At 39.6% G+C, this 72,089-nt stretch overlaps 2 protein-coding genes across 2 annotated transcripts; both read right to left on the bottom strand.

The window, feature by feature from the left end:
• Positions 1-14,852: 14,852 nt before the first annotated feature.
• LOC131224239 (zinc transporter 6, chloroplastic) lies at positions 14,853-28,814 on the bottom strand. The gene is made up of 5 exons (XM_058219775.1): positions 28,548-28,814; positions 27,676-27,813; positions 26,970-27,024; positions 22,977-23,779; positions 14,853-15,223 (listed from the first exon to the last, which is right to left on the bottom strand). The coding sequence occupies exons 1-5, from the start codon at positions 28,812-28,814 to the stop codon at positions 14,909-14,911; spliced, it is 1,578 nt and encodes a 525-aa protein (XP_058075758.1). The 3' UTR covers positions 14,853-14,908.
• Positions 28,815-34,316: 5,502 nt separating this feature from the next.
• On the bottom strand, positions 34,317-70,217 carry LOC131223637 (clathrin heavy chain 2-like). Its single transcript, XM_058219089.1, has 30 exons — positions 69,972-70,217; positions 69,294-69,498; positions 59,367-59,455; positions 59,183-59,261; positions 58,891-59,018; positions 50,910-51,008; positions 50,663-50,771; positions 50,256-50,335; positions 49,951-50,178; positions 49,775-49,840; positions 47,455-47,571; positions 46,934-47,131; positions 46,559-46,675; positions 46,334-46,393; positions 44,115-44,201; positions 43,552-43,635; positions 43,290-43,424; positions 43,138-43,200; positions 42,960-43,064; positions 42,772-42,884; positions 42,422-42,674; positions 42,166-42,302; positions 41,808-42,086; positions 40,718-41,720; positions 40,098-40,583; positions 39,766-39,936; positions 39,473-39,658; positions 35,106-35,228; positions 34,910-35,020; positions 34,317-34,798 (listed from the first exon to the last, which is right to left on the bottom strand). The coding sequence occupies exons 1-30, from the start codon at positions 70,014-70,016 to the stop codon at positions 34,652-34,654; spliced, it is 5,103 nt and encodes a 1,700-aa protein (XP_058075072.1). The 5' UTR covers positions 70,017-70,217; the 3' UTR covers positions 34,317-34,651.
• Positions 70,218-72,089: the final 1,872 nt, after the last annotated feature.

Here is a 72,089-nt window from a genome sequence, read left to right as displayed (position 1 = left end):
CTCCCACTCTGGGAAGATGTTTTAAAACACCAACCAGACTCTGTTGTAGATGCAGGTGGCGATGATGTCTACGTTGCTGATTGAGATTTCATAAACGAGGAGGAGGAATTCTCCTATGTCCAGCTATCAAGCGAGTCTATGTAGACCATGTACTGATTGACGGAATTGCAGGGACTATAAGGATTAGTTGGATACTTACATTTTGTATTTTGTAAATTTTGAAACAATACATGTATATGTTCAGCCTGGTAACATACTCATACTCTGGGGATCGAGAAACACTTATTTACTTTATATACCTGTCTCAGTCTTCCGCTTGCTTAACTTAATTATCTCTGGAGTATGATATGCTGATTTAGTATAATCTCATTCATGTTTAATGCACTAATATGGACAACATTTAATCATCATCATCTATATTGCATAAGTGATGCGACGGATCTCGGGAGTTGAGCCTTGCTCGACCCTTGATTTTCGAGGCATTACAAGCTAATTAATCTGACTCCATAGTCGGCTAAACCTTGCAAAAATGTTAGGCTAGAGAATCCGAGGACTCTTGATCCTAAAATGACTTGTTGATCTATTGGCAAAGATTCTGAGTAAGGGACCACATTTAGAGAGTCGAAAGGGGTAAGGCACCCACTCTGCTCGTACAAATATATGGTCTCTACTTCATAAGATCTCATAAATTATTAAGGATTAGGGATAACTCTTGTGCACTAGTAATACCAAGTGTGTACAATGTCATGTTAGATACAACGTTTATGACAAGTTGTAGCTTCAGCTGGATAAATCTACCTTGATTGTCCACTTGCCGAAGCAATAACTAGCCAATCTAAGTTTCTAATAAGCAAGATCCAATTATCTCAGCGATTCGGAGAGTATACGTTTGAACTGGTCAGGTGTTAAGTATTATATATAGAAAATGTAGGTGCGATGCAGAGTCAAATGCAATGTCTATGAAAAGCTACAATTTTGGCTGGATAAATCCACCTTGACTACTCAGTTGCAAAAGCAATAAACCAATTTATTTAAATTTTTAATGGGCAGGACCCGACTATATCGATAAGCTACGGAGCATAATGAGAGGAGCAAGGGGTGGAGAAGGGAATGAGTGTATAAATGCTATCTTATCGAGCTCCTAGGATTGTCAAATTTTGTAGTGCTAAAACCTCTTGGAACCTGTATCTTGTGTAGCTGTTACTATAAGATCTATTTCATGTCATCCTTGCCTACATTCAAAGACAAGTTCAAGAAGTTCAAATACAAGTGCAAGAAGTTTAAAGTCAAGTTCAAAAAGTTCAAGTAATAGATCAAGTCTCCAAGCTTCAACTACATCAAGAAGTTCAAGTACTAGATCAAGCTTCAACTATATCAAAAGAATGATATGTGATGATTCCATCTTACAAATAAGGTTTGTTTGACCTTAGATTGACCTTAGGATAGGTCATACGATTTGCATTCATATTATAAGTCATTTGATAACTTTATAGGTCATTTTTCGACTAGTCCTAGTCATGATTCGACTAGTCCAAGTACTGGCTCGACCAGTCCAAGAATTCCCTCGACTAGTCCAAGGTTTGTTATGAATTTTCAGAATTTTCTGTTAGACCCTCGACCAGTCTTTGAGACTGCTCGACCAGTCGAGTGAACAGTGCTCAACCAGTCGAGCAGACTCGACTCAAAGTCCAGTAAGCATTTTTGGTCCCACTCGACCAGTCAAGTGGAGGGCTCAACCAGTCGAGTAGGCCACTCAACCAGTTGAGCAAGCCACTCGACTAGTCGAGGAACGATCTTATCTTATCGCGCTCAAAATTTTGAAAATTTGTTAGTCCTTCGACCAGTTGAGCTGACCACTGGGCCAGTCGAGTGAACAGTTTTTTTACCTATAAATAGAGCACAAATTTCAAAGTTTGGTAAGTCATTCAAGCAAATTAAGACACCGCTCTGAGAGATAAGTTTGTGATATTCTTAAGCTATATTGTGCTCATTTAATATTATCTTTTAATTACCTTTTTGCATTTGATTTTAGGTTCTCTATTCCAACCTTATTTGAAGAAGGGATTTAAGTTTTTCCCTTTTCTTGAGATCAAAATCAAATCAAGCTAGCCCAGGGTGATTTAATCTAAAAATCATTTAGATTTTAGAACCCTTTCATAAGTGAATTTGGACATTGAACATCTACTTCGAATTGGTTCTACCGGGCTTCATCAAAGGAGAATATCCAGATAAGTATATTTACATTTTTGTAAATCTCTTTTTGATTTTTGAGGTTGTGCCAGGAAAAATCTCTTTTAGGTTTGTCTGAGGTGATCCAAAAAATATCAGAGTGTGGCATTTTTGAATTGTGTAAGCCCACTTGAAAGACACAATTGTGAAGGGTTTAGGTGAACCTTGAAAAACCTATTTCATAGAAAAAGCCAATATCCCAAGGGTGAGGATATTGGGAGTGAAGTAGTTGTGTGGTTGTTTTTTAACAGTTGGTGTACACACAAGCGAACCACTATAATTTCTGGTGTTATGGTGGTTGGTTGATTGTGGCTTTATGTGAATGTTGTAATTTCTCTTTAAGCCTTTGTAGAGAACGTTGTAATTTGTTTTATACAATTGTAGGAATGATGTAATAGTTTAGTTTGTTTTCTTTGCTATTTTTATTTTCCTCTGTATTGTTTTAAGATTTTGATACACAGACCATTCTAGAAATCAGGTTGTCGTACCATAAGCCATTGGCTTTTTGTGTAAGGTTGTCCTTAGAACAACATCTATATCAACCTCTCAATACTTGCGCATTTGAGGTTGCTATTTAATTCTACTTTGTGAGATTGATAAGTGCTATCTTTGTTTATTTCTTTCTAATTCCACATTTAAATTTTAATTTGGCATAGTCTTATTCACCCCCCCTAGGACTCTTAGCTCGGCCTTTTCAGAGTGTTGCACAATGCTTATGTAAGATCGCTAAAGTTAACTGAAGATTGGTAGGATGGATAGTGGTGTCTTAAGGATTAGATTGAATGGCTTGGATTGAGGCTTTGACCTCTTAGGTGGCTAGGGTTTAGGCTAAACCGGGATGACCTAGGTTGGACTCTCTTCTACCGCTCTCTTCTCTCCTTAGTGGAGGGATGAAATGACCATTGCTAAGGGGTTTTCTGAATTGTTGGGGATGGTTAAAATGTGAAGGGAAGTGGTCTATTTATAGCCTCCCCGCTTAGTTTTCTTGCATTTCTTATTAAATCCAAGGTCACAAAGGGTTTGGATGGTTTGGATTTGAGATTGCCACATGCAAGATCTCAACGGCTAGATTGGATGACATGAAGTGTAATTTTTTATTCCGAGGGGCATTGGAGTCTTTTTGCATTGGCACACAATTGGAGGTTGCGAAGAGAGAATTTCCACTCATTTTGGGAGACTCTGCCAGACAGGGGACTTGCCACATGGCCAATGACGTCCTAGGCATTGCCAAAGCCATACATGGCTCCCTATTTTGGCAGGGGAGGTCCCCCCCAAATGTGTGGGAGCTCTTGCACCTTGGGTGTCCTATTGCTACCTCCCTAGATTTTCTATGGGCCTTGGAATCTGGGCTTGGCCTTGTTTTATCTTTAGGCTTGGTTGGATGGGTTGATTGGGTGAACTAATTAGGTGAGCTGACTCGGTGAGTCAATTGGGCGAGTTAACTCAGCCGGTTGACTCACCAAGTTGTCCTGGTGAGTTAGATGTTGGGATTTCTAAGGCTCAAGCCATTAGGGCTTAGGCTCCTAGGGTTTAAGTTTATGAGGTTTGGGCTAGGGTCAGATTACGTTTTAAGGTAAGGTTAAGGTTTGGATTGATGGTGGATTCCCTCCAACTTAATCAGCTTGTTAGCCTAAGGTGGGGTGTCTACAGTCCCATGCCAAAAAGCTTTAAAATGCAAGGTTTTCCTTTTAAAGTGAAGGTTTGTTGTGTTTTTTTAGGAAGAAAATGATGGATTTCATAACAAGTCATTACATTTTTTCATCATTAATATTCTTAGCATTGAATCTGCATACTATGAGAGAAATACAAGATTTCTAGTTGTATAAGAACAAGAATTTAAATTTGGAATTTGTGTTTAATAGTTCTCATAAAAATTATCATTGAAAAATTATTTTTGCTTCAATAGTTCTCATGAAAATTATCATTGATAATTTATTTATTCTTCTTTTGTTTCCCCCCCCCTTTTTTAACATTGAATTCCGCGTATCCAAACATGCCTCATCCGATAACGTCATAAAATATCGTATTTTGTATCACATAATTCACAGATAGCTAAACACCAACAAGAAGTTCGATTCGCACTGAAGCATGAACTCATTGAATAGGGGTTAATGCCATGGGCAAATTTTAAGCAGTTGATATCTCTAAAGTAGCATCCCCAAGAATGGAAAGCATGGAAATGAAGATAGGACTCGACCAAATTCATGAATAAGATTTAATGTAAAAGCTTATTTTTGTCTTTACCCTTGGTTTTAAAGATTTGTATACTTCTTTTGCACAATAGGGGCCAAGCAATGGTTGGAAAACAAAGTATGCTAATCTTTATTTTCAAAGTGAAGGCAGTTTCTGAATATTTTCTATTAGATTTGTGTTTTTAGGAAAAGAGCCAAATTTCTTTTAGATTTTTATTCAAAACTAATTGTTACAGGCACATTCAAAGAAAAGATGCTCACGAGATTCAGAGACCACGTGTGTACAACCCTTGCCCATTTTCATGTCAGTGCACTGTTATCTACACATCTATACATCTAATAATAGGTGTTTGAAATCGACTATATATACCTGTGTTGGTCATGTTTGTTGGTGTAAGGATTGGTCGGAAAAGATGATAACATGGCTCTAAGAATATTTCCACTCCCTCACACCCTCTAGATTGACGAGGCTTTTACACTTCTAAAATTTGTCAAAGGGAGGGGATATCGAGGCTCTTCATATATAGCTAGATTAGTGGTGGAGAAGTCCCACCCATCAACGGACTCTCTACCACCATTCATGCCTCCACACCTCTCGCGAAGTGGGAGAAATCCATATGATTTGTAACTCTTATATTTTCAGTTGATTTAGTACTATGTAGGGCATCATAAGATTGTACATGTCCTAATTTAAAAGTCCCCTTGCCAATATGAGTGATCCAAACTGTTCATTCCATTACCTTATGTCCAATTCCATGTGTAGCCAACTTATTCCAACATTCTCCCACTTGCGTTACTCATGGCATAAATATATACGCAATAGGATATGCATATCTAATACATGCTTGATGAGCTCAAAATTTTACTAGATATGTATAATGGATCATGGGCAATACCATGTATAATCCAGTTCATTAAAACTACTAATATGCGACTACGGTAGTCATTAGTAAATTTTTCAAAGTGGAACTAAGCGTGATCATAAATATCAATACTCTTAACGACATGAATTCTACCAGCATGGATGTATAGTATGGAAATCACATGCCAAGAGTGACCTCATATGCAAAATTTCAAGCAGTCAAACTATTTCTATTAAGAAATGCTTTACATCTCAGTAATAGCTAAACTATACCGTTCATTCACCTTACGCATGAACAATGAATTAATGAAGAAAAATCATATCACCATAAAATTCAAATCACTAATTGAACCTTAATTAATCAAAAATGCATATAAACGGTAATGTTTGTGTACTTATATTGACCCTAAGCAACCAATGAGAGATGATGCATTAATTAGTAAAGGTCCAAAGACACATGATGATTCAAAATCCTCTAATTTCTTTAAGATGGAACCCTAAGCATGTGCTCTTTATACTTTATTTATTGAGAGATACACTGTATTATAATGCCTAACACTTGGTTTTGTGGTAGGCATTAATATTTGTTTTTAATTGATGAAGTCATAAGCACCTATATTATACTCTCTTGCATAACAACATTTATACTATGAAAATAAAATCCAAAATAGTGTCACACTCGGAATAGGAAATAAATCGCACACTTAAGCAGAACTGCGCGCACAGTTGATAGGACCTTCGATAGGATCGACAATCACCGAGTTTGTTGATGGGATCGAAGCCACCTTCGACGGCATCGAAGAATGATCCAAAAACTGTCTAATGAGCAAAAGCTGAAATTCAATATTTTCATGATATGATCCAGTGGTCTGTCGATGGGATCGAGTCGTCTGTCGATGGCATCGACAGATTCCTATTTCATGTACCGATTGAATGCATATAACAACAATCTTACCATGGCTTCAATCATCATGATCTACAACTCCAAGCTTCATCTTTAATCGCCTCCACCATATCTCCACCATCGTTGTTGCGTCTTATGCACACTCTGTATTTATCAAACCTTTGTTAGACTTAGAGAATTTGAACATAATCAGAACTTCTCTGCGGGAACCATCTTTGTAAGCATGTCCGTCGAATTCACACTTGTATGGATCTTCTCAAGAGTCACACTGTTTTCTTCAAGCACCTGTGGAATAAAATGATGGTGAACATCAATATGTTTAGTATGAGACTGATAAACCGTATTCTTCACCAAATTGATCGCGCTGACCGTGTTGGCCTCCTTTAGTACTTCATATGTTTTATCTCCCTTTTGGACTTTAGGATTCTAGCAATCCTTCTTCATATGTCCCTTTCTTCCACAGTTCCAACACTTCATCTTTCTCTTGCCCTTAGACTTGGATCATGAACACAACGAATTTCTCTTCTCCCATTCTGAATTCTTTTTCCTAGCTACCAACGCATATATAGAAGAACCCATGTTGTTATCCTTTTTTCTCAACACCCTCAATTGAAAAGCTAAAATGATAGTCTCAACATCAATGATCTCTCTACCATGGCACATCGTGTCTACGAAGTAATTGCAAGACTCTAAAGAGATTTCAACAGAATTAGGGCTTGATCTTCTTCACCCATCTTCATTTCTATTCTCAACAATGAATCACTATAAAAGTAAAAAGTATGAAAGATAAAATCACTTAAAATGGTCGAAAAACCCTCGCTATCACCTCCCTAAATCCTAAAAACATTTAGCCTTTGATTAAAATACCTCATAGTCCCGTTTACACCAATATATATAATGTCGCACCCAAAATAGGAAATAAATCGTGTACTTATGTAGAACCGCGTGCACAATCAATAGAACCTTTGATAGGATCAACAACCATCAAGGCCTGTCGATGGTTTCAAAGAATTCTCTATGTCTTGCAAGCAAAAGTCAAAATTAAGGATTTTCTCGATGTGAACGAGTGGTATGTCGATGGGATCAACAAACACTCGATGGGATCGTGCGGTCTATTGATGAAATCAATATATCCCTATTTTATGTACAAATTGAAGGGATCTGACAATAATCTCCACCATGACTTCAATTATCATGATCTACAACTCCAAGCTCCATCTCCAATCGCCTCCATCATAGATCCACCATCGTCATCGCTTCTCATGCATACTCCATCTTCATAAACCTTTGTTAAACCCAAAGAATCAGACAGAATCAGAACTTCTATGAAGGAACCACCTTTGTAAGCATGTCTGCTAGATTCACGCTTGTATGGATCTTCTTAAGAGTCATACCACATTCCTCAAGTACCTGTTGGATAAAATGATGAAAAACATCAATATGTTTAGCACGAGCATGGTAAACCAAATTCATCATCAAATTAACAGCACTTTCGCTGTCATAATTATTCAACATGGCCTCTTACTGAAGCCTAAGTTCATTTATCATTCCTCTAAACCAAACGCCTTCATTAAAAGCTTCCATCACCACTATATACTCAGCTTCGATTGTGAAAAGGGCAACCATAGACTAAAGGTTCGACATCCAACTCATCACTCCACCCGGTTGTACAAATGAGTAATCAGAAGTAGACATTTTGTTATCCATATTCCCTATTTAATATAAATCCACATACCCGACTAACTTTTCCTCTGAATTCTGAAATATCAAGTCGTAGTCATTGTACTTCGTAGATAATGAAATAGCTATTTCACTGCCTTCCAATTTTGCTTGCCTGGGTTTGATATGTATCTGCTTACAACACCAACTGCATGTGAAATATCCAGTCTTATAGAAACAATGGCATACATTAAATTGTCAACCATGCTCGAATAGATCACATGAGACATATCTTACTTTTCTTCATTTTTAATAGGACATTGATTTTTTTTTAAAAAAAAGGTCAAAAGTAAGCAACATGGGGTGTGCTAACTGGCTTAGCCTTATCTATCCAAACTTGAGTGTAGCTTCTCAAGGTATTCAGCTTAAGATAATTGTAGCATGCTCCTCTGCCTATCAATGTATATGTCAATGTCAAGAATCTTCTTTGTAGTATCTAGATCTTTCATTTTGAATGTCTCTGATAACTAAGTCTTCAATTCATCGATCTCAAACATGATATGGCTTGGCGATAAGCATGTCATCAATGTACAATACTAGGACAATGAACTTTCTATCATTCAATGTCTTGAAGTAGATACAATGATCATATTCACTTCTGGTAAATTGTTAACCAATCATAAAAGTATCAAACTTTTTCTACCACTGCCTAGACAACTATTTCAGGCTATACAATAACTTCCTTAACCTGCAAACCTTATTCTTCACCTCTTGTATGTTGAACCCTCTACTTGTTTCATGTAGATCTGCTCTTTATATTCTCAATGTAGGAAAGCAGTCTTCACATCCATCTGTTTCAGCTTAAGGTTGTATTCGGTAACCAGCGCCAACACAAACCTGATAGATAATTTCTTGATAACCAACGTGAATATCTCATTGAATTCGATACATTCTTTCTGTACATACCCATTCGCTACCAATCTTGCCTTGTATCTATCCCGTTTCTTCTTATAAATCCACTTACACACAATCACTTTACGCCGGATGGGAAGCTCCACTAGCTCCCATGTTTCATTCTTGTACAGAGAGTCCATCTCGTCTTGCATTGTTGTCATCCACTTTTCAGTATCTGAATCATCCAATGCTTCTTGTAAGGTTGGCGAATCCCCTTCATATGTAATAAGGGTGAATGCAATGTTCGAGTCATCTCTATATTTCACTGGTAATTTGCGATCTCTAGGTGAATTTCTCCTTAGAGGTGGCTACTCCACCTGCTTCTCTACTTATTGTTGCTTCTCAGCTTCAACATGTGTTTCACCCTTGTCATCACCGTTGATTTTTATAATTTCTCGTGTTCTTCCTTATAAAATAAAGAATTCTCATCAAACCTGACGTTATAGCTAATCGTAATCTTTCGTGTGACCTGATCATATAGCTCGTATCCTTTCACACTATCACCATAGCCAACAAAGATATACTTCTTAGCCCTTTGGTCTAACTTATCTCTCTCAATGATAGTAGAGTAAGTGTTACAACTAAAAACTCACAGCCCTGAATAATCAACTTTATGATCACCCCCACACTTCTTTTAGAATTCTATACCAATCGGTGTAGTGGGAGACCAATTCACTAAGTAACAAGTTGTATTAACAGCCTTAGTCCATAGCTCCTTGCCTAACCCAATATGCTTCGGACTCTCTCCATGAGAGTCTGATTCATTCGTTCTACCACACCATTCTGCTTTGGTGTATGCCTGACTTTGTTATGTCGTATGATCCCCTCATCTTTATAAAAATTGTTTAAATTCATTAGAAGTGAATTCACCTCCATTATCTGTCCTTAAAACTTTTAACTTCTACTCTAACTGTTTTTCCACTATCACCTTCTATACTTTGAAGGTGATAAAAACATCTGACTTGTACTTTATGAAGTACACCTAAACCTTTATAGAGTAGTCATATATGAATAATATAAGGAACGATGACCCTCACCCAGAAACTACAGGCAATAACCCCCATACATTAAAATGCACATAATCTATAATACCCTTACTAACATGCTTTCCATATTTAAAATATAATTGTAATTGTTTACCACATTATACAATGCTCGCATATTTAAAAATCAACACTTTTAAATGCAAGAATCAATGAACGATCAGAAAGTACTTTCATGCCTTACTTACTCATGTGGCCTAGACATACATACCACAAACATGCCGATGTAAACTTTGCTACAGATATTATAGCTCCACTCGATATTGTATTCCTAATCAACCTATAAAGGTTCTCATTTCGTTGTGCCTTTATTACTAAGAGTGCCCCTTTGAAACCTTTAGGACACGATTAAAATTGGTAAACTTACACCTAATTGCCTCGAGATCTCCCAAAAAATCAGATTCTTTCGTAGATCAGGAATGTATCTTACATCTGTCAGAATACATTCCATCCCATCAAATATCTCGATGCGCACTGATCCAATTCCAACGACCTTATAAGCAACATCATTTCCCATAAGCATCTGGCCAGCATCACTCTTGTTGTATGTGGTGAACCAATCCTGATGCGAGATTATGTGGTATGATACTCCCATATCAAAATCCACTCATCGCTGACATAGTTGGATTTAGATGGGATTGAAATATCACTAATATCCACATTCTCACTCAACTTCGCTGCGTTGGCCTCTTTCGGGACTTCATTTGTTTTATCTCCTTTGCCTTTAGACTTGGATCGTGAACACGATGAATTTCCCTTCTTCCACTTTAAATTCCTTCCCCTAGCTACCAATGCATCCCTAAAGGAACCCATGTTGTTGTCCTTCTTTCTCAACACCATCGACTGAATAGCTGAGATGACATTCCCAACATCAATGATCTCTCTCCCGTGGCACATCATGTCTACAAATCTATTGTAAAACTCTGAAAGAGAGTTTAATAGAATTAGGGCTTCATCTTGCTTACTCATCTTCACTTCCATGCTTGTCAATTTACAAAGGATCATTTGATTGAACGCGTTGATGTGTTCATTAAGGTATGATTCTTCTACCATATTTATATTATAAAATTTCTTCTTCAAATATAAATAAATCGACAACGATTTTTTCATGTACAAGTTATCTAACTTCTTTTAAAGTCCTGTGATGGTCTTTTGATCAAGGACATTGTAAAGGATATCGTCCGCCAAACATAGTTGAACTGAGATTTTCACTCTTTCATCCAACTATTTCCACTCTTTGTTGTTCATAGATGTTGGATACTTCTCAACACCAATAAGTGTGTGTTACAGCCCTTGCTGAACTAGGAGGCCTCTCATCTTCACCTTCTATAGTTTGAAGTTATTTTACCTGAACTTTTTCGTTTCGTACTTCATATTTAATCCCTTAATTGTCATGACGCAAATCCAAACTCGAATCCCAACATTATATTTGATACCTTTGTTGGGAATCCGCGAAAGAAAACCTTAAATTCGGATCACAAGAGATTAAACTAATGTAAACAAAGTAATCACAAGCACACATGATTTTTATGTGGAAAGCCCTTTGGGGAAAAAAACCATGGCACAAAGTGACAACGAATCATTGAGAAAATAAAAAGTACAAGAGATAAAATCACTTATAATGCTTAGAAAACCATCGTTTTCACCTCCCCAAACGTATAAACAATTAGCCCTCGATTGGAATACCCCTTAATCCCATTTACACTCATACACACACACACACACACACACATACACACATACACACACGCACGTGTGTGTGTGTGTGGGAAAAGGTTCTATGCAGTCGAGCTCATTGGAACTTCCCATGAGGTTGAGTTGTGTGGGCCCCATCGTGATGTATGTCGAACATATACCCCATCAGTCAGATGCACCATTCCATGGTGGGCCTAGGGCTTAAAAATCAAGTCAATCCCTGACTTGTGTGGGCTACACCACTTACAAAAGTTGAGAGGGATTACCCTCCATTAAAACATTCAGAATCATTCGTTAGGCACACCGAGATGTGGTTCACAAATCCAGCCATTCCACTATGTGTGTCCCACTTGGATGAGGGGTCAGACCAAGTTTCAAATGCATCCAAATTTCAGGTGGGCCCCACTAAGTACTTTTATATGTTCTAAGCATGTCTTCACATGATTTTAGATGGTATGGCCCACCTAAGTTCCGTATATGGCTGATTTTTGGGATATCCCATAATTTAAAGGGGGCTCATCAAATGCACGGTGTAGATCTTTGACATACATTAGGTTCGGGCCCATATAGCTCGACCTCATGGGAAGTTCCCATGAGCTCGACCGCATAGAACCTTTTCCCTATATATATATATATAGTGTCGCACCTAAAATAGGAAATAAACCACTCACTTACGCAGAACCTCACACACAATTGATAGGATCGATAGCCATTGAGGTCTGTTGATGGGATCGAAGAATGTTCCAAAAATTGTTCAGCGAGCAAATACCAAAATTCAAAATTTTCTTGATAGATCGAGTAATCTGTCGATGGGATTGAGTGGTATGTCGAAGGCATCGGCAAACTCCTGTTTCATAAGATTGAAGGCATTTGACAACATTGCTAGGGTTCATTTCTCCACCATACAAATTAAGATGATCTTCTAGATTGAAGTTATGGTCCATTTCAGGTAGATGATCAACTTAAATGGTTTGTAAGATGATGGGTGACGCCGGTGGTGGTGGAGATGACAATGTTGATGAGGGCGAATGTGGTGAGGATAACGGCGTCAACAGGATGGGACATAAGTACCTGGATTGATCATGTTGGGTGTGAACCTGCTCGGATCCCACTTAATTACAGATGTTTGTTTCATCAAAAATGACACGAACAATTGTTAAGGATTACGATGACAAACCAACTATGGATAAACTAATAACTAACGAGATTTGAGCAATGAATCATGTTGATCGGTTAAATTTCATCACTCCACGAGCGACTCAATAGGAGAAACTAAAACTTTGATATAAGACTTCTATGAGCAGCTCAGCACGGAGAATGTCAATCTCACATACAAAAAAAAAAAAAAAAAAAAGTTCAAATTATTATTATTTTTTGGGTAAAAAATCAACTAATAAGAGTAAACTACCTAATCTAATAACCAATAAAAATAAACCTAATACCTAAAGAAAAGAATTGTAGCCATCGAAATATTGTTAAAGTTGCATTACTCCTAATAGATGTCAGCTAAATCAACCATAGTTTTTTCATACAATTTCAGATTCACGGTTATTTGGCTCTTTGGAAAGGTGACTCGATGAGATTTAAAATGAAATTAATTTCACGTCCTTTCAACACCATTTGATCCTCCAAAAGTGAGTCACAAGATAAGTAACGAGATTTGGACAAATACTTAAGCCGTGGGATCCACTGGTCTGATCTAGGGTCCATTAAGGCTAAAACTTTATCTTAATATACTTATGATGGTGACTCCACTCATGGTGATCTCCGTTCTTAGATTTGATGTGCTTAAGTGGATCAAAAGCTTGAAACAATCTAGACCATCGAGTCTGTCTTCTCGAGTTGAAGATGCAGACTTTAATATATAAGTAATATTATTCATTCGTTGCTCAATTTAGCTGGTCCAAGTAACAGTCCTCCTAAGTCAGTGATTAACACCATGTAATAGGTTGAAAACATAACCTTGAAATTTAATAAATAAAGGAGATCTTCATATGAAAATACATGAGATCGACTTCCAATCTAAGACAATGGATTCTTTACTAAACTACTGTGTTTGCCTGAATCAATGTTCTTGCTATAGGGTTCAACTGTAGGAAATGAAACTACCTAGGATTTGTGGGTTTTCTCGTTCCACCGTCAAACCTTTCGACTTGAACAGATTCCAGTGACCAGGACGGTTTGGCTTGCACTAATATTTTCCCCTTGGTCATACTTTTCTTCTCGTTTCTCCTCATGATTAAGATATTCAAGATGAAAAGGAGTATATGGCCTATGATGCTACTAAGATTACAAACATGTTTGGGCCCATTGAGGGCCACATGTAGAGAAGGTTTAATTTGAAAACCAGGAGCCAGCTCGAGCAATGGACAATCAGCCTGTCGGTGTTGCATCAACCTTGAGCAATCTTCTTAAAATAAAATAAAATAAAAAGTTTTATTTAGGGCTTGTTTGGATACCACCAAATAAGTTACTTTTCTACTTACAGCAGTAGATAAGTGACTTATTTCAGATAAGTAAATTCGGTTTCTGATTAATTATAAGTAACTTTTTTACTTAAAAGTACTTAATCATTTCAGTTATTTTTTTTTTTAGCTTTTCTATATTTCATAAGTTACCGAAGAGAGGAATCAGGGGAGACAAAAGAGAGGAGAAGCTGATGAGTATGTTGTTTACCAAACATACTTATCTTATTAATAAGTAGAAGCTAAGATAAGCTAGTTGTGGCATAAGTAACTTATCTTAAGCAACTTATGATCCAAATGCCCCCTTAACATTTTGGGTTGGTACCTCCATATCTAGGAGATTTTTTGGTGCCTAAGGTGAGATCCATCTCAAGATTTTTTTTATTAGGATCTTCCTATCTAGAAGATTCTTAGGTGCCCTACCATCCATGGTGATACCATCATCTTCAGAACCACCACCACCACCTTATTCTTCTTCAATTTTGGGTATATTATCATAATCATCATCATTATCTCCTTCCTCCCCTCTTATTTTTGCTTTTTATTAGGTTTGAAATCTCAAGGGTTATTTGGAAGCTACTAAAATCCTTCAATTATAAAAGATTTATAGATAAAGACATTACATGTGATGTTTGGATGCTTTTAACTGCCTATAAAAAATTTAGAGGCTGTAACAATATAGGTTTTAGAGGTTTTTTAAATCACGACATTTTGTTATGTTGTACATAAGAAAAGATCGATCTTATTAAAAACTCAATACACACACACACACACAACTTTAAGCCATGCGGCTCTCTCTCTCTCTCTCTCTCTCTCTCTCTCAGTAAAATAAATTAAAGTGCAAACAGGTAGAGAAGATTATGTTCAATTCTTGAATGATCACTACGATATTTTGAGACACAATTTCAAGCCCAAAGAGCAAGCACAGACATTGAAGCAGACCCAAGGACCAGGGCAACATAAGACCCTTTTTTCATCCATTGGTTCGAACCCATGAGCTTGTTGTGGAAGAAATCGACAGCGATGAGATCGACAAGGGCCATGTATATCAAAATACCAGAAGAAAATGACCCCAACAAGCCTTCCATAATTAAGGCATTGGGGCTACTGTCATCATAACCCGTCAACTGAAAAACCATCATCCCCAGTATTATTCCCATTGGAGTGGTCACCGAGAACATTAGGCACATATACATGGTACCCGCAAAGCTAAACCCCGCCTGTCATCACAGAAAAGGAGGAGGTAAGTGAAATATGTAGAAAACCACTAAAGGCCCATTTGGACACCGCCAAATAAGTTATTTTTTCTACTTACAGCAGTAGATAAGTAACTTGTTTCAGATAAGTTTAGCTTATAATTAGTTATAAGTAAATTTTTTTACTTAGAAGTACATAATCACTTCAGTTGTTTTTTAAAGCTTTTTTACTTGTCATAAGTTGCTGAAGAGAAGCATCAAGAGAGACAAAAGAGAAAAGAAGCTGATAAGTATGTTATTTGCCAAACATACTTGTCTTCTTAATAAGTAAAAATTAAGATAAGAAATTTGTGGAATAAGTAGTTTATATTAAGCAACTTACCATCCATACAGGCCCTAAGTATCAAAATCCATACTATCGGTCTCTGATTGATGGGAAAGCTTTTTCCTTGATTTTTATATTTTGGTAGAAATGTTAGACTTGAATTAGTATTTCTTGGAGAATGTATGGAAAAGAGGTAAGATGATATTAAGGCATCATATATCACACTTGACGTGCAGAACTAAAAAAAGTATACACTTGGTATATATTAAAATAAAATTATATAGATTGTGCACCATGAGTAAATATCCTAATCTTAATTCATAGATATTTATGAAAATAGGACCATGTATTTTTTCACATATTACTGCCCAATAAAAATATCCACCAATCTCATGGTGAGATAATCAAATATGATTTTTTGTTTCACGATACATCTATACTGTGTACCATAATTTCAGGGGTTTAATTAGATTAATTATATGCCACATGTGCGACTTCCAAGGAATTTGTAAGTGCCTGTGTATCATCTATTACATTCTAACAGAGTATTAAAGTTTTTCTATATGTCCTAAATGCTAGACCATGGCCGAATCACTATTAGAAGCATGGGGTTGCGTCCTACCTAGCAGTGGCTCTGTGCAGCCCACTTTGATGTATGTGTTTTATCCGCACCATCCATTCACTTTAATAGATCACTTTTAAGGCACGAGCTTTAAAAAATTCAGATCCAAAGCTCCAGTGGGCCACACCACAAGGAGCAGTGGTCATAATGACACCACCGATGAAACCTTTCTAGGGCCCACCTGATGTTTATTTTCCATCCAAGTTATTACAAGGTCACATATACTAAATGCGGGGAAAACACATATCAACTTGATCAAAAAAAATATATTCTGTTGCATAATTCCTACTGTTACCTATGGTGTGGCTCACTTAAGACGAGATATGGCCCCGTTTTGGGCTCATACCTGAAAATGGTCTGTTAAAATGGATGAATGGTGTGGGTACAAAACATACATAAATGGTGGCGCTACAGAAGTTTTTAATGGTGGCCGTTAGAAGTTTTTAATGGTGGCCTTCACTCTACCCACTGTTTTCTGTTGCGGGTCCACTCAAGCTCTGTATCTGGCTATTTATTTGGTTCATACCGTAAAATAATCAAATAGATGAACGGTGTGGATACGAAACATACATAAGCGGTGGGTCTACATAATTTGGTGACGTCACTTCGTAGCCAGTCTCGCTACTCAATCTGCCAGAAGTCAATCCGCGTCGGACGCCGATTTCCTGCGAAGGCTTTCGCATGAAGTTCGTGCGGAAGGATGCGAGGTGGGGTACACGTGATGTTTCTGAGAAATCTACCCTGTCCATCCGTTTTTCGAGATTATTTTAGCATATCAACATAAAATTGAGGTGGATCCAAAACTCAAGTGGGTCACACGCGAGAGAAAATTGGGGAAAGAAATTTCCACTGTTGAAATCTTCTTGAGCTCCAACTTGATGTTTATATGCCATCCCAACCGTTTATAAGGTCAATCCCACTGGTATGAAGTGAAAAAATAAAAAAGAAAGCCTGATAGAAAACTTTTATGGCCATAAAATTGTTTCAACGGTGCTCAGTGAAAACCAACTGTTTCCTTTCGTGTGTCCCACTTGATCTTTGGATCCACCTCATTTTTAGTGGCATGTCCTAAAATGAGTTCGAAAAACGGATTGACGGGTGGATTTCTCACAAACATCACAGTAGGCCCCACCCCTACCCCCACGTCCGCTTCAATTTTATTTCTGTGTGCCACCTGTCTAAAAAACAGAAGCTGGAAAAAATGTGATGCACTGATCTCAATGGTAACTTCCAGAACTCTCTCGGCTCTTGACTCCGTCAAACTTCGAAATTAGCGTAGTTCCGTACAACGCGTAATCGGTGGGATGTACAAGTTCATTTGAAAGTGCACTGAATGCACTGTGCACATGCAGACAAAAATCGTATATCTACACAATCGTAACTCGAGTTAAACCGTCCAAATTACGGGACGAGATATAGATGCATCATCACCCAAAAGATTCACTCGGAATATGACTTTTAAATGGCCGATTTTCGGATACGCAGCAAACAGTTTCAACAAAATGATTTTAACGGTCCACAAGAAATAAACCACATGTCTAAAACATCAGACATCAGGATCGTCTAGTCAATCTAATCTGGGCCTACGTTCCATTCGCATAGATTCTAACCCTTTCGATGCTCTACTTTGAGGCACATGCACTCCATTTGTGTGATTGACGTACATCGATACAACGCACCACAATCCATCCGCCAGATCATTTATATATATATATATATATATATATATATATATATATATATATATATATACTACATTTTTGTGGGATCACGTGCCATTGATTTTTTAAAAGCGAGTTGGTAGATACTCTGGCAACTTATGACACTTGATACACGGGCACCCGGAAATTGTATACTTGGCATAAATTGACTCAAACCAAACTCAATAAATTGACCACCTAACTGTCCTTGCGTCACAGACTCAAAATCAGATTTTTTGAACGATCTTGACCACTAATTTGTGGACGTCTGTTAGTTGAGATGTGACCCGTATACTTTTCATTTGAATTATTTGTCCGCCATATGTGCATTTTTATAATAATTTCTAAATGCCAGCGTATCATCCGTCACTGCCTGAGTATCTACGTTTCTCTTTTTCTAATGAGAAATGCTCCTGTCCATCTCAAATTCTCAATGGATGCCAATGGTACTTTACATTCAGTTGTATGCGTACAAAATATTGCTTTTATACAAATCCAAGCCGCACAGAAGGTTAAGCCCATCTTCAAAATCATTGGAGGAAAAAATCAAGCTGATCCATTGATCAAGTGTACCACCTGATGAATGGATCAGACCGACTTTTCTACCCAAAAAACTTCAAGATGGAACTAACCTTGTTGGTGGCTGAGATGGCTTTATGCACATCACATGTTGGCAGTACGGGCCCCACCGTGATGTATGTGTTTCATCCATGCCGTCCAATCATTCTTCCATGTCATTTTATGGTATGAGCCAAAAATGAGGTTGATCCAAATCTCAAGTGGACCGTACAGTGTTGATTGAACGCCCACCATTAAAAACTTCTTAGGGGCCACAAAAATTTTGGATCCAGCTGATATATATATATATATATATATATATCCCCTTCATCCAAGTCTGTATTACCTAATCAACAGGTTAGATGTCAAATAACCATTACGGTGGGCCCCAAGAGGTTTTTAATGGTGCACATTCTATAACTACTGTTTTCCCATGGTGTGGTCCACCTGATAATTAGATCTACCTCATTTTCGGGATCAAGCACTAGAATTATCTTTCAAAATGGATGGATGGCGTGGATAAAACACATACATCATGGTTGGGTCCACCTAGCACCGACCATTAGCCACCGCCACCAGCCAAACCGCGTCCGTGATGGACCATCCCTTTTATTTAATGCGACGGTGCAGGCACATGGCAGGCAAAGATGGTGAACGTAACAGTGATGTGGAAGAAAAATGACGGAAATGCCCCTCGCCCTTTTTTAAGGGTATTGTTGGGCATGTGCGTATAATTCAAAACCAAAGAATCCAAAATCAGGCAAGCCGTGGTTTATATTGTTTTTATGGTATGGCCCACTTGATGATTGGATTAGCCTGATTTTTGGTTTATTTAATCATTGTGGTGGGGTGGACATCTTGGACGGTTTAGATGTCATAATCATACACAACACATGAGGGCATTAACATCATTTCACAGAAAAACATGATATTGTTTGATAAAATGATTCTAACATCAAGATTCCTAAGGGCTTGTTTGGATTGTGATTTAAATCAGTAAATCATTTTAAAAGAATAATTCCTTCATTTTAAAGCATTTGAAAAAAAAAAACATATTTTATGATAGATTTCACTGCTGACTTACACTAACAACGCGTTAGATGAAATTAAACACAGGCGAATGAATCCCACTAATGGATTTCACAGGATTCACATACATTGTGAATCAACCGTTCAAAATTAAGAGATGATAGTGATGGCATACATGTCTAATGAATTCCACTAATGGATTTCACAGGATTCACATACATTTGCAATGCTTAATTAATAATGACTTTCTCTCCACTAGCAACATCCTATCAAATTGTGAATAATATGAAGGGTTATTCCTTAATTTGGTTGAAAACAACTTTCAGATTGGTTGTAATTGTTCGCTTGAGCACAATGGGCTCATGTGTCTGCTTTTCCATATGTTTTTTTTTTTTTTTTTGCAAAATGATTACTTATATTTGTGTAGCTTTTTGAAGTAATCAATGGTCAGTCAAAATATTTAATTTTGGGCCATATATTTTTTTTATTAACATAACTTGTATTGCTTGGGTGACTAGTATGTGATAATACAGGTATGAAATGTTGACCTAAGTGTTTTGTTTTTTTTTTTTAAATCTTTGTGTATGGAATTAGACAAGTGTACATGTGAATGTGGTTGCAACAATGGTATTTTGCTGGTTGATGTTTTTTATCTTTGTAGAGTGAATACTTATTAGATTTGTAGTTGTAATAGCCATTACTACTTATATGTAGTAGAATTTTTTTATTTTTATTTTTAACAACAGTATTGCAATTACAGCACACATTGATGCTTTATGTTGTATTATTATTCAACTTCTTCTACTTGTAATTTTTATGAATGACTATATCAGTTTATATTTTCCAACCCGCTTTTAGTTACACATCCGGTAGGTTGCTGATGGTTAAGTGTAAAAATCGAATTCTCCAAGTTGGCTATCCTTCCACAAATGCATTATTGTTGATCAATACCAACTATTTCATTATTTATATGGTTTATTATGTGATGCATTTGAATATGCATCTTCCATGTTGCTTTTATATGCTAAATAGTTTAATCTGTTCATATTGCAGTAAGTATTGGCTAGATTTTATTGAGTATTCTTAGGCAGGATTTGAAAATTTTACAACAATTGGGAAGACTGTTATCAATAGTGGAGAGGTTCACTGGTTGCAGAATCAAGTCTTATTGCTCCTATGAAGAAATGATGATTGTGTGGGCTGTTTTTAATGGGTCTTATGCAGTACCTATTTCGACTACCTATGATGTGCATGACAATATTCTTCATGGTTGTGTTGTTTTGGAAGAATATATATAGTTGAGACTCTCCATCTTCCGTTGAAACTGTGGTCCAGTTGCAACATCCTGCGGATGTGTACTCGGGGGATGTGCATGTACACTTTGTTTGCCACTTTTATTTATTTATTTGTTATATTTTTATCTATGTACATTGCTGTATTTCTATGAACCCTTTTGAAACACCAACCTCTTCTACCAGCCTAGCATTTATGACAGGTACCATTTTGGAGAAGCTCTTTCTATTTTGCTGATGTATAGTTTGTTCCTATAAAGACTTTTTTTTAAATTGAAAAGAGAGTTGATCTCATGCCTTTATGGAAATCTGCACTCTATCATCCATGGAATGGTGACTTTGTTGGAGAGGTTGCTATTTTGAAGTTTTGTATATTTTTTTGATTGGGCTTATTGTTGGGTTTTGGTTTAGGCTTAATTTTGTGCTTAACTAGGTGAGTTGACTAGGTTGTTGGATTGAGTAGGTTAACCAGGTGAGTTGACTCAGCGAATTGATTTGGACAAGTTGACTTGTCGAGCTAATTCAATGATCTAGGGTTTTAGGTTCTTAGGATTTAATATTAAGTTGATTGTATTAATTGGATTTATTGAGTTAAATGAGATGAATTTAAGATAGGGTTTAATTTTTTAGGGTTAGGATTTAGAATAGGAATTTACTTGACCATCCATCAATTCAAACACAACTAGCTTATCAACCAGGAGTGAGGTGTCTACCATTGAAATGTTAAGCATTTGTTTCATAGTTGTAATTGGTGGATGATGTTACTTGTAAAAAAATTATTTTTACAATAAGATTCTGATATGATCTCAACTACATATGATACATGGTTCCTAAGTGGTGTATGTCGTTACTTGTGTTTGGGTACATTTGAAAGTGAACCCATCTTACTGTGCAGTGCACTTATGTTCAGTTTGTATATTCGTACGGATTGTGTTAAGTTTGGATTGTTGACAAAATGATTTGGGTTGTCCACAATGGCATTAACTTGTGTTTGGAAGAGGAACCTGTGATATGTGGGTATTGTAGTAGCTGATTGTATATGCACTCATTTGTAATCTAATATATATGTATGATGTTATAAGCATAATATCCTCAGCCCACCTAATTTAATATACAAATGGCTGAAACGTATGGAAGATGTGTAGAAGTGCAGCCTGCTATAAGTATTTTTTTTCCGAATGCATCAAGAAATAATTAGAACTGTAGATGAGTTCGTACGATGCCTTTTTTATTTTCTCCTCTTAAAAACTTATTTTGCGAAAAGCAAACATGTTGGTATTTTGACCAAAATACCCTTATTTGTTATGATAAGCTATAAACAAAAATAGGGGTATTTTGGTCTTTTTGAATTCATCCATACCACCTCAGATCTACTTTCGCAATTAAGGTTTCTTTTAGGCAAATGAAATTGATAAGCAGTACCTGAGGTTTATACACCTTAAGATCCCTTACGTGAATGCTTGAGGACTATTCTCATTTTCCAAAGGAAGGAAAGTTCGTGGAATATACAAACAATTGATTTTGACTGCGAACGCGTATGACTTTAGGAGACAAGAATTTAATTTGTGATTGTGATGCTATTAGATTATATTAGAGAGGAAAATAGCAATCCAAACAGCCCTAAAAGTTTATTATCCATGGTACCACCATTTTTCATGGTCCCACTGTCAGATGGGGCTATGGGATGAAGACCACTGATTGGATGAGCTGCTGGGTCCTACCATGGACTCCAATCAGCAGTAAGTTTCGCACCGTGTGCTGCCCATGTCAATTTTTACGGGCGTAGAGCCAACGGACTATAATTTTGTACAATCCCGCGGTCTACTTTACTGGTGCTCTGAAAACAACCAGACAAAGGGGCTCCGCTCTAAATCGCCACTGATATGGCCGGCATGTACAGGATCCGCGCCGTTCATCTGTCGACCCCTAGATTGAATTAGGGATACCCCAAGAACAACACTATTCGAATGATCCTAGCCACTGATTGTAGAAGAAAAAATTCCAACCAATGGTTAAGTTTCAATGGGAAAAGCTACTACAATCGGCAGCCAGGATAATCCATCTAAACCGCTGACTGGATTGGATGACTTATGAAGATTGCAATTGTGCAGCTAGGAGAAAAGGTCCAGCCACTGACCAAGATCTCACCGGTGGATGTCCCATCTACAGCGAGGCCTGGCAGATGAACGGTCTGGATTCCACATATACATCCAAAATGTCCCACTATCAAGTAAAATATTCTAAAATTTACCTGAGCAATGCATCCTCCAAGGCCCATCCCTTCAAAAATCTGATGAAAAGCTAAGGCAGCAACCAACGGTCTGATCGTGCACTTGTTCTGCGACATACCGAGTGTAACACCGATGATGACCGAATGGAAGATGATCCCGATCTCCAAAACTTGCGATACTAACCGTTGCTTCAACTTAGCCAACTCATCAGCCCGTTGAGGATCGTGGCAGTCGATCACGACCGTTGATCCCAGGGCCTCGGCCTTCTTGGCTTCACTGGAAGATGAGTCATCAGATCCGATCGGCGTGTAGTGAGAATCCCCAGCAGCATGGGAACTAGCGGCGATATCAACCAGCAACGCCACCAGAGCTCCGATCATCGCGATGAATCCGGAGAATGGGAAATCCTTCCACGGATGGTGTGACGCCACTTGGCAGTCTGAGAGCGCTTCAAAGGCATCAGGGAGGACGTGGACGAGCGACGTGGAGAGAATTACACCGGCAGCGAAGCACTTGATGAGGAGGACTATCTTGTTGTAGGTGGGCTTTCCTTGGAAGATGCGGGCTAGCACGATTGGCGTTGAGATGCCGATAACGCTCGTGATGAAGATCACAGCGATGGCTATGAGCTTCAGATGCGACGCGGCTCGACCGTCGCGACATGACCCGGCCCGGGTCAGGTCCAAGGTGCAACTAGCCATGGCTAACGCTTCTCTTTCTTTCTTTGGTATCTCTGTAAAAGAAAGAGACTGTTTCTTGGTTTCTCCAAGAAAGCAAAGGATAGAAGAGGTTACAAAAGACGAATTATCTAGTGTGTGGAAACCTTGTTATGCATATGGTTAGATTTGGAATTATCAGCATTCGCATGACCAATCTGGACCGTCTATTAGGTTCAGCTTACTTTGTTGTATGTAATATGCAAAAATCAAGAGCTTGGATGCTAGTAAACATCTGTTACTGAACTTATCATCTGTACATTTTATTACACATACATTTTTTATGCCACAGATTGGATGGTTCAGATCATCTAATTGGTTTCTTTTTAAAGGGGTCTTTATAAAGAGTTGGATGTACCTGATGGACGGTCTAGATGGGTGATGTAGATTCCAATGTGTATAGACGCAACCATTTGCATGGGAGGGTTTTTGTACACTTGGCCCCACTAGATCACTTCACATGACTAAAAGACAAGAGAAGAGACGTGGATTTTTTGTGTGGTCTTCGTTGGTTTTCCACGCTCCGTATTGTCATAGACTAGAAAAAATGCGGATGTGGAAAGTGGGGCTTTGATTGATTTTATTTTTTAAAGGTGGACCATCCTAGCCGTTGGACTTGTGCTGCATCAGGACACAAAAGTGAGAGGTGGACGAGATGTACGGAGATTTAAATTGGGTGGGCCCCACCACATGTAGTTGCTGTGCTTTCCATTGAAAATTGCAGAAGTTGTACCATGCGGGGATTGTGACAAATATCGCCGACATTTTGGAAATCGCGGAATTTTGATTCAACGGCATTATTGCGAATTTTCAAAATCTCGCAATTTTTATTTTTTCGTGATTTTATTGCCAAATTATCACAATTTTAACGGAATTTTTATTTAAAAGCCAAAATAATACAGTGTATACTTACAATCGATTTTTTAAAATTATTTAGTGATTTGTAGTTATATTATTGAATATCTTATTTTCAGGTTGATTTTCCGATAATATTGCCAGAAACCATTAAAATCTGAAAATCTCCCGAGAGATTTCCTGGCCGAGAAATTTCCGAGAGATTTCCGAGAAATTGCCGAGAATGCTATTTCTTGCCGTGCATGCATGAACTTCATTGTTGAGTTTATTGGAGCGATTAGGTGTGGGCCAGGCCACATCCAACATTGTGCGGACCAAAGCGTGGAGACCATCTTGATGTATTTATTGTAAATCCACGCCGTCCATCCGTTTTTACAGCTCATTTTAGAGAATAATCCCAAAAAACGAAGTATAATCAAAATTCATTTGGACTACACCATGGGAAATAGTGGTAATCGATCGCTCACCATTAAAAACTTACTGGGACCCATTTTAATGCCCATTTTAGTCTTTATTTGATATCCAACCAGTTTATAAGGTCAAAAATATCCGGATGAATGATAAAATAAAATATCAGCCTGATCGAAAATTTTTGTGGCCTACAAAAAGTTTTTAATTGTCAGTCACAACTGTTTCCTGTGTTGTGGTCCACATGATTTTCATATTGCTTCATTTTTTGATTTAAAATAAAATGAGCTGGAAAAACGGATGGACGGTGTGGATATACAATACATACATCAAAGTGGGCTCCACGTTCAGGGTCGAATCGTGTTGGGTAAGGTCCGAGCCGCACCTAATCCGCTCCCGGGTTTATTATGAGAGGAACTTTTTGATACTCTGGCAGTGGATGATACGACAGGCACTCAGAAATTATTTATAGATTGTGCGCATATCATACAAGCTTCAAATTAAATATGTGGACCGGTTTATATGTGTCAAGAACCAAATATTACGCTTATCCGATAACCTGATTATCAGATTGGTGGGCATTTATTGGACTGTGAAAATGAAAAATATCTTATGCTCTTTTTCCAACAAACAAGTGTCTGGGAATCAAAGGTCAGGATTTTTGGACTAGTTATGAGGTTTCAACTGTAACGTAAAGACAGTGGTTTTCCAATTTAGTCGGTTTAATTTGGGTTAACATATGGCACATGTAGCATTTCTAAGTGCTTGCGTATCATGCATCATATGCGGGCAGAGTATTAAATAAAGCCCTAACTATTTTTTTATTGCGCTTGGGTGAGTGATGAGTCCATCCGCACCATCTCGGACATCTGTACCTGAGCAGTTGCTCATGTGTGGCCCCTTTGAGCGGATGTCATTTGCCTTTATCCCGAGCTTAAAGCTGAAGCGGATGGTCCGTGGCTCGACGTGGCCCCAGCCATTTGGAGGCCACTTTTATGCATGTTATTATTGTATGAATTTGGTTTACAAATGAGGTTAATGTAGAGCTGATACGGCTCATGGCTTTGTTATCGCCTTTGGATAAATCTTTAAAAACTAGAGAAAATAAGAACAGTAGGGGGTGTTAGTAGTCGGTTATGGACCAGTCAATGCTTAAGTCAAGCTTGTAGAAGATGATCACAATGAGGTAGATTAGGGCTTAGAAGCATCACTTCTTTTTTTCTCTCATCGGTTTTAAGTATGTGGTCGTATATATAAGACATGGGAGAAGGTTTTGGACCTCCGAATCCCACTATGCCACGTTGGAGGTCTCTTGATCTGGCAAAATTCTTATCCCGAATATGTCAGAGGGATCTTTGGCCGAGATAGGGCTGGATTCTTATCTCATCCGGATTCAGGACAAAATTCGCTTTGAATTTCTCATGCCACTTCTCTGGCAGTCGACCTAGTCAGCCTGGGATGGTGGGGAGCTCGGGGCTTAGAGCCCGAGCTCCTTCCCCATGGTTTCCTTACCCGTGTTATAAACATTCCTAGCAGGGCGAGTCCTCTCCTACCAAGCTTTGTCCTCTAATGACTCAACTCAACGGCTTGTCTTTGAGCTGAAAGAATTGCTCGTCCCATTCCAATAGCCCTTTAATAGTGATAACAAGGCCATAAGCCGTCTCAGCTCTACATCAACCTCATTTGTTGACTAGATTCAGGCAATAACAGATTAGTGCCATTTGTGGAAACGAATAGCCCATCTTAAGTAGCTACAATTGTTCCCAACCCTCCCTCCGATGGCAAAGAAATAAAAAAAAAGAAAAAAAAAGGAAGGCCCCAACTGTAGCCGAGTCCTCCCACCAGGCCCTATCTAGAGAGGAGTAAGCTTCGCAGTTACCTCCCTAGTCCCAACTTCCCTCACAGGCCGTGGTCCTACAATCGCAGAATCAAGGAGATCAACTTGGTTCCCTAGAAAACCATATCAGAATCATGGCTAACAATGTGGATCGTATCATGAGATTGTTGGAGAGGCAGCAAGCGTCCCTGACTAACCAATAGGAAGCAGTGGAGGCGGCAACCGACCAGTCCTGCCCTGAACGTTTGTGCCCTGAGCAGTATAAGAGGCAAGTACGAACTGGAGAAAGCCTCGCTGCCCCAGCCCAGATGCGAGCGACTAAAGATCTTGTCGAATCTGACTTATGTCATGCCCTTGATGAGAAGCGACAAGCTCAAGGAAAAAAAGCCCCAAAAGCCATAGATGACAGAGAGGTCCCCTAGGGGTGGATATCAGAGAGATCCAAAACCAACTCAGTAATATCGAATAAGCATACCGAGCAAAGGACCCGATATCAGTTGACGCCCCCCTTGAGCAGATTGAGTCGTCATTCACCGACGACATCATGTAAACTCATTTACTGCACAGATTCAGACTGCCACAGATACAACCCTATGCGGGTTCAGGCAACCCTGTCAAGTGCTTGGAGTCGTTCTAAGCATGGATGGAGCTACATGGAGCTTTTGGACCCGTAATGTGCAAGATATTCTCCCTGACACTCACTGGGGCAGCTCGAAAGTGGTACTAGAATCTGAAGCTGAAGTCCACCATCAATCTTTTTTGCCTAGCTCAGCAGAGCCTTTGCCATATAGTTTATCATAGGCAAAGACATTCGCAAGCCAACGACTCACCTTCTTACAATGACTCAAAATGACAACGAGTTGTTGAGTGACTCAAAATGACAACGAGTCATTGAAGGATTACATCATCCGGTTCAACACCGAAGCTATCCAGATTAAGGACTATTCTGACAAGGTAGCCTTCGCGAACATGATGGCTGGACTTAAGCGAGGGAGGTTCCTCTTCTTGCTTGGCAAGAACCCCTAAAAGACCTTGGCCAACCTGATAAACTTAGTTCAAAAGTATACAAATGCAGAGGAATTGTTCGGTGCCTGTAAATATGCTAAGGGTGAGAGCAGCTCGGCAAAAGATAAAATGAGAAAGGAAGCTAAGGGACCCAGCACCAACCTAAAAGAAAGAGAGACGACGACGAGGGTAGCGCTCCCCAAGTTCCAAAAAGTTGGTTTCACGAGTATACTCCACTGAACACTCTGTGCGAGTAGGTGTTCATGGAGATCTGAGACAAGAGAATTTTAAAGTGGACGAATAAGATGAGGGCCACTCTAGAGAAAAGAGACATGTCAAAATATTGTCACTTTCATTGAGATCACAACCACAACACGGCTGATTACTTCAACTTCAAGGAGGAGATCGAGTCCCCCATCCAGAGGGGATACCTCTGCGAGTTTATCGCAAGGCACAAGAAAGATTAACCAACTATTTAGCAAGAATAGCGAGAGGAGCACAATGATAAAGAGCTAGTAGGGAAAATTCATACCATTTTTAGTGGACCTATCGGTGGAGGCACGCCGACCTCATACTCAGAGTGTAAAACTTATCAACGAGGTTCATTAGGTGAACCTCACAAGCAATCATAGAAAGGAGCCTAGGATAGAATCATGTACGATTGCCTTCACTAAGGAAGATGCAAGGGGAATCCATCACCTCCACGATAACGTGCTAGTGGTCACCATGACAGTGGCCAACCACAAAGTACATCGAATATTGGTTGATACAGGGAGCTCAGTAGACATCCTGTATGTAGTTGCCTTCGACAAGATGGAGATGAGGAGGTTGAGATTATGGCTTGTACAAACCCCTCTGCTCGGTTTTGCAAGAGGGAGTGTGACATTAGAAGGGAGTATCATGTTGTTAATCACAGAAGGAGAGGGCTCCAACCAGGTCACCACCATGGTAGACTTCCTTATGGAGGATTGCCCTTTGATGTACAATGCAATCTTAGGTAGACCATCCCCAGACACCATGCAAGCTGTAATCTCCATCTATCACCTAACCATGAAGTTTATGATCGAGCACGGGGTCAACAGAGTCATGGAAAACCAACATAAAGCCTGATAATGCTACTAATAGCTCTTTGAAGAAGAGCACAATAACAACGGGCAATGCAAATCACCTCCCTAAATCCTAGGGAGGAAGGTACAGAAACCGTGGAAGATCTTGTCCCTATATAGCTATCCGAGAAAGACCTAGTAAGGACAGTTCAGATCAGGTCACTGCTTGGTTCCCAACTCCGAGCTAAGATGACAGACCTTCTAAGAGAACACACTGAAGTGTTCGCATGGTCTCATTAAGACATGCTCGAAATATATTTGAGAATCATGATCCACAGCTTAAATGTGGATCCCAACCACAAGCCCTTCTGGAAAAAGAGACGAGCTTTCTATGTGAAAAGGTATACTACAATCAATGAGGAGGTCGGCAAGCTTTTTTAGGCCAATTTCTTTGAAGAAGTCCACTACCTCGATTAGCTCGCCAATGTAGTGTTGGTGAAGAAGACCAATGGAAAATGGTGGGTCTGTGTTGACTATACTGATTGAACAAAGCTTTCTCCAAGGATAATTTTTCACTACCAAGGATTGACCAGCTGGTGAACACCACCACTGGGTATGCACTACTCAGTTTCATAGATGCATACTTAAGGTTCAACCAGATCATCATGCACGAGCACGACAAGCAAAAGATTATGGAAGTCTATATTGACAACATGCTCGTCAAAAGCGCTAAGGCCACAGACCACATAGTCGACTTGAGAGAGACGTTTAGTATCATGAGGAGGTAAAAGTTGAAGCTTAATCAGAGTGAGTGCACCTTTGGCATTAGCTTGGGGAAGTTTTTGGGTTCATGGTCCACTAGAAAGGGATCGAGACAAACCCTAACAAGATTCGAGCTCTTATAGAGATGAGCTCGCCCAGCTCAACAAAGGAAATTCACTGCCTCACAAGTAGAGTGGAAGCATTGAATAGGTTCATCTCTAGAGCCATAGATGAGTGTCAACCCTTCTTCAAGTAGCTGAAAGGAAGTAAGAAGCTGACCTGGACAGAGGAGTGCAAGCAAAACTTCCAGTAGCTCAAAGCCTACGTAGGGTATCCACCCCTGCTCTCGAATCTTATGCAAGGGGAGGAGTTGTTGTTATACTTGGTTGTCTCGCCAATAGCAATCAGCTCAACCCTAATTAGGAAAGAAGGGGGTGCCCAGCCACTCCTTTATTACGTACGCAGAGTCATGGTTGTTGCCAAGAAGTGTTATCCTAAGATCGAGAAGTTGGCCCTCGTCATCCCGATGTCTCAAGCCCTACTTCCAAGCCCACACTATCGTTGTCCCAACCAATTAGCCCCTTCGACAAGTGTTACAGAAGCCAAAAGCATTAAGTCAACTCACCAAGTGGGCAATCGAGCTTGGCAAGTTCGATATAAGATACCAACTTTGGACGGCCATCAAGGGATAGGCTGTCATTAACTTCATCGTAGAGTTCACCCACTTTTCGAGTATTCCCCTCACAAATGAGGGGAAAGAGCAAATCCCAAAAACACCGACGTGAACCATCTATGTAGATGGGTCTTCAAGTGCCCAAGGGAGTGGTGCGGGGTTAATTTTGACCTCCCCCGACTAGATCAAGATTGAGTATGCACTGCGATTCGGCTTCTGAACTTTTAACAACGAGGTTAAGTACAAGGCACTTTTAGCAGACCTACGACTACCCAAGGCAATGAGAGCACAAAAGATAAAAATCTACATTGACTCACAGCTGGTGGTCAACCAAGTGACCACCCGAATACCAAGCCAAAGACGAGAAGATGATCGCTTACCTAAGTAGAGTCTGTGACCTGATCAAGAAATTCGAAGGATACAAGATCATACAAGTCTCGAGATTTGAGAATGTAAACACGGATTCCTTGTCTAGGTTGGCCTTGCCTATCGATACAGACCTCGCCAAAACTATTTCGATAGATTACTTGTTGGAACCGAGCATAAGTCGGCTCGAGCTGAAAGAGGCCCTTTCAGTCAGCAACGAGCTGAGCTGGATGGACCCGATCATTTATTACCTACAACAGGGCAAGCTGGATGGACTCGATCATCTATTACGTACAACAGGGCGAGCTGTCAAAGGACAAGCTCAAAGCATAGAAAATTAGGTATCGGTCTGCTCGATATACCATACTAGAAGACGTCTTGTACGAGAAATGGTTCTCATTACCCTACTTAAGGTGCATATGACCATAAGAAGTCAAATACATCTTAAAAGAAATCCATGAAGGAGTTTGTGTAAATCACACAGGAGGGAGAACATTATCACAAAAAATAGTCCGACAAGGGTACTATTAGCCCACTATAAACGAGGATACAAAGCAATTCATGAGAAATGTAACAACTACTATCGATTCATAATAGTACCACAACAACCACCTGAGTAGTTGACCCCGATGAGCAATCCTTGGCCCTTCGCTCAGTGGTGGGGCAACATCATCGGGCCCTTGCCCAAAAGTAAGGGATAGACCAAGTTCACCATTATCGTTGTCAACTATTTCATAAAGTGGGTCGAGGTCGAACCCTTAGCTCGGATTATTGAGAAGAAGATGACCGACTTCATTTGAAAATCGATCATCTGTAGATTTGGCATACCCCACACCATTGTCATCAACAATGACAGACAGTTCAACAATGTTAGATTCCAAGGTATGTGCTAGCAGGTCGACATTAATAATACCTTTGCCTCACCTCGGCCCCCCTTAAGCCAACAATTAGGTGGAAGTAGCCAACAAAATCATCAAGGGCCACCTCAAGACCAAGCTCGAGAGGTTCAAGGAGACATGGGCAGAAGAATTACCACATGTCTTATGGGTGTATCAAACTACATTTTGAATAACTACAGGGGAAACGGCCTTCTCACTAGCCTTTGGCACCAAGGTAGTGATTCTAGTTGAGGTTAGAATGCCCTCATGCCAAACCAATGTGTTCTTCTGTAACAGCCCAGCCCCAACAGTATAATATTGTCCGCTTTGCCCGAGGCGTACGGTTTTGTTTTCAAGGTTAGCTCAAGGCTCACCCCAAAACACGTTATACCATTGAAGGCTGAACCCCATATATAGCCCAGATCAAGAGGCACTCCATTTCCGATGTAGGACGAGCGTGCTGCCCCCGATCAACTGGAGCGCTATTTTCGAAGCCCGACCGATCCCACATCAAGGACCTGAATAACGACCCACGCTCGGACCACAGTCCGAGTGGGCAGGCACCCACCCTCCTCGGGAGACAGATCACCCCCGCTTTGATACCACCTGTAACAGCCCAACCCCAGCAGTATAATATTGTCCGCTTTGCCCGAAGGCACACGGTTTTGTTCTTAGGATTAGCCCAAGGCTCACCCCAAAATGCGTTATACCATTAAAGGCTGAAGCCCACATACAATCCGAATTAAGAGGCACTCCCTTTCCGATGTGAGACGAGTGCGTTGCCCTCGACCAACTGAAGCGCTATTTTCGAATCCTAACCAATCCTACATCAAGGACCCAGATGACAACCCACATTCGGACCACAGTTCGGCTGGGCAAGCACCCACCCCCTCGAGAGACAGATCGCTCCCGCTTTGATACCATCTGTAACAGCTCACCCCCAATAGTATAATATTGTCCGCTTTGCCCGAGGGCGCACGGTTTTGTTCTCAGGGTTAGCCTAACGCTTACCCTAAAATGCGTTATACCATTAAAGGTTGAACCCCATATATAACTCGGACAGAGAGGCACTCCCTTTCCGATGTGGGACGAGCGTGCCGCCCCCAACCAACTGGAGCACTATTTACAATTCCTGACCGATCCCCACATCAAGGACCCGAATGACAACCCACGCTTGGACCATAGTCCAGCTAGGCAAGCACTCACCCTCCCTCGAGAGACAAATCGCCCCCGCTTTGATACCATTTGTAACAGCCCAGCCCCAACAATATAATATTGTCCGCTTTGCCCGAGGGCGCACGGTTTTTTTCTCAGGGTTAGCCCAAGGCTCACCCTACCATTGAAGTCTGAACCCTACATATATCCCGGTTCGAGAAGCACTCCCCTTCCGATGCAGGACGAGCGTGTTGCCCCTGACCAATTGGAGTGCTATTTTCGAAGCCTGACAGACCCCACATCAAGGACCCAGATGACAACCCACGCTTGGACCACAGTCCGGCTGGGTAGGCACCTACCCCCCTTGGGAGACAAATTGCCTCCGCTTTGATACCATCCGTAACAGCTCAATCCCAACAGTATAATATCATCCGCTTTGCCCAAGGGCGCACAGTTTTATTCTCAGGGTTAGCCCAAGGCTTACCCTAAAACGCATTATACCATTGACGGCTGAACGCCACATATAGCCCAGATCGAGAGGCACTCCCTTTCCGATATGGGACGAGCGCGCTACCTCCGACCAACTGGATCGCTATTTTCGAAGCCCAACTGATCCTACATCAAGGGCCCTGATGACAACCCACACTTGGACCACAGTCCGGCAGGGAAGGCACCCACCCCCCTCGGGAGACAAATCGCCCCCGCTTTGATACCATCTATAATAGCCCAGCCCAAAAAGTATAATGTTGTCCGCTTTACCTGAGGGCGCATAGTTTTGTTCTTAGGGTTAGCCCAATACTCACCCCAATTATACCATTGAAGGTTGAACCCCACATATATCCCGGATCGAGAAGTACTCCCTTTCCGATGTGGGACGAGCGCGCTACCCTTAACCAACTAGAGCGCCATTTTCAAAGCCCGACCGATCCCACATCAAGGACCCGGATGACAACCCATCATATAATGACCCGAAGTTCAGGCCAATCCAACCGTCCTAACTTCTCTTGATTGTAAGAAGGCCCAAATATGAGCAGTGGTCGTTACTCTTAATCAAGTACCTGCGATCGGAATTACTCTGGGAAGCTTTGCTATTCCTGCACATGCTCTCCTTACCTGTGATTTACATGGATTACACGTGCTAACTGGTTATGCGGGGAAAAATGAGCAATGGATATGGTGGGCCCCTGGTGAAGATAAGCCAGTTGGAAAAATCAGATAAGATGTCCCACACTTTAATGCCTGTGATTTACATGGATTACAAGTGCTAGCAGATCAGCAAGCACAGGAACCAACGAATGCCTCATGTCTGTCCGTGAGGATGGAACCAAGCTGGCAAAAGGCGAACAAAACTATCGGCACAGCAGGGACGACTTCCTTTGAAACTTGGCCATTGAGAATCTGACCGAGATTGTATTCCCTAATGACCATGATGATTAGAGTTCCCGATTGCTTGCGTTGTCTCGTAGTCCTGATTTTGGGGGCACCAGATGAATGATCCAGATCTCAAACAGGTATGAGACATCTGGTCATAGCCATAGAGAACAAGTAGCTTGGCGTTTAGCACACAATCCTTCCCCATGGTGAAAGTATGAAATGGCAAATACCCAGTACCCATGAAGGAAAGGATGCAATCATTTGCACCTCCCAACTCTATGAAGATCAAAGAAAAAAACATCAAGGGTCTAATCAATAGATTTGGGCCAACGAATGTGGGGCCCATCTGTCACCACATTGCATCAATCACATAATGTCGTAGTACAATGGTACCCTTCATAATGCACGCGCACCAGTTCATCAATAGAAATAGAAATGCTCAGCTCAGCCTCAACGGCAGCAAAAATATGCCTACTTGAAGAAATAACCACAGCCATACAACAAAATAATACCAAAATGAAAGCCTATGTGAAACTGAGACCAAACTTCTCTGCCTTCGGCAAAAAAAAAAAAAAAAATCAGAATCGACTCCCAGCCATCTACTCTTATTCCGCCCAAGATCAGTAACCGCTCATTGGGGGCATGCCAAATGGTGGCATCGGAGGCATCCCCATAGCACCCATTGGCGGTGGTGCCCCATAAGGTCCTCCCATACCTGGCATGGGCGGTGCAGGCAAAGCAAGAGGCAGCAACTGGGCATACATATTCTGCAAAGCAAACATGCCCATGTCATAAAACCTTCTTCCGATGCAAAAGTAGCTAAACTAAACCAATCTCTTTGAAAGCAGACAAGTGAAAGAACTTTTCAGATGGTTTACCTGCTGGGCCGCGATGTCCTTCTCTTCCTTTTCTTTATTTTTCACTTCATTGAGTGCTTCGAGTTTGTCCTTAACAAGTTCATCCACTTTGCTTGTATACTCGCGAATAAACTACGATAGAAGAAGAGTTGTATTAAAGAAAAATAAGAGGCTTACAACATAAGGACTGGAAGGCATCAGATGCAATAGATCATACCTGCAATATGTATGGGAAGGCAAAGTCGATTATATTGTTCGTCCAGGCAAGTTCCAGCGCAACATCTACTCGGATTACGTCGTAACAAGTGAAAAGACTCGAAGCAAAGCATTCCTTCTTTCCCTGCAAAAAAGCCAACCAAAATGTCACCCAATATCTCATGCACCACTCTACAAAAGCATCACCCATTCATCCTGCATTCACAGGTCTCAAGGAACACAAAGCGCATGTACAGAGCAAAATGTTAATTTGGTCAAGGCTTTTAGGCTGCATTTGACCACATTAGAATTTCTTTTCTTTCATAACAGTAAAGTGGAAATGATCAAATTGCAGTTACCTATATGGCTAGCAATAGGTTGGGTCAGCCAAAATGCCAACCAACCTAACAGCTTAAAAGCCAGGCTTTGGTGCCATTTATCGGGTTTTGGTTCGGGCTTAAACAAGAAAAGTGTAGCCCATTAAAGAAACAGGTTGGACTTGGGCTGAACTTGGCATGACCCAATCTGTCTATGTATGCTATTTATATTAAATAAGCAGAATAGTTCAAAAGGAGATGATCAATGCAATTGGTGCTTATGTTCTGCAGGTTGGGTTAGAGGCCAATGTAAGTCTTGGAGGACATGGACGGATGTAGGGATGTGTGTGTGTGTGTGTGTGTGTGTGTGTGTGTGTGTAGATTTTCGTCCAACTAGCCATGCATTTAATGAAAAAATTCTTAATTAATTAATGTAATTAAATGCTTCCATTACATACTAATTTCATTTTAGAATGGAAAAGCAGCTATGGCTTGGGTGGGCCCATCATGGTGTTAATGTAAAATCAACCCCGACCATCACGTATGTCACTCCATGTTAGATCAAGGTATGTTAGATCAAGGTCTCAAAATTTATCCCCATCCGTATTTCAAGAGGACCACACGATTGGAATCAGTGTACATGGAAAGGTTCGCCCTCCAAACAGTTTCGCTTAGTGTGGCTCACATGAATCATGTATGAACCTAATTTTTGGGACCTAGGCTTACTTTTGGTGTGACATCTAATGGTTGGAATAGATTTCACAGTTTCGTCATGATGGGCCCTGTAAAAATCAAGGGTGGATGTCTCTCTCCTAGTTATTCTCATTGGTGTGGCCCATCTGAATCACGGGTTAGCCTGATTTATTGGCACTAGGCCTATTACTTGATTATACATCTAATGGTCGGAGTGGATCTCACATACATATCAGGTTAGGCCTATAAAAAAATCAGGGGTGGGAGTCCATGTAGTATATGTTTCCAACACACTACTATTAGGCGTAATTTAAGGCAGTAGTTAATGCTCATAATGCTGGTGGTTGCGGATTAGCTGCTGAAGTAATGTCAACACGTTCTGTGGGCCCTACCATGATGTATGTGTTGTATCCACACCGTTCATCCGTTTGGAGAGATCATTTTAAGGCGTGAGTCAAAGAATAATGTAGATCCAAAGCTCAAGTGAACCCCACAGAAAACAGTGGGAACAATGACGCCCACTGTTGAAACCTTTGTAGGGCCCACCATGATGTCTATTTGAGATCCAACCTGTTTATAGGTTAGCACAGACATGGAATAAGGGAAAACACAAATATCAGCTTCATCGAAAACTAGTGGCCTCAAGATATTTTCAAGGGTAGGCGTTCATTTCCCAATGTTTTCTGTGGTGGGGTGCACTTGAGCTTTGGATCTGCCTCATTCTTTGTCTCATGCCATAAAATGATCTCTCCAAATGGACGGACAGTGTGGATACAACACATACATCATGGTGGGGCCTACAAAACATTACGATAGGCCCTGGGAAGTTTTTAATGGTGGGTATTCAATGTCTACTCTTTTCTGTGGTGTGATCCACTTAAAATTTGGATCTACTTCATTTTTAAGATCATACACTGGAATGATGTGTAAAAACTGTTGGATGGCGTGGATATACAGCGCATACATGGAGGTGGGCCCCATGGTCAGGTAAGCACCCCACTGCTTTGTTACCAGGTAACACTGATCCACTCCCCCACCAATCTCAGGAATATCCGACATTTTTGGGAACCAACAGTCCAAAAGGCCCACCCTTTATATTTGCACAGGGCCTACCGTGATGCGTACCACAAAATCTACTCTGATCATTGGATGTGTAATCCTGTGCAGGGTCCAGAGCCAAAAAATCAGGCTGACATATGATTCAAGTGGGCCATACTAATAGAAACACTTGGGAGAGACGTCCACCCTTGATTGTTACCAGGCTCACCGTGATGAGCATGTGAAATCCATTCCAACCATTGGATTCCACACCAGATTCTAGGCCTGATGACTAAAATGAAGGCTCATAAATGATTCAAGTGAGGCCATTCCAAGGGAAACAGTTTTCAAGGTAAGCATTCCTTCTAGATTGTTTTTAATCGTGTGGTCTATCTGAACCACTGATGGGGCTGATTTAAGAGCCCTAGGTGTAGCATTGGGTTAACTTAGCTAATGGCTGAGGTGGATTTTACATGAACACAGTGGTGGAGCCATCCCAAGCCAGTAACTCCTTTTCCTCTTTAAAGTATCTTTTGCATGGGCATTATTCATTAACATTAATTAGCATTAATTCGGACAACTAGTTGGACGATCCAACTAGTTGTGCCTGAGCATTATTCAATCTATCTATCTATCTATCTATATATATATATATAAAAGAGAGAGAGAGAGAGAGAGAGAGAGAGAGAGAGAGAGGTTGTCCTTGATTTTCCTATGGCATACTATCTAGGTCTAGTAAACATATACTTCAAAAAGATAAATGAACATTTAATGACCTTCAAAAGTGGATCATACACAAACAAGCGGAACTTTACTTAAGGTCTAGAATGGAAGAACACACCATGAGAGAGTTTTGGGTATACAACACAAATTAATGGTAATGGTTAAAAGATGCAAGAGAGGGAGCAAAAATATTAGGCATACAAAACAAGGGAGTGAAATTTAAAAGGAGAGAACAATTTTATTTAGAATAGATTGATGGAAGAAGGGAAGTGGAATGTTAAGTTAATGTTATGTGGAATGAGATGGCTGAGTGCATTAGGAAAATGCCGAAAGAAATTCTGACGGTATCTAGAGGGAAAAGCAAGTCATATAAGGAAACTTGGTGTGGAATGATAAAGTTCAAAAGGCTATTAGAGAAACAATCATGTTTGAATGCCAACAACGGCCTAAAATGAGAAGGAAATTTTTTTAGAAGAATATAGAAATGCCAAAAAGAACACAAAGTAGAAAGCGAAGTTAAGCTTAAGGCATATGATGATTTGTATAATAAATTGGGGCAAGAGAAGATACGAAACTTGTCTTCAAACTCACAAAAATGAGAAAGATGAAGGGTGGGGACGTAGACCATAATAGACGCATCAAGAGCGATGACAAGAGGGCTTTGGTTAAGGACAAAGAGAGCAATTTTTTCATAGGTAAGCTGGGCTCAAACTCAAGAGACCTAAATGTTGAAATGCAGGTTGTATACAATTGAGATATGGGCTCGAACTCAGGACAATGAAATCAATGAAAGGTGGTGGAGAGACTATTTCCAGAACTTATTAAATGATGACCACTCTAAGAGCTTAGAATGAATCATAAACTCAAATACAGCTGGCGACCAAGATAGTTCCGTAAGATTAGGATATCTTAAGTGAAAGAAACTTTGAGAAAGAGATGACGACAAGAAATGCATTAGGACTAGACAGTGTATCAGTAGAGGTATGGAATTCATAGGAGTATTGGTTTTTATTTTTGTTGACAAAGTTCTTCAACAATATTGTAAGATTGATGAAAATGCCAAACTAATGGAGGAAAGTACCGTGGTACCTATTTACAAGAATAACTGAGACATGCAAAACTTCACTATCTATCGTGGGATTAAAATTATTGTATCATAATTATGAAACATTGGGGAGAGAGTGAGTCAGCAAAAATTAAGGCATGAGATGAATGTGTCAGAAAATTTAGTATCTATTTCTGCAAGGAAACTCAATCATTTAGATTATTTATCCAACTTAAATAGTTGATGGAGAAATATAGGGAAGGATCTCCACATGGTCTTTGTTGACTTCAAGAAAGAATATGATAGGGACCCTAAAGAGATAGCATAGGCATTTACAGGAACAGGTCTTGTGGTGTTTGTTTTCTTCGCAGATGACATAGTTTGACTGATGAGTCAAGAGAGGGAGTAAATGCAAAGCTAGAACTATGGAGGGATGCTTTAGAATCTATGGGTTTTAAAATCGGCCGGACTAAAATTGAGTATACGGAATGCAATTTTGGTGACAATTAGAGTCCCAGGGGGGTGGGGGATAAAACCCAGTTCAATAAATATTAATGGAGTTAGATTACAGACCTGTTCAATGAAATAAACTAGCAACTCCTCAGAAAGCTCACGGTCACCGGACTGGGAGCATGTCTCCATGGCGTCTTTGTAAAGGTTGTCTTTCTTAGACAATGCGATGGACTGCTTCCATCTCCCTGCTTTCTTATAAATATATGCAGCAACGCGCCTCATCTCAAGGAGCTCATGTTTCTCAATCTGCACAGACCATGTAAAAGGAGTGCTTGTGAAAAAGAACAAGAAAAACACGATAAGATAAGACCTGCCAAGAAGTTCAAAAGAAAAGAAAAGAAACAAGTTTTCACCTTCTGTGCAAGTCCTATCTGATCGAAGTTATCGTGCATATCAATTGACTCCCGCAGCCTCTCATAGTCCTCCTCTTCAACGTAGATTTCATTCAAAGCCTCATTTACAGCAGCTACGTTGTTGCTCTGGACTGCAATCATGTATGGCTTAACAAGAAGCAGATGACCAGCCTGAAACCCACAAAGAAGGAATACTAACCAAAAGGAATATGGACTATTGGACACAGCCTAAACCTGGCTATACATCTAGCAACAAGAGGGAGAAACAAATCATGCCAAATTCAAAATTGATCAAATCCAAAAGCTCTACATCAGAAATCACAAGCACACACCTTCCGCATTATGTCCACAACACGAGTGTGGTCCAGACGGAGTGCCAGCACATTGAGAAAATCATTAATAAGGTCAGGATGCTCCTGCAAGTAAAAGTGCACTGCCTTGTAGTAAAGCTCGACATTTGCGACTTTAACAGCAACATCTTTGAACTGCATGTGGTCCCATGCATCTGGAGAATGGTTCATTATTGTGGCTGCAGCATTGTCAAACTCATCATACTGGATATACAGATAAGTGAGTTCCTTCCAGTGTTGTTGTTCATCACAAGCTCGTATAAGCTTGGGAATGTTGAGACGGGTTGAGAATAGTTTAATGTGCTCCATTAGCTTCTCTGAACGGTATCTAGCATACAAGACACCCAATTCTGTAAAGATCCCCATGTGAGCACGTTCCAATCCTAGGCCACTCTCCATGAGCGATATTAGCTCATTGAAGCATCCTCTATTTTGATAATAATTGCTAACCTCCTCCAAATCATCCACCTAGAACAATCATATCAAAAGATAACAACCTTATGTTCAGCAAGCATGTTGAATATCCAACATTGAGCAGAGAAATAATGATGCAAGGAGGGACTTTGAAAGGGAAGTGAATAATTAGTTTAAAAATAGGTCACCTGTATAATGACGTTGAGTCCACATATCTGTGCAAGACGGAACTCCTCAGCATCAACACAAGCAAAGCAGACTTCCTTCCACGTCTTCGAGCTGTTTGCCTTACGAGCTGCATCAACTGCACCTTGGAACTGCCTCAGCTTCACAAGGGTACAGGCCAACTTGGCCCAGTTAGAAATGAATGCAAAGATTATCTTTGCAGCCTCGTAAAGGGCTTCGTCGTATAGACGATCCCCAACATTTGGAAGATTAGCAACATTTGGCATAAGAATGAATTCTTCAATATCACCCAGCCTATCAATCTTCGCATATGCATAGATCAGCTCACTATCCACCTTAGGCTCTTTAGCCTTTTGTCTAACCATCAGTAGGTACCTCACCAAGTCATGAAACACATTTGCATCCTCAGCACACTGAATAACATCTAAGAACTGAGTGGCATCATCTGCACGGATAAATGACTCAATCGCATCACTCACTAAGCCCTCCCTGAGTTGTGCCTTCGCCACCTGGCTCCAAACAGCATCCTCTTCAACACGGAAGGCAAACTCCACAGCTCGTTCTATGCTTCGAATGTTATCCAAGAGGACATTCACTGCCTGTACATTCAAGTTGAACTTTTTGAAGATAGCAAAGGCTTCTTCATATAATTGTGCTTCCACAGCTACCTCCCCAACTGCAGGTCCATCGAAGTTATCCAATCTATTTACATAATCCATGACCCTTGATGCATCTGCCTTGATAGCTGTTAGGATCAACAGGTTTTGCAGATTGGTATTCCCACTGAAGGCAGAATTTTGAAGCACGATCTTTTCAAGAAGCTCAATCAGTTCATGTGGAAGATCAGCAATCATGAAAGCTTTAACAGCTGCAGAGACTTGCTCAGGGCTCTTGCTTTCAGGCAAGGCAGTAGACACAACTTGATCAATAAGCTGTCTTCTATACTCATTATCAGAGTTAAGAACTTTCTCCCAGAGGTCTGAATCCATCCTTTCTACAACATATCTGAAATGAAATATTGGGGTCAATAATCTCCAAGACAATACTTTCAAGATGAATAAGAGTTTTTAATGGCAAGAAATATATACATACCTGGCCTGCAGTTTGAACAGAGAATTTTTATTTGTGACATTGATAAGTTCATCATCACACTGTCCTCGTCGGTAAGCAACAACTGCCAGGGTAGGGTCTCGTTTCTCACAATATTTCCCAACAACACGTGAATCATAGTAAGGGTTGGTAGTGAGAAAATGTTCAGGATTATTGTTGCTGTCTATGATGATTTTACCCAGAGCATTGTGAACATGCACGTCTTGGCTACCCTCACTAACGAGATGCTCTAAGAACTGAGTGAGCAAACGAAGACGATTCCTGTAGTGCACAGTGTAAAGCATGAGAGCATGCATATGAGAGGGAGAGAGAAGGGAAGAGGGGATGAGGAAGACCACACCTCTTCTCACATTCATCTACAAGGGGCTCCACAGGAAGGAGGGAACGGACTGAGAGGATGAGTCCTTTGATGAAATCTTCAGGGCACTCATCATCTAGCAGTTGCCCAACCACTAAAGGAGCATTTCCAGGGTTCACCTATCAAGCGAAGAAAAGGAATGAAAGAAAAACTGAAGTTAAATTCTCCTTTGAATACCTATCATTTTGAAATACATTTGGAATACCAGCAAATGCCAAACATTTTGAAGAAATCTTACTTTCTGAACGTAGCCTTCAATGTATCGAAGCATGTTGTTTGAGTACAAGTAGTGTGTCAGATCTGGAACAAAACCAAAACGATCGCAAACATTTATCAGTGGCCTTGCATCTGGAAGCTTGGCTTCCATTAGAAAGTTCTTCGTCTTCTCTGGCTCATAGAAGTTCGATTCTCTTGTCACCCGTTCAACCTCTTTGATTTGTCCAGTTTTAGCAGCTGCCTCAATGTACTTGAAGTGTATATCTGGATCTTCGCTGTTCCAGTCACCAGAAGAATATAAGAATTCAGCAACAGGATAAGCTGTGCTAAACTGAATCAGCTAGGCATTACACTTTTCTGGATGGAAGATACCTAGAACTCAAATATGATCCCAAGAAAAAGTATAGACCCTCATAGGACTTGAATTGCTCAAACAGTTTTATACAAGCATCCACGCCTAACTGCTCAGAATACTCCTTGGCAGTCTGCAGGGACACACGTTAGAACCTCCATTAATGCTGAAGTAGCAGTCACATTAGTGGTAAGAGCTGGAAAGTTACCTGGACAATTATCTGAAGGTTTCCTCTCAGATTCACCAGTAAAAGGTCTTTCATGCACTCCAGTGCCCATTCTCGGGAAAGGGTCCCAAAGAACTCCACAAGTGACTGAAATACATAATTTACTTAGTCCCAGTGCTGCATCTTCCTGACAGAAAGAAATGTACTTCAAACTACAAACCTGTGGCTCAATGGCATGAGTGTTGACAATGACACGTTTGATATCAGGTAACTCAGTATAATGCTGCATAAAAACATGAGGTTCAATCCAGGGGATAATCTGGGCTCTCAGTAAAGAATCCTTCATGCAATAGCCTTCACAAAGTCAGTTACCTGAAGCGCACGCACAAACAAACCAGCCTTTTCACATAGCTGTGCAATCCGAGGACGGTCATAGTGACTGAACATTCCATTAGCTAAGATAGCATCTGCTACATTTGGAAATGTCACTAGATTAATCTCTAAGACCTGTAAGGAAACACGTGTTGCGATCTTGAATATCATCATCATCATCATCATAATTACGGGCTATTTTGGTCAGCTAAAAAGAATAGAAAAATGAATTCTGCTAGCTCAACACAAAAGGAATGACAACCTTTGTTTGGAGGTGAGCATGTTCTGGTAAATTTGGCTTCAAAACATCTAATAAAAAGGCTGTTGCCTCTCGAATCATGTTCCTCTGCCAAAGATAAAAACTGTAAGTAAGAATCTTTATTCTTATATGTTTTTTTAAAAGTAAAGCTTGATTTCAGCAAAGGAAGTTTAAGCAAAGAAGAATTAGATGTTTTGACCATCTTGAAATAGGGACTGGATGGATTCATTTCCAAAGAGCACCGTGTAAAACAGATAGCCCACCCGTTTCTACTACTAGTGGAAACAATAGGAATTATTTCAGGCCAGTTTGCTGGGAAGCATATAGCTTGCTCAATACAGGATCCTATTCCCCGCTCTTCCAAACAGGGCACTTTCTCAGCTGCAAGTGACTTCAAAACATTTCCACTGGAAACATGTTCTGGTGGTTACTTATGCAGCACAAACCACAAATGTAGCACATTTGCAAGATAAACTGCACTTCAACTGTTTAAGAAAACATGGACACAATCTATTTTCAATTAACATCATTGAAGCAACACAGAGCAGAGAATACAGTAATCAAACCTGAAGGAAGAGATCTGTGATAGTATTGTAGTCAACTGGACAACCTCCTTCCATTTGTGACATCATAAGAGCAAAATTTACTGCTCCCTGTCATACAACATTAGGACTAAATAAGAAGTCCAAAAATGCCCCATCTTAATGAAAATAAGGCAGAATAAAAGATGCGAGAAGCAAAATATGTTATACAAAAGAAAAGCAAGAGATCATACAATATGCTTGATATCCCAATTCACAAAAGGCATAATTTTCAGTGATAGAATCATGGTTTCAAGTGTGACTTTTTTTTATTTTTTGAAAGATGACCACGTTATTAGAAAAAGAGCAAAGCCGAAAGAATGCAGAAAAAAGAAAGACAGCAACACACACACACACACACACACACACACAAAAAAACATGGGCAGCACCCCAACCCACTCAACTACATATGCTAAAGCTTTAGAGAAAACACCCCGGGAAGAATCACATTTATCTCGGAAGCATCTATTGTTCCTTTCCACCCAAATAGCCCAAAGTCCATCTAAGAGAAACAGTCTCCATCTATTGTTTCAAGTGTGACTTGCCACTGCCGGGAGACTGAAACAGGTGCAACTCACCCTGACTAATCCATTTCAGACCACCACGGTCAGTTCTAGTCCCATTTTGGTTTCGTAACTTGTTTTGTTGCAGGAAAAAAAAAAAAAAACAGAATGACTTGAAACTGAGTTGCATTGGACGACTTTTAAAACCATGGATAAAATGGATTATGACTTGAGCACAAAAGGGTTCTTGAGCTCCAATAGTACTATATAAAACCTTTAAAGGTATGTTTGTTTGCATGTCATTTACACATATAAATCGGATTTACATATGTAAATGACATTTTACCGTTTGTTCCACCAAAGTTTACATATAAAAAGACTTCGCCACTCTCATTTTCCTAAGCAAATGGGTGAAATTTTTTCCCACCCACCCCCATGAGAAAGCATTTTTACATATGTAAATGAGGGGCTTTTGCTTTCCCACCGTATAAAAAGGTATCCCTCCCTCTGGCTGGTGATGCTTCCCCCACCGGCAATCAATGCCTACATTCTCTGGTGTGCAGATTTACAACATAAAAAGGATTTTGCACTTTTTGGCATTTTAATAAAAGCTTCATTACCTTTTATTTTGGAGGTTGAATCAATGTGTGGAAATCGATTTGGGGATTTTATATGATTTGGTATAATCATTTTGGGGGCTTAGATGATGATTATATGATTTAGTAAAATCATTTTGGGAGCTTGAATCAATTTTTCCAAATCGATTTGGGGGTTAACTAGATTTTGGGGAAAACAATTTCAGTGGTTGAATCAATGTGGGGAAAGTAATTTGGGGGTTTGAGATGATTTGGGGAAATCGATTGGGAGCTTAAATCGGTTTTTCCAACAAATTTTGGGGGTCAATTCAATTTGGGGAAAATAATTTTGGGGCTGAATCGATGTGTGGAAATCAGTTTGGGAATTTTATATGATATGTGAAAATCATTTTTGGGGGCTTGAATTGATTTGGGGGTTCACTAGATTTGAGGAAAACAATTTGGGTGGTTGAATTGATGTAGGGAAATTGATTCGGGGTTTGATTTGATTTGGGGGCTTGAATCAATTTCCTTAAATCAATTCGGGGAAAACAATTTAGGGGGTTGAATCAATGTGGGGAAATAGATTTGTATGGAGTGGCCGGCTTGCAATGATTTGATAGAAGCAATGAGCCACATTTTTCTATAGGCATATCATGTTTTTGAACAGGTACAAACATGGGTATGTCCCTTTTCTGGACCTAAAAATGTGGGCCCCACCTGTGTTGATGTGCATGGTGGGGCCTACTTGCGATGATTTCATTGTATATGATCAATTAAGATGAAAAATTTTATATGTATGGGCTGCTTGGGACATGAAACAGGCAACTTTGGACCCAACAAGATATTCCCACTTATATGCAGAAGCACAAACAAACATGAGATAGTGATTTAAATAGGAAAAAGACCAAATACATGTGGTAAAACATTTACATATGTAACTAGTTTCCTAATAAAATACTTTACCATGGAAAGCATTTACGTATGTAAATGGTTTGCAAACAAATGTACCCTAAATGTTGCATGCTTCCACATATCATATTTACATTTAATTTTTACAATACAGTAATTGGTTATGCAAAAGATGTAAATCTCCCAAATTTCTTGCAAATGATATTAGAATACCTGGGGATCTGATCTCAGAATTGTTTGCAGAAGGAAAAGATAATCAGGCGTGTATCCAACCTGTATTAAGGTAGAAAGCATTGCTATCATGTGAATACATAAAGACATGAAGGTGTATAATGAATATCCATTTTTATCACACTGATTTGTGTATATTAAATTAAGATTCAATAGAATAACAACTCTCTGTGGATGAGATGTTGGAGAAGGAAGCATACTCCTTACCTGCTTCGAGTAAATGAGAATTTTGTCAAACTCCCTTCGTTCAGCAAAAGCAGCGACAACTTTTGGGGTAGCCCTTGCCTTGATATATATTTTCAGTGCAAGGTCGTTGTCCACAGTCTACAATATAAAAAAGAACCAAGATTTGAAAACACAATAAATGATAAACAGTCCAAGCGGCAAGATGGATAAAAGAAACCGTGAAAGTAACAAAGACCAAATAAAACTAACCCCTACATGAGTATAAAATTCATTTTAGTGCAACTTAAACACCAATTATAATCAATATATTTTCCATGAATTATCGAGGGTAAATTATTACCATTACCATATAATGAAACCATTGAGTGACTAGGAAAGGAAAAGCTCCAAACCAACCTTCACAAGATCCCCTAGTTCCTCACTACACTCAAGCTTGTCCTCAGCCAACCAATTCTCCAAAAGATTCTTTTTATTCTGGTTCACAACTAGGCGGGATAATTCCAAAGATTCAAAGACATTGAGTTTTCCTCTAGTTAACAATGTCCCAAAGTACTGTAACAGTGGTGGTGTTTGCCCAGCTTGCACAGGAACACTCTGCACAACATCAACAGCGTTAACATATCCTAAGAAGTAAATTTGCCTCAAGTTGGCAATGTTGGAAAACAGACAGACAAATAAAGTGCTTATACAATTTCTTTATTACTGATATAGGAAGCCATGTACTCAGAAAGCAAACAGAGAAAAAAAAACGAAAATGAGTAAGAGACTGTGTAGGATATAGTCTCAAAGAAAAAGAAAGCAACGGTGAGGACAGGATACAATAAACAATTGGGATAATGGCAAATAACAAAATTCAGGTTGTGTGCAAGACTAGATGGAGAGTAGAGATAAACACAACAGAAAATTGATAACTATACCTGAAATTTAGCAACAGTATCAGGAGTACGAAGGATGCCTTGTGGAGATTCAGCTGCAAGCTCTGCAGCCTCCTTATATTTTGTCTGAGAGAACAATTCTTGAAACCGCTGGACAACCTGAATTACAGAAAGGATGATAAAAGAGTAGGTAGCATGCAACAAAGTATAGAACTCAACAGATGAAGTCCAACTTGTCTACAACAAATTCTGGTATGCATTCAGCAAAAGGACAATAGTCCCTATTTCATAAATTTTGATCTCAGTTTATGTTATTAGCCAATATTATCAAATATTTTTGCAACTTCAATATATAGGGCATTTTCGATCCACAATATAACGAGCCCCTTACACACGCCTTCACATGTGCAACATGGTACACCTGTGAAACAGTCGAGCCATCCTTCATTTGGACCCATCCTAGCTGCCCTGACCCAAAAGATCAGGTAGTCCATCAGATAGGCCGGCATACAAAACAAATGGACATCTAAAGGAACTTGGTTTTGTCGTCCATCCAGTGGGCACTGACCAACAGATGCTCTGATGCTCCACGTGTGTGGCACATTGGCATTTATGAAAACTGCCCATACGTGTTGATATGAATAGCAAATCTCCAACGTATACTATGTAAAACAAAGCTTTGCCCCAGATATTTGAGGTTGGCTTTACGAATAGTTCGATATCTATATGTTACCTCTGAACTCTTAAGTGATGCAAAAGCACATCAATTTTATCCAGCAAAATTAGACCTACAGTGATGATTATTAGCAATGCTCCACTAATTCTGATGGCATAAGGAAAATAAAGTATTATCCATGCCATTGTCCCCAAAGTGGCCAATGACCAGCATACTATGGCCTTATTGTTGCGATACTCTAGGAGGTGATTTCCTGAAATTCACTCCATGACAGCCATAAACATTTGGAAATAAAATGATAATATCTTTGGTCTTCGCATCAAGCTAAGCATAGCATGTTGCAGTTATGCAGCTAGCATACCAAAAAATTTTGGAAAATTAATGAAATCTTAAGCTTACTAGATGATGGGAACATGTTTCCACAAAATTTCTACCAATATATATGTACAAAAATTAATATCGAAATATCTAAATAACCAGAATGGTGCTTATAACTTAGAAAATCATGTTTTGGAGACTTTGTTTCTAAACATGTGTTGTGTTCATTTCTGCAATGATTTAACCAAAAATAGATTCAAAGACAATTTCCTAGTGCAATCCATGACTAAGTATTCCTGAAACATTGCCAGTCAGCAATGTTGTAAAAGCATACATCATCCACCCTAATTCAGCCAGAATACGAGACTACCATTAAATGCATCATGTGCATGGTTTTAAGTATGCCTGTATTGCAACTGTGTCGGCCACTCCTTTTACACAATATGAGGGTGAACCAGTCCATTATGAAAAATATCGACCGTATTGGCACCCATACGGCCATAAAGGCCACATTTTGAAATTTTTATTTTCAAAATCCCTCGCTTTCCACCAAGATATTCAATAATGGTAACGGTGACCGTAATGGCTGTCACGGCCTTTTTTTTTTTTTTTTTCCAATAACCTTTATCGGCCCGTAACAAGCCATTATGGGCCATTTTTTCCATAACACAAAATGGTTACCACTGTTACCTTGTTTTCCACTTCTTTCTTCATTCAATCATAGATAAGCTTAGAAACTAATCCTAAGCTAGATTTAGGCCTACTTTGAAGATCAAAACATAAGATTCGAGTGGGATTCATTAATTGATGGAGCATTTTGAGAAATACTGAAAGGGGTAAACCATCACTTTTTCGTTTTTTGTCTTCTTTTGTTTTATTCACATGCAATCCACCAAATCATGCTTGATTTGTGTTCAATTAGGTTCCATTTCATTGACTTTCAGCAGGTCAAGCTGACAGAACAATCTTATTAAAGAATGGTCTAATACACCATTTAATACATGTCAAAAACTCACAAGCAAATAGATAGATGCTGGTGCTTTACATTCTTTTCCTGGATTTTCAAGATTTTTTTGCCCAAAAAAAATAAATAAATAAAAAATCAGCCAATCCAGGCCTGTATCGTCCGATGCAGTACAATACACCCCATAGCATACTTTTGTTGGGCCTGGCCAATATGCTTAACAATACCGTTATTCATAACCTTGATTATACACAAAAAACTCCCATCCTGACTATTCCAGGCATTAGTGTCTTGACTTGACTACACAAGTTAAAAGCTTAATGTTCAAATTTTCGTTCAAAATATTCAGAAATTATGCAAGGAGATCATAAGGAGAAGAAACAGGTCAACTAGGTAGTGCTCACCAAGTTCTCTGCCCCTGGAAGGTTTCCTCTTTTAGCAAGACTAATGGCCAGCTCCAGATTGTTTAACTGTAAACAGATAAAAATTTCTAGAAGAAAGAAAGATAAAAATAAAAATTTTAAGGAATAAAACTGAATTTGATGTGATAGCACAAAGAGAATCAAGCTCATAGACATACCTGGCCACTGACAAAAGGTACGAGTGTTACTTCATTGACAGTAGCAAGAAGAACCTGCCCTCGTCTATTGACAGCATAAAAGCCTCCTACAGATGAAGCTTCTGCAGTCAAAAATATAGGATCTGGACTAATTCGATTTCTGTAAACTGCAGTAGCCGTCTCGAGGTCATACACAAATAGAAGCCCAAGCTTTGTGATCACATATATCAAATTGTACTTATTGGATATCTGCAAAAATTACAAGTAGGTGGTTTAGTATTGATACTGCTGAACATGGTCCAAATGTTATGGGTACACATGAGTACCTGCATTGCCACTGGGAAGTCATCAGCAAAATCTGGAGGGAAGAAAAGATCTGCTTGTTTCTTTGTGAAACCAGGTTTACCTGGTGAAGAATTCAAAAGGATTAGTACCACAAAACATCAATATGACTAGAAGGCGGTGTGTCCAAACAACTGAAAGAACACATAAGATTTGAAATGTAAACTCCAAGCTGCATAGCAACAGCAATTATCTAGATGTCAACACAATTGTGTTTATTTGCCTCCATCAATAAAATTGATGGCTGCACTTCACACAGGAGCTTAAAAGGCAAAAGATAACCAATATCAATCACATAGAATAGAAAACCATCTGTGCCATTTGTGGTTCTAAAGGAGGAAGACAGCCAATGGCATAAAATATATAGATGTGATCAATACAAGGAGCAAACCTGGCTGAGCACCAAGTTCAATCACATGTAACTTTGACGCAATCTGTCCTGCATTGGTGGTCTTTGAAGCAAAGGCAATAAGAATGGAAGGGTTTTCATTTCCAGCAACCTGTGCAAACCATGAAGATCATTTTTTTTTTTTTTTTAAAAAGCATCAAACCAAGTCAAACAACAGCAAACTGAACAATATATGGATAGGATATGTTGGTATCCAAGCTGATAAACAAAATGAAGGAAAGGCCCACACTTTTAGTGAAGCAAATGATGAAGCATGTGCTTCAAGAGCTTGACTACGCTGCTGATCGACAGAAAAAAGCTGCATATTCCCCTTCACCAGCTGTGGCCTCTACAAGCAAAATCGGAAGACAAAACAGAAGAATTAGAAACATAAAAATTTTCAAGGTTATAATGTAAAGGGATAGAATTTATTTTCAACTACTACTGAATTCAATTCTAATCACTTCCATGATTGAAGGAAACAAAAGATGCTGAGGAAGTAGGCTATCTGTGCCAGAATAATATGAAGCAGAAAGTGGCATCACACGATGATCTTATTAAATAATCTAAAAGCAAAGATAACAAACCATGGTAAGATCAAGCTCCTGGTAAACGAGCTCAGTACTCTAAGGTGCATGGAAACAAACACAAAAGAATCTCTCCAGCAATAAAACTATATGATCAACAAATTCATCGAATGTAATTTACAAAGTTAAAATCAGCTTATGCAACACGTGCTAATCGACAACTGGGACAGGTGCAATCTGGCTGGAGCTGGCAGTACACTTTGATGGCAGGAAGATTCAATGAAAGGTTTTGGTCCCACTACAGAATCTGAAATCAGCTCCCACTACTAGCTACTACTACCACTTCTCTTAAGCTCCACCGATTTGTACTATTCATAGTTGTTAACATGTGATATTCGAGAAACAAAAGAGAGCAATGCAAGAGATTGAATGATGGAGTGTGAGAGGATGCATTATCCCTCTCACAATGGTTTTATCTATAATAGCTGGTTACAGGAGATGAGAACACCATAAAATGAGCATAAGAGGTACAAACACAATAGATGCAAATAAAATTCTCATAGTATGGTGCTCTGTAGGAACATACAACTCCAATACTATAAAACTTTTAACATAATACATTCTCAACACTCCCCCTCAAGCTGGAGCATTAGAATCCATATCCCACATGCCCAACTTCCCAAAGTATCAGAACAACAAGTGCACATCACTTCACTATTCAATTATTGTTTTTCCAATCACATGGGATGGATATCTATAGCAAATGCCATGACATCACTGTTGGATTATCCCTTTCCCAATCATCATGGGATGGATCATCTACATTAGGTGCCATGACATCGCTGTTAGATATTCACCTTCCCAATCATCATGGGATGGTTCATCTACAGTAGGTGCCATGACATCACTGTTAGATTATCTCTTCCCCTGTCAAGATGAGAATCATGAGATGATTCACCCAAAGCATATGTAGGGAAAACACTGTTTGGTCATCGTTTTCCCAGTTGTCATGATATGGACCGTCTTAAACAGGTGACATGATGGGAATGTTAGATTATCACTTTCCTAGGCATCATGGGATGGATCTACAACAGGTGCCACAACATCAAACACTAAGAGGACAGCACCTTCTGGACAATGTATGGATAAAGAATGGATAATGTTTAGATGATGTTTGGATTGTGGCATTTGCATCGGAGATCATGACATGATGGCAGCAATTGATGGCGCGCTGGTGTTGTGATTCATATTACAGAAATAAAAGAGAGTAATGAAAGAGATTGAATGATAGAGAATGAGAGGATGAATTTTCCCTCTAATAATGGTTTATCTAGAATAGATGATTACAAGAGACAAGAAGACAATAACTGTGAATGAGATCCTCCAATTATGGTGCTCCACAGGAACATATAAAAATATGACTCTTTAGAACTTCTAACATACAACATTTTCAACAAATGGTTATGAGGATTGATATTGACACCCACCCTACTGGTAAGTACACCTTTCCACTTATGGTAAGCAAATAGTATAGCTCTGTACTATTATATATCCATATTACCAGACATAAAAGGTTGTATTCATTAATCAAGGAGGGTAAGTAACTAGTGGCTCCTGCAGATTAAATTAGAGTACTGTTGAAAACTAATTTTTTATAAACATAATCACCGAAGAAGTAAAATTTCATACATTATCAAGCATAACTACAAATTTAACATTTGTAACATTCTATCAGACAAGTGTTTCCTAAGTGCTGTAACCTCTTTTTTATGTACAACAGATCTTTTATCAAAGAGTGAAACTAGAACAGCACAAAGGGTGCACAAAGGTGTGCTGTAATAGCCATTACAGGGCTGTATCGGCCATTGCATATGGTAACGGTGCCAACCATTTGGGCGAATGGTCTTCACCATAGGTTTGCTCCCTATAGGTGAGGGTTCGATTCCCCTCCTTGGCTTTACCCGATACACGTGGTTGGGGGTGATTGCGTGTATCCGCAGGGATTAGTCTCACTTCAAAAAAGAGGTGGGGATACCCTGTGTCTTCAAAAAAAAAAACGGTGCCAACCATAATGCATTATGGGGTCGTAACAGAAGAAATGAACCATAAGAGCCTAAATTGCCCTGTACCGATACAGGTTTTTGTCATTTTTTCCTGAGAGAGAGAGAGAGAGAGAGTAACAGCCGTTACGGCCTGTATCATAATGGCGACAATGGTGGCCATTATGGCCACCGTTACTGCTACAGCACACTGCACACCTTGCTCCGGATAAAGTGAGAAGCATGCCTAATGCAGTCCTGTTTGTTATGAATCCCCAATGGATGCGGCTACAGTGAAACCAGAGATCAAGAGCAACCAAAATCATCATGGGATAACCTGTCCACACATCCTTGCAAGCATCTTGTAATAGATTAGTGATGGCCAGCGAAAATGATGGAATCTGTGAGCAACTTAACAGGAATCGGATCGGTTTCCTTCAGCCAAGAAAAAGTCAGATGAGATCCTCAAGGCTAAGAGAAATCAAATCAAATTCACTATGAAGGAAAATCCTTATTATAACTTATTTATAGAGAAAGTTTGCTTAAACCTTGAGCTAACTTAACAATAAAGTAAGCCCTAACTAAACCACTAAGCAAGCCCATATAAATCTTAATTAACCCAAGTTTAACAAAACAGAAAAATAACAACTAATAACATCTATGAATCACTGGTGGGTATGATCTTTGTGCAAGACCAATCCGGCAATGTGGTCCACTCCTTACGTGATCTTAGACTTCAAGCATGGCTACATCAAACTCCCCCCTCCCCCCTTAATGATGGAGCCAAATGCATCTGATCAGCATCATTTGCATGGAATGGTATTGTAAATCATGCCACTTCTGCTTTTGCTTCTTCCTTACTCCATGAACCGGGCTTTTACCTTTCACTTACAATCCACATATGATGGATTGTCAATCATGGCATTGTCCCTCAGTCTCAGTAGGCATCCAGTAGTTGCAGTGTCATCCTCATTGCAGCTAGCCTCTGATCTATGCATTCCAACTGTCATTGGATAGAGACCAATGCATCCATATCAACTTTGGCCATCTCCTTAAATTCTGTCGATATGATTGTCAAATCATCACCATCTTTCACATAGACATTAGAATCAATGGTAGGTTCATGGTATTCATCATCATGGATTGCAACAATCTCAAGCAGTTCTTCTTTTGAATCTCTGTATTCAACAGTTAATAGTCAATGTGATCTTCTAGTTGATCTTGACGATAAATGATGTTTTCAATCTTTTCATCATATTATTTCACTTGTTCAAGCATGATTTTTAGTATTCACGAACATATCCATCTACATCATTGATCTGTGCATGGCCACATGGGTACCTTTCAGATCAACCAGAAGCAATAACGGTCCTAGGATCTCCATGGAAACTGCTTTTATACCACTCGACACAGTCCCATTTGCAATGAATCCTTGATGTGGACGGCTGTTGTAAAAGCAGAGATGAACGGCAACTGAAATTGTTGGGAGACAACCTGTCTATGCATCACTACAAGTGCCTCGGCAACAGGTCGGTGATGGCTCACAAAATCAATGGATTCCACAAGCAATTCAGTGGGAATCAGGTGAACAGGACCCTACTATTCCTCACATAAGTATGTTCAAACATGCGAGCACCTGAGTCTATATGTGTGTGTGCGTGCGTGTGTGTGTGTGTGCCGAACATCAACTCCGTGCATTTGATGGATCCCCTTTAAATGATGGGATATCCCAAAAATCAGCCATATACGAAACTCAGGTGGGCCATACCATCTAAAATCATGTGAAGACATGCCTAAACAATAAAAAAGCACTTGGTGGGGCCCATCTAAAATTTGGATGCATCTGGAACTTGGTCTGACCCGTCATCCAAGTGGGACACACATAATGGATGGGCTGGATTTGTGAATCACACCTTGGTGGGCCCAACAAATGATTATGAATGTTTTAATGAGAGGGTAACCCCTCTCAACTTTTGTACGTGGTGTGGCCCACAAAAGTCATCGATTGACTTGATTTTTAAGCCCGAGGCCCACCATGGAATGATGCATCTGACTGATGGGGTAGATTTTTGACACGCATCATGGTGGGGCCCACACAGCTTGACCTCATGGGAAGTTCCCATGAGCTCGACCGCATGGAACCATTTCCCATGCATATATATATATGGGAAATGGTACTACGAGGTCGACTATTCCTCACATAAGCATGTTCAAACATGCGAGCACCTAAGTCTATATATGTATATATGTACACACACACACACACACACACACACACACATATATGAGAAATGGTTCTATGCAGTCATGCTCATGGGAACTTCCCACGAGATCGAGCTGTGTGGGCCCCAACATGATGTGTGTCAAACATTAACACCATGCATTTATGGGTCCCCTTTAAATTATGGGATATCCCAAAAATCAGCTGTACACAGAACCCAAGTGGGCCATACCATCTAAAATCATATGAAGACATGCCTAAAACATTTAAAAGCACTTGGTGGAGCCCAGATGAAATTTGGATGCGTCTGAAACTTGGTGTGACCCCTCATCCAAGTGGGACACACATAATGGATGGGCTGGATTTGTGAACCACATCTCGGTGGGCCCAAAAAACGATTATGAATGTTTTAATGGGAGGATAACCCCTATCAACTTTTGTATGTGGTGTGGCCCACACAAGTCATGGATTGACTTGATTTTTAAGCCTGAGGCCCACCATGGAATGGTGCATCTGACTGATGGGGTAGATGTTCGACACGCATCACGGTGGGGCCCACACAACTCGACCTCATTCATATATATATATATATATATATAGGAAATGGTACTATGAGGTACTCTGAGGTGGAGTTGTGTGGGCCCCACCATGATGTGTGTCAAACATCAACACCGTGCATTTGATGGGTCCCCTTAAGGTTATGGGATATCCAAAAAATCAGCCGTATATGGAATTCGGGTGGGCCATACATACCATCTAAAACCATGTGAAGACATGCCTAAAACATATAAAAGCACTTGGTGGATCACACCTGAGTTTTGGATGCGCATGAAACTTGATCACTATGAGGTCGACCTCATGGGAACTTCCCATGAGGTCGAGCTGTGTGGAGCCCACCATGATGTGTGTCGAACATCAACATCGTGCATTTGATGGGTCACCTTTAGGTTATGGGATATCCCAAAAATCAGCCCTATACGGAACTCAAGTGGCCCATATCATCTAAAACCATGTGAAGACATGCCTAAAACATATAAAATCACTTGGTGGGGCCCACCTGAGTTTTGAATGTGAGTGAAATTTGGTATGACCTCTCATCCTAGTGGGACACGCACAATGGATGGGCTGGATTTGTGAACCACATCTCTGCGGGCCCAATAAATGATTATCAAGATTTTAATGGGAGAATAACCCCTCCCAACTTTTGTATGTGGTGTGGCCCATCCAAATAATGGATTAACTTGATTTTTAAGAACGTGGGCCACCGTGGAATGGTACATCTGACTAATGGTGTTGATGTTCGACACACATCATGGTGGGCCCCACACAACTCGACCTCATGGGAACTTCCCATGAGGTCGAGGTGTGTGGGCCCCACCATGATGTGTGTCAAACGTCAACACCGTGCATTTTATGGGTCCCCGTAAGGTTATGGGATATCCAAAAAATCAGCCGTATATGGAATTCAGGTGGGCCATACCATCTAAAACCATGTGAAGACATGCCTAAAACATATAAAAGCACTTGGTGGCTCCCACTTGAGTTTTGGATGCTCATGAAACTTGGTCTGACCCCTCATCCAAGTAGGACACAATGGATGGGCTGGATTTGTGAACCACATCTCAGTCGGCCCAATAAATGATTATGAATGTTTTAATGGAGGGTAACTCCTCTCAACTGTTGTATGTGGTGTAGCCCATCCAAGTCATGGGTTGACTTGATTTTTAAGCCTGTGGCCTACCATGGAATGGTGCATCTGGCTGATGGGGTAGATTTTTGACACACCTCATAGTACCATTTCCCTACATATGTGTGTGTGTAGGGAATTGGTACTATAAGGTCGACCTCAATGGAACTTCCCATGAGGTCAAGTAGTGTGGGCCCCACTGTGATGTGTGTCGAACATCTACACCGTGCATTTGATGAGTCCCCTTTAGGTTATGGGATATCCCAAACATCAGCCGTATATGGAACTCAAGTGGGCCATACCATCTAAAACTATGTGAAGACATGCCTCATACATATAAAAGAACTTGGTGGGGCCCATCTGAGCTTTGGATGCGGCTGAAACTTGGTTGACCCCTCATCCAAGTGGGAAACACAGAATGAATGGGCTGGATTTGTGAAGCATATCTAAATGGGCCCAATAAATGATTATAAATGTTTTAATGGGAGGGTAACCCCTCTCAACTGTTGAATGTGGTGTGGCCCACCCAAGTGATGGATTGACTTGATTTTTAATCCCGTGGCCCACCATGGAATGGTGCATCTGGCTGATGGGGTTGATGTTCGACACACATCATGATGGGGCCCACACAGCTCGACCTCATGGGAAGTTCCCATGAGGTCGACCTCATAGTACCATTTTTCATATACGTATGCACACGCGCGCACACGCACACACATTTGTAGAGGCATGCTCACCTGCGCACCTGTGCACATGCACACCTTTGCACATGCGTTGTGGGCACAAAATCCGAACGGTCCATGTGATGCAGCCCCCCATGAAACCACCAGGTACCAATTTTCACCCTGATCAAAACTCTGGTGGGCCATAGCAAAGAAATGCAAATCAAGGGAGGAAAGTGTTGTCTTCTGCCATGGCCCACCGAAGTTTTAGATCAGTGTTAAAGTTGGGCCCTGGGGGTTTCATGGGGTGCTGCATCACATGGACTGTTCGGATTTTGGGCTCACATCACGTGTGATGAGTTCTCAAAAATTCTCACGAGAACCCGTGAGAAGTGGTGCATAGCTGAGCATTGGGCTACATGTGTGTGTGTGTGTGTGTGTGTGTGTGTGTGTGTGTGTGTAAAATGCTCTAACACCACACCCAATCTTGATGAGAAATACTTGCAAACAAAGCATTTCAATAGAAAGAGCTCTCCTGATAAAGCTAATTGTTACTTAAGTTCTTAAAGTCAAAATTATCATCATTTTTTCGCTGTTATTGTTCCCCTGGGTATGCAATCAGAAAAACCTGAATAAATTCCAAAAAATCTGCAATCCAGAAGCAAATGCCACAATATAGATGTGATGAACAGTGTACAATCAAGAGATTATGTCATGTCAACATTTACTTCTCAATTTGTTCCTCTATGTTCAAGATGGATCATATTCTGGAACTGAAGCGACAATTGTGCTATTTAAACTCAGAAGTTGATATAGGAAGGAATGCTGCAGTTAGCATCAGCATATGATTAATCCCCTATGGTGGGACTGACCCATGGACATAAGTTGGTTTGTGGATGAGCCCAGCTGACTAAAGCCAATCCAGAACAACTGTGATTTTTGGAAGCACATCTTCCATGTCATTCCCCTTTAAATTAATGTGATGGGCTAAGCTAACAACATAAACTTGTGGAATGCTAAGGCTTGCTATGAAAAAAGAAAAAAAAACCAACAAAACAAAAAAATCTAGGTAACAGACATGGCATCATCACATACCTCGGGTGCACCAGGAGCAATTCCGATCAAGACAAGCCACTTTTCAGACGGATCACAGCGATAGTTAATTATTTGGTTATTTATCAGATTAGCTGTTCTATCAAACATCTTTATAGGCTCCGAATCACCTGCATATAAGTTAAAAGTGCTGTAAATTTTACAGCCAGCAATTCAACAACATAATGGAAGTTCCTAACTGAAATATAAATTGATCTATCAAAAAAGAAAAGCGAGAAACTGAACGAAGTTCAAGAAACACAACCCTTGTACAAAAAGAAAATTGCATTATTACCTTCTATTGACCAATGATACACTGATGTTTGTGTGACCAGCCCCAACATCTTTGGGGTGATCCACTTCCAAAACACAACCTGTGAATATAACAATGTGGCATGGAAACTAATTGAGAAACGAAACAGCCTATGAAACAAATAGAACAGTGAGCTAATAAAGTTTAAAGTGGATGAGATTATCACCTGCTCAGGCATCTGATGTGATTTCATTTTTGCCTTCATCTCAATGTTGAATATTTGTAGGTGGTCCTGAGTAGTTCCTGGAAGTTGAGCTTCAAACAGAATGTCACAGTTTACTCGTCAGATATGAGATGCAACAACGAAGATGCTCGCCACAACAAGCACAAAGAAACAGACGCATTCAATAGCCGACGCCAAATAGCTGGGACAATACTAAATAATGATAAGACATGCATTCCATGAAAAGTCATGACAACCATTTATCAGATAGAGATTGAACAAATTAGCTCCAAAATAAGGAATAGGCAAGAATATACAAAATAAATGGCAGGAGGAAAAAGAAAAAAAATAGACGGGACATTCATTTCTGGATAGAATTATTTCCTAAGTAGTGAACTACTAAGAGTCAAAGGACCAGCAGGGTACAAGAAAAAACTATAGTGGACAAACAGAATTAGTATAGGATGTGATCAAGAAATAAAGAACAAGTTCAGAGAAGAATAGCAGACAGAGCTAAGAAAAGAAAAGTGTTCAAATCAATAGCTTTCTAAAGAGAGAAAGAGAAGAAGAAAAGAAGTAAACTGACAAAGAGTTTTGTGAGAGTTCCATCTCACCACTCTAAACTTGTCATTCATAATAAATAGTGCCATGAGGGAGTGCAATAATATGACACTCACACACATTCTCAAGTCCCCCTCAAGCTAGAGCACATATATCACACATACCTAGCTGGGACAATGTATAACAAAAACAAGAACTGATGCCTTGGTGAATGGTGAGAATATCTGCCAAGTCGAAAATATGAGCAAACAAGGGGAGTACACAACAACTTGGAGGGGACTTTTGCCTTAACAAAGTGACAACCAACTTCGATACTTCTGTTCCTCTTATGGAAGACAACATTAGAGGCAATATGACTTGCACCCAAGGTATTCCGTGACGGCCAGCACCATTACCTTTATAATACGGGCTTTAACAGCCGTTACAGCCCCCATAATGACCATTACAGTCTTTTTTTATAATTGAAAAAAAAAATGCTGAAAGGCCTGTATCAGCCCCTTAATGGACCATTACGGCCTTTATGGGGGGTGTAACGGAGCATTACGGAGGTTGTAACAGCCGTTACGGGCCATTTTTTCCATAACGGCCGTTACAACCCCATAACATGTAACAGTTGCCACTGTTACCGTTATGTAACAGCTGTTACGGCACACCATGCTTGCAGCATGATTATCACATTGTATTGGAATAGGCTGCAGAACATCAAATCCCATTTCCAAAAGAAGAGATTGAAGCTAAGCAATCTCGCAGTGGCAAAAGCCATGACATGTTATTCAGCTTCACAGACGAGTGAGCAACCACTTCTGTTTTTTGCTTTTCCAAAATTCTATGATCGTTTGAAGAACCCAATCAAGTGGCATCACAATAACCACTTATAATGATATTTCCATGATTGGAAGGCCTCTTCCAGGAGCAGAATTTAAGTAATGAAGAATCCAAAAAATGGCCTTGAGATGGTGAGAGCACAAAGCATGAATTGGCTGGTTACACTGACAGCATATGAACGATTGGGACATGTTATAGCCAAGTTGATGAGCTTGCCACCCAAACAACATTATATATCAGGATCACTACGGGCTCTAATGGTGCTATTGGTAGGTTGCGCAAGAAAGGGCAAAGGAAAAGAAAAGGAGACTTGGAGCTAAAGATTTGGTAGCCGGGGAGGGTTCATCTTGCTCAGGCAGTTGAAAATGATTATAGGCACTAGAATATCAGAGGCTTGGTAATAAGGCCAAAATCCTTGCGGCCCAAGAGGTGGTTCAAGGTAACAAGGTTGATGTTTTGTTATTCGATATCTGCTCTGATGGTCAGGCAAACAAGCACATGGATGATCTGGAGGGATTCTTACTGTCTGGATTTCCTCATCTCTGTGTGTGGTTGATTTAGTGGAGGGTTATTGGTCCTTCTCAATGTTGTTTAGGCCAATCCAAGGGTGTTTGAGTTGTGGAGCCTATCAGCAATAGACGGCAGAATCACAACAGCAAGAGACCAGAGCTTTGGTCTAAGTTGCAAGATTTTTGCACACGAAGAACCGCTCAAGGTGACGCTTTGCAAAGTTCATTGACAGATAAGAGATGATAAATCTATTCTTCAGGGAGCTAAGTATTCATGGTCTAATAGCTACAGATGAGTAGACTTGACAGATTATAGTCGATGTTAGATGCAAAGAATTGTTCCCCGCAGCAGACATTAAGGCCCTGCCAAAGCCCACCCTGACCACAGGCCCATCTGTCTCTCTCCAGGGATGGAATTCTGGGGCCCAAGGCCGTTCCGCTTTGAGAATATGTGGATGGTACAACCAACCTTCTTCCAGTCAGTCAAATCATGGGAGTCCTTCAAAGTGTCTAGCTTGGTTGGAAAGAAGCTCTTTTCAAATTCACAGATGCTCAGAATCAAACTGAGGGAGCGGAACAAGGCAACAATCAATGACACTACACTGGAGAGTCCAAAGAAAAGTTAATGCTAGCAGAAGACAGTCTAGACAAATTTGAGGAAGATCGACCTATATCCCAAGAAGAAAGAGTTCGATCAGAGAGCTTCAGACCAGTGTTTTAAATAGCGAATAGCGTATAGCGTAGCACTCACCCCTGTGAAGCATGAGGCATAAGCTACATATCGTATAGTGTAAGCTACACACTACTAGATTTTTATTCAAGGTTGCACTTGGTTACTATCTATGGTTACTATAATTAGGTCGGAAATTACAATCAATTAATTGGTGGATTGGATGTTCTCGCATGTGACAAGTTGGCGGGAAGGAAATGGAATGATGTGGGAGTAGATACACAACCATTGTTCTCATTTCTCAGCTATATCTATTGAATGGGAAAAAAGAAAGTAAAGACAACCGTCCCAAGAAATGCTCTTGATAGGCCTAGTTGCTTCTGTTGGGAACTTTACAACACACAAGCCATGAATGCACAACAAGATATGGGCCATCGATCAAGTAGAGATCACTGTGGGAATGCCTTATTCTAGGACCCAACCCAGGAATTTCATGTATCAGGTCTGGATCCTCTAATCCCAGACCCAACCAATCAAATATTTGGACCGACATATTTTGACTTCTTTTTTTTTTTTCTTTTTTTTTTGAAAAGTGTCGATTCTATTGATAAGAGGAACAGATTACAAAAGAAGTGAGAATTCAGCCCACTAAGATAGCGAGCAAATTACCCACCAAAAAAAGACAAATTACAACCCTTTAGAGAAGCAACATTAGAGGCCCATTCCACCAAGAGAAATTTCACCCTGTTGACTAGAAATTCTGTCAAGTTTGAAATATCCCTGAAACATCTCCCATTTCTTTCTTCCCAAACTGTCCACCAAATAGCGAGGAGGGACATTCTCCAAATCTCGTTTCTTTGGTTTACTAAATCAGTACCTTGCCACGCTGAGAGCAAACTCTCAGTGGAATCAGGGAAAGACCAAAAAATACCAAATAGAGGGAGGATAGCTGCCCATATATAACCGACGAGCGGGCAATGAATGAAAAGATGATGGACAGATTCTGCATTAGCCATGCAACACAAACAAACATTGGTGAGGACCATGCCCCTTTTCCTCAAGTTATCGATTGTCAGGACCTTCTTCATTGCAACTAGCCACCCCAACACTGTTATCTTGGGAGGGACTTTGACCCAACCTAAATTTTAATATGGTAATTCAAGGGAGAAAATCCAAACCCGATTAGTAAATTGGTTAGTTCCGGACTCCCCTTAACCAACCAGATCCATTTCCACCCTTATTTGAAACATGTGATGAGGTTTCAATTTATTAAGTTGTTTATCCCTCTCTATTCCAATATTCTTGCCAGCATCCATTCTAGCGATTTGGATAACTAAATTTCACTAATTCCATAACCGTATTGCATCATTTGGTATTAAGCAATTGATCATTGGCAAATTTCAACATTTCCTAATAGCTTTAAAAGGAGTAAATAAGAAGAGTTTGAACAAGTAACCCAATTAATCCACGCACTGATAGTTATCAATTCACACATGCAATGGGTGACCTCACTAATCAAGTGACAAAGATCCAGCGTAAAAGGAATCTGAAGACCAAAGGTGGAGCAGAAGAACACAACTGGGAAGGTCCACATCATGGTCCTAACCAACATTGGTGAGGACACCAATGATTGAATTCTTCAATTGTTGAAATGTGACAGAGAACATGAGATAAAGCTAGAAATTCCAAAATTTCAAAGTCATTTGTATGTGAACGACTTCATTGAATGACTAAGAAAGACAGAAAAGGCATTCGAGTACAAGGAAATCGCAAACAATCGAAAGGTTAAATTAGCATCCAGTCTTTTAAATAGCGAATAGCATGTAGCATAGCGTTCACCCCTTTGAAGCGTGAGGCATAAGCTACATAGCTAGATTTCAAATGAAGGTTGTGCTTGATTGCACCAATTTCATGATACTTTGCATCAAATTAGGCTGATTAATCATGAAATTTTGCAAAATTTCATGATATTTGGTGCAATTAAACACAACCTAAAGTAACAGGAAAGGGCAATGATTAAGTATAAAGGTAAAGAAAGAGCAACGAAAGTGATTTAATATCGTTATTTATATTATTTTACTAAAAGCATTGAAAATATTAATTAATTTTTATTGAAAATAGAAAAATGTAACAAATAATTGAAAACCTTAAATCATTTTAATGTTGTAGTGAAAAATAATTTGTAATGTGAGCTACGTAGTGCATAGCATAGTCTATGTAGCATGTAGCATATGTAGATTCTCTTTTAGTGAATATAAATTATCATGTAGCATAGGCTACACGCGACTTAAGCTATTTTCATGAGCTGCGTGGCATAAGCTACATGGTACATAGGGTAGCTATTTAAAACACTGTTAGTAGCCATAAAGTTTTCCATTCACGTGTTAGCAAGGTGGGATGATCTCCAAGCCAAACAAATCCGTCAAAGTAAGGAGAAAGTAACTCTTTGCAAAAGGTGAAGAAGAAAATTAAAAAGGAAATCCTTACCCACAACTTATGCCCATGACTTCTATAAAGGATGTCACAATCAACATCAAGTGAATAAATTAAAAAATGAAGACAATCATGGGACTATTGCACCCAAGACGAGACAAGGCATCATTCCTTTAAATGCTTTAAATGTGGATAACCAAGACAGTGTTCTTTCGAATGCCCTTTACATCAGTTTGTAGTTAAAATGAACCGATGTTTTAAATAGCGGTAGTGTGTTGCATAGCGTTCAGCCCTCTGTAGCGTGTAGCGTAAATAGCGTAGCGTTTAGCATAAGCTACACGATACTTCTATTTTTTAACTTAAAATAATATATATATATATATGATAAATAGTGAGGGAAAAACCAAAAAATATAAAAATGCCTAAAAAATTTTAAAGTGTAAGCATGTTCAAAATAACACACATCCACCCATACCCACACCTCATAGGGCCCCACATGTGCCACACCATAGAAAACAATGCATATCCACACCCATATACAACTCATAGTGGACCCCATGTGGGCCACACCATAGAAAATAATGCATACCACCCATACAAACACCACCTCAAAAAAATGGGGAAAAAAAAAAATTTTGCGACAAACTCTATCCTATAAATATTGCATGGTAATTGGGATTTTGAAAAGAAAAGAAATGAAAAAAAAAAATTTTAAATTAAATAATAACTAACAAATCTTCATTCTTAATGAAAAGGAACTCATTAAGGGGCACGAACATACCTCTTGCAGGCTCAAGAAGAGATTTAATCAATCAAAATTTTGAAATTTACAACTTCATGGCCGTACGGATGCAGAAAGGGGGAAATCTGATTTCTCCTTCGTTTCATCTCCATTGTTCTTCTAAATACAGCAAATAGACCTTCTTGCGATCTCCAGTGATCGGCCAAAATATCCCCTTCAATAGCCTTTTGGATCGATAGATTCGAAGAAGTGGAGGAGAAGTTGTGTTGGAGGCTAGGGTTTGAAAGAGGGGTTTTCGAAAACCCTCTTTTGAACTCTTTTTCTTTTCACTTAAGTTTTTAAGTTATCTTTATGGTGTGAATTCAACACATGTTTTTATAAAGAAACACCATTGTTTAAAGTTAGAAACAATAAAGCAATTTTGGTTTCAATTTTACATTATAAGATTTGTTATAATATGAGTCTTACATCATTTTAAATACATAAAACTTTAAAAAAAAAAAAGAAAGTGTAACCTAGTGTACGCTACCTACACTACACACTATGCAGCTATAACATACGCTATGACCCCAGTAACGTACACTACAAGGGATTTGCACTATTTGAGTACGCTGCATAGCGCTACGGCAACACTACACTACATAGCATACACTACGAGCACTATTTAATACACTGAAGTGAACTTCACTGAGGAAGAATAATATGTCGAAGACGTCAACAGTCGTATGCAAACAAGTAAACATGAGAACATGCATATGATAATGAGACACAACCTGTGCAAGATGTAATAAATGTGTATCGAGATAGTGGGGAGACATTAGTTAGCCGGTAACCAATGTTATCAAATCGCATATGCCATCGTATGCAACTAGCATATGTTGTTCACATATGCCATTGCATGATAGCATATGCGATTGCATATTGCTCTGGCATTCTTTTTTTTGAAAAAATTAAAAAATATGTAGAAAAAAGAGGAAATTTTTGGAAAAAAAAATCTAAAAAATTAGGAAAAACTATGCCTAATTACTACAAGTGATTGGATTGGGTTCTTTTACCTATTTCATTGTAGTTTGAGTGTTTGAGACTATTATTAAACCATTTATACAATAAGTTATATTTAATCACTTATATTATATTTTCATAAATTTTAACAAAACAAACAATATATTATATTAAGAGAGAAATAATTATTAAAAACTTCGAACATAGAAATTTCATTGATAAATGATAACTTGAACAACTTATAAGTTACAAGTTATAACTTAATTTACAAATACAATTTACAATTTACTATTAAAAATAAAAAAATAAAAAATAAAAAAAATAAAAAAAAAAACAAAACAAAACAAAACAAAACAAAAAAACAACAACAACAACAACAAAAAAAAAAAAGAAGCACTTGTAAAGTATGCCATTGCATATGGAGTATGCGATCACATACTTAACCGATGTTATTGACGATTTGAGCAAATTGATGAGAAGCAATAGTGGCAGCACAATATCTTTTGCACCAACTACACTTCTTGTGAGAAATACACAATTTTGGTAGATGAGGGAAGCAATGAAAACATATCTCACAAAAAATGGTATATAATTGTAACTTAAAGAATATAAGCATCCACATTCATACAAGATCCATTGGTTCAAGAAATGAGGTAAAGTCTCCGTTAACTCTAAGTTCTTAGTTTCCTTTCCTATTGGATCAACATACAAGGGTAAGGTGTAGTGCAACATAGCCCCCATGGATGCATACTAAATTTTATTGGGAGAACATGGTTGTCTGACCGAGATATGGTGTATTGGACTTGGGCGAACACCTATTTCTTCATTAAGGATGGTGTTAATATCAGGTTACGGCCGATTACATAGCTTCCAATGCACAAATCCGATAAAGAGGAGCAAAGGTGCTTCAGTATACAGAAGTTTGGAAAAGTGAGCAAAAGAAGATGCGGAAGGAGTATATTAAAGAGAGCAAAGCCAATTTCCAATAAGCTAGAAGCAAAAATCACCAATAGAAACATAAAAAAGACAACTTGGTCATGGTTTTCTCATGCAAGAAACTTCTCACAAGCTCAAGTTTAAGAACATTGGTCCATGCTTAGTAAAGGGGAAGTAATGTAACAATGCCTATGAGATCGAGTTACCACATGCTTTAGATATCTCGCCAACTTTGAACCTAGCTGATTTATTGGAGTACCATGGTAAGTGCCTGACATGCATGACAAAATTATTGCTGATATAAACAAACAACTCCTAAAGGAAAAGATGAAGTTGAATAAGTGTTGCACATGAAGACTCCTAACACCTGAGGAGGCTAATACAAGTATTGCTTTGTGAAATGGAAGAACAAGCCCCATTTTGAATGAATGTGGATCACAGGTGATGAATTGTACAAACTGGGATTGGACCACTACTACTTTATGAAGCATCTAACTCATCAAGTCAAGTTCTTTCCAACCCTAAGGGAATGGTGTAGGCCCAAGTGTCAAGACCCACCATAGAGCCTAATGCGTGCACAATTTTGGGTTATATGATGTTAGTTTTGGGGACTAAATTTCAAAGACTACCATTAACTATTTTTGGAGGATTACAAGTGCTGATTTGAAGATTGCAGCTGTTGACTTGGAGATTCTTTGAAGATTTTGGGGATGAATTTCTAGATCAACTTATACTACTTTTGGGCAATTACAATTTGACCAAATCTCTATAGATAGAGTTGTTGCTATCTCAGGTAGATTAGATTGATTTGAAATCAACTAGTAGTTGGAAAACCTTAATTAAATATTCAAAGGGATTTTAGAGCGTGTCTTTTAGGGTCTATAAAAGGGGTTGTTCTAGTAAGTAGAAGGCATTACATTTTCTGAGTTTTGTGAGATTTTACGTAAGAATTTGTAAGTGAAGAAGTTTCAATTTAGTAATTTGTTATCCACCTCTATTCCAATATCATTGTGGTGTTTGTTTGTCCACTCAAGCAATTAGGGTGTTGAAATCTCACTGTAGATAACAGCATTGCATCACTAAGAGGAGAAGAGGCCTCACTACACACATGCCACATGGAACATGCGCAAAATCCAAGACACTCATTTAGTGGGCCCACCATGAACATTCCTTGACCATGGATGTCACGCCGATTAATTAACAGTCAGCTCTAATGCACGTTTCCTGAATTCTATGGCACCATATTCCTGTGTTTTACTGCTTATTGCTGGATTGCCATGGTTGGTGATTTGGAGTAGAGGTCACTCTATATTTGTGGATAGTTTGCAGGATATTATCTCTATCACTCTCATTTCAAGGTTGTAATCAATTGTCAAATTTCATCCATATTGACTATACATCAAATGCATCTAATTTTCTAACCATCCATTTTTTCAGAATAGTGAAATCAATGATGGCCACACCCAACAGTCCATGAGTTCTGAAGGCAGGGTCAACTTCCAGATCTAATAGGTAGGGCAGAAGATTCAATTGAAGATTGGTAATGGTCAAGGCATAGAAGGCCTATTCACTATAATGTAATGGGAAGTCTTCAAATTGGAAGACAACTGCCATGTGCTATTTTTTGGGGCATATCCAGAGAGAGAGAGAGAGAGAGGGATTTTTTATGATAAAGTCACCCCCTTTTTAACCTCAAAATAGGGTATTAAATCCATGATTCTCGATTGAGCTATGGAGAAGCCGGAAATCATATGATTTTTATTTTATTTTTTTTGTTATGATGCCAAGGTGTCCCCACCACATTTTGAAGGTGAGACTATTCCCTGTGGATGCACACAATCATCCGCAAACCATGTGCATCAAGTAATCCAGGGGATTATCATTCGATGATGCTAAGGTGTGACTTATATTATATTCAGCTAGTAGTTCTTGCTTTGGGCTTGCTTGTCCTTGACACTGTTTTTGTTTTTGTTTCTTTCTTTAGTCTTTTGTTGCTATTTGTTTTTGTGCTCGTGCAGGATAGGATAACGAGAGGGTCACCTCTGCAGCTGGCCTCAAGCTTGTCCCTTTTTCATTTCATTAGGTTTAAACGAATGGTCATCTCTCATAAAGAAAAAAGACTTCAAATTAGATTATGCCCCCAAGAACATGGTACAAGATCAAATATGAACCCAAAAAAATAGAGCAATAAAACCTAACTCATGGATGAGTTTGCAATAAAAACCAAAGGAGTGTGAGATGATTTGATGAACCTTTCAGCGCAAGAATTCTGGTGTTGGGATTCATCAAAGCCGAGTCTGCAGTGATTGGCCTTCTCAATGGCTGCATCGGCATGCTCATATCAATAATGACAACACTGTTCTGTGGTGCAGTCTCCCGAACGCAGATGTACTTCTCCGATTCCATGGTTACATGTGTAAACGTAATAAATTGCGGATTTATTCCAAGACTTGTCAACTGCATCAACCAAATCAAACTCAAAACACAATTCAAAATTTTCACTCCACATTTGCCAGATACATGTTTGATCAAATACATTTGATTCATAACTCTCCAGAACTGAAGAATTTCAAATGAAGAGCAACAATCATAACATTATGCTACTCAAGTATAAGACAATCGAATCTTCCGGTCAAGATCGGAGCATCACAAGTGAGATTAGTTTCGCTGAATTTAATGCATCACATGTTCAATGAAATGCATTTGAATTGGAACTCCGGAATCACAATATCTCGAATTTCTCATAGCAGATTTGACATCAATAGTTAGATCGTGATCTCTCCGGCAGATCTATATAGATCAACAACAAATCAACCGAAAAATCGATGAAAAAAAAGATAAATTCTCAATAATTGAGATGCAATTTTACAAAATCAATGGAAATGAGAGAAAAAAGAGAGGAAGAGAAAAGAGAGAGGAAGGGAACTGACTGTCAAGGCCTCTTTCATGGTGATTGGAGCGCTGGCAGCAGCCATGGCGTCTAGATCGAAGCTTTTTCTTCCGGAAGCTGGATTTAGAGAGGACGGGAAACCTCCGAGCAAGGGTTTTCAATACCGGATGCGGTATTGGAAAACCGCTGGTGGTTTTCGATCGATCGATGGAGAGAGAGAGAGAGAGAGAGAGAGAGAGAGAGAGAGTGAAGGGAGCGGGTTTTTTCCTATCGCTTCTCCCCTTTGGGTTTCCTTCGAATGGAGATTCGATTCAATGCGCACGCCATGGAATGCCGAGGAGCAGATGTCTAAAAACTGGTACGTGCTTAATTGATACTCTGGCGGAGTGTGATGGTTCATACTCATGCACTCAGCAATTGTAGACGTGGAGCATGTGTGACGGAAATTAAGTCGTTAGAATCTTCGGACCTTTGTAGATAAGTTTTTTTATTAAAAAAACAACTTATTTAGCTAATTTTATCTCTCAATCGGTTACATTTTCCGGTTGAATTAGAGCCGCCCATTATTCTTTATCTTAGCCATCCATTATATGTCTGCTAGACATGTATTTATTAGACTGATTCGTAGATATATTTTTACTTTTTATAATTCAATAAAGCATTCCCACTAATTGGACGGTTTAGATTTAGATAAATATGTTCCATATGTATGAATGGCTATGCATGAGTATGAACCACTATGCATATTCAGAGTATCAAAAGTTTTCCTTGAGAATAAGTGGCCTGGTTCCATTTAAACTAGTTGAGGCCCATTAATTGGACAGATTATGCCCTTGCGTGATTCTTTCCAGGGGTGCCCCCCTTAGTGGGCCCACCCAATGAAGAGAGCGGATTAGGTGCGTCCCCCGCCTCACCCAAGATGGTGGGTTGGGCCATCTTGATGCATGTATTTTATATCCACGGCGGTTTTGGGAGATCATTTTAGACCACGGGCCCAAAACTGAAGCAGATCTAAGAGTAAAGTGAACCATATCATAGGAAAAATAGTAGGGATTTACCATTAATGGACCACAAAAGTGTTAGGTCAAGCTTATATTTGATTTCTCCCTTCATCCCGGTTAATGTGACCTCATCAATAGGTTCGATGGCAAATAACATGATGGAAACATTGCGGTGAGCCCTGGAAAGATTTTAGGCATTGAATCACTATTATTTCCTATAAGTATGGTCGACTAGAATTGGATTTTCTTCATTTTTGGTCTCATGCCTTAAAATAATCCGGTAAAATAGATGGACAAAGTAGATATAGAATACATGCATCAAGGTGGGCCCCACAGTAAGGGCCACATCGTCTTTGAGTGAAGCCGGGGCCACACCTAATCCTTCCTCCCCAGAGGAACGGCCCTTGATTATGGGTTTAGAACATATTCCTCTTCTAGCCAAAATCAAACCTTTTGCATGGAGGAATAAACAGTCACAGGCAATAGATCTTCCATTCTTTCTTATCCCCTGAATGATGGAATTTTCTCCGATTAAGTGATGTGAGGGGAGAGGGGACTAAGGCCACTCATTCATAGTGATAGGTTGGTAGTAGAAACCCCCTTGAGCTAGGGAGGAAACACTTATCATTTATCATTTGCAACTCAAATACATGAGTTAGAATGATACTCCTATGATGTAAACGTAAATTATTCATGCCATGCTTTTGTGAGCCCTACTTTGTTGAATATGAACATTTAGGTAGTTGAATAATTGTTAGAGGCGGTGAAATAACTTGCAAGTAGTGTAAGTATAAATGGGTATTGGGCCACTTGTAGAGGCCCACGTACCCATACACAGCTTAGACGCATTTTGTAATTATATAAAATTAGGGGACGGGGTTTGCAACATGCAACTCTTAACCTCTCTTTCCCATCCCTCTATTTCTTTGGGTTATTATATATCTCTGGGATTGGAAATTTTTCATGGTATCAGAGTCACATAAGTACTTGATCTAATCTTTTTCTTCTATCCCCTAATTCTCCAAGAACTCACCGTGTGATTGAAAAAGAAGATCTGTTGTAGTTGGTTTGAATGTGTAAGGGATTGTTTGGAGAGAGGAGACAGTGTATACAAACCGTCTAGAAGCAGTGTATTGGAGAAAGGAGGCATTGTGCGG

Source organism: Magnolia sinica, chromosome 13 (genome assembly GCF_029962835.1).
Source record: "Magnolia sinica isolate HGM2019 chromosome 13, MsV1, whole genome shotgun sequence".
Classification (NCBI taxonomy): Eukaryota; Viridiplantae; Streptophyta; class Magnoliopsida; order Magnoliales; family Magnoliaceae; genus Magnolia; species Magnolia sinica.
This window is presented reverse-complemented; position numbering and strand designations above follow the sequence as displayed.

What these genes read in the sequence shown, in the direction of transcription:
- LOC131224239 (XM_058219775.1), bottom strand. Translation starts at nt 28,814, where the DNA reads ATGGAGATTACAGCTTGCATGGTGTCTGGGGATGGTCTACCTAAGATT. An exon ending in GCCTCCACTGCTTCCTATTG is followed by an intron (nt 23,780 to 26,969) that starts GTTAGTCAGGGA and finishes ATGCATAACAAG; the next exon opens with GTTTCCACACACTAGATAAT. An exon ending in TTGGAGGATGCATTGCTCAG is followed by an intron (nt 15,224 to 22,976) that starts GTAAATTTTAGA and finishes CTGTGATGACAG; the next exon opens with GCGGGGTTTAGCTTTGCGGG.
- LOC131223637 (XM_058219089.1), bottom strand. Translation starts at nt 70,016, where the DNA reads ATGGCTGCTGCCAGCGCTCCAATCACCATGAAAGAGGCCTTGACA. An exon ending in TACCTTTTGTCAGTGGCCAG is followed by an intron (nt 49,841 to 49,950) that starts GTATGTCTATGA and finishes ATCTGTTTACAG; the next exon opens with TTAAACAATCTGGAGCTGGC. An exon ending in AGATAGGACTTGCACAGAAG is followed by an intron (nt 39,659 to 39,765) that starts GTGAAAACTTGT and finishes TGGTCTGTGCAG; the next exon opens with ATTGAGAAACATGAGCTCCT.